Source organism: Vidua chalybeata, chromosome 5 (assembly GCF_026979565.1).
Source record: "Vidua chalybeata isolate OUT-0048 chromosome 5, bVidCha1 merged haplotype, whole genome shotgun sequence".
In the NCBI taxonomy this organism is placed as follows: domain Eukaryota; kingdom Metazoa; phylum Chordata; class Aves; order Passeriformes; family Viduidae; genus Vidua; species Vidua chalybeata.
Genome location: NC_071534.1, coordinates 12,150,283 through 12,222,371, shown reverse-complemented (window position 1 = coordinate 12,222,371; position 72,089 = coordinate 12,150,283). Strand labels below are relative to the sequence as shown.

The window sequence follows — 72,089 nt, the reverse complement described above, 5'->3', positions numbered from 1 at the left end:
TCAGGAGCATTTACTCTTGGGTTTGTACTCTGTTAAGTAACTGGTGACTTGACTAATTTGAATTATAAAACTAGAGGAAAGTGATTGCTGTTTAGTCTTAGTTGTGCTTTTGCACTACGTGAAAAAAAATAATTGCATGGATCTTTAAATTAGGAAAATTATATTTGACTGGAGACTGCATTGAAGTACTGATAGCCCATACTTGTTCTAAACAGGCTCAGCAATGTACCTGATGCAGGACACTTTCCCTCAGGCTAAATTATCCCTCTGATACTGAATATAAATAGGCTCCCCTGCTGGAGAAACACTGCTTCCAGCTTTCAGGCCTGCCACTGCAAAAATGGCTCAATTACTTATTAAAAAGAATGACATGTAGTAGATCCCCAAGGTTTGTGTGTTGAGAGAGAAGGTGGTGGCAGGAATACTTGTTGCTGGGAGACTGTCTCTGGAGAAACCCAACTTCAAATTCCTCAGGTGTCAAAGTGCTGTGCAGTAGCTCAGCAGCTCAATGCAACGTACTTCAGCAGACATTTCAACCTAAAAATGCTCTTCTAAATTGAAAGAAATGCTACCAATTGTTACTTCAGCATTCACTTTTTGCTGTTGATATATTTTTTTATAAATTTAGGGTTTTGGAAAATCAGTTCCTGGAGGTGAATGCATCTGAACAATTCCCTTGTCTTTCAGGGATTTTTGTTTCTTGCTTTTACACATATAAGGTAATAATTATTTTTTTCATTATCATCTTAATTGTGAGAAACCTAAATCTGTAGTTTTAAATTTTAATCCTTGATTTTCTAGCTGGAAAAATAGTGGTAGAATAGGTTCTCATTGCCATTTTAGGATGTCCTGAACAGATCCATATAGCATGAAGGATTTGAAAAATACAACTTACCATATTTATTTATATTTCTTTAAATAAATAAATATGCTGTACTATTTTTAGGGTAAACAACGTTCTTTTTTCTTCCTAGAAGTTTTTTTACAGTGTTGCTAAATTATTTTAATTGCCATATCACAGCACAAAGTCACTCTTGATTTTTCTACTGAGCGACAGTGACCAGGATGTGGTTTACGTAACCTGTTTCCCTTGTAAGACTTGTAAAAAGCAGAAAATCTGTACTCATTGCCCCAGACAATTAATGAATATGTATGTTCACATTGGATCCAGGAACAGTATGTTTTTGTCAGAATACCCCCTCAGGGACTTTTGCACGCTTCGGATGCATAATACAATTGAAGCTGTTTCTTTGTGAGAAAATAGGTTAATGACTTGCCAAAAGGCAGATGTTAATTGGAAAAAGTGCATACAAGTCCTTTTCTTTACAATATATATGGGTTGCATTTGTTAGGACTTGCATCCAAGAACAGGTGCAATTTCAATTGACGCCGCTAACAGGATGTGCTGAGTGCACTCCTCACCAATTTCACCAGAAATTTTAAATCCAGCAGAAAAAAAGAGGTTCTAAACTAGTCAGCAAGTGATAAGCTGCTTTTATTTTCTGTCATAGAGCATATTTATAACTTAATATTGTGCCTACAGTTAAACATCTTAATAATATGAAAATAAATTTTTGGTTGTTTATTGATATTGTAAAATGTTACTGGTGGGCACTGGTACCTTACATGAGACAAAATATATCATTCTTTCTAATTTTTTTTTTTTTTAAGACAGTCAGCAGTTCTAGACAAGGTACCACCAGTGTAATTATAAATAAAACTTAAAGCAAAAGATTGTCTTTTTTGCTAACACATTTCCTGCCATGAAGCTACACTATCAGGTCAAGGTCTTCATCTTGCCTTGCTTCATTTTCCCACAGTTTAGAAGCAAAAGTTAATGAAACAGTTAGAAAAAAACGATCTGGAAAAAAACCTGTGTCAGGGTCAAAAGAGCTGTTGTTGGATTGTTTAATAATTCTGTTCAGAGGTCTCTGGGAATTTCTAGGCTACTCATACAAGCCCACTGCAACAGGAACTTCAGTTTGGATCCACATGCCTGGACTAAACTCATCTTTCAAAAGTCTGAGGAGGGCTGGATGTGAAATTCCTCTGCCTGGGGTGTATCAGAAGTCTAAACCAGTGCAGGAAAATCTAGTTCAAGATGGCCTATTGGCATTAATGAGGGTACTGAGACTGCTGGTGACTGGGGTTATATGATTTTCCCATGCCTGTAGCAAGGACCTGCTCAGTGCACTTGCAGAAGCAGGAATGGACTGAGAAAAAATACTGAGAGTCTCAATGCCGTATAAATATAGAATTCTGCAGCTCTCAGTAGCAGTTAGGTTTGTAAGTCCATGGCCTGTGTCCTTACAGATCTGGTTAAAAAAGAGGGACCTTGTTTCTCTTCAGAGCCGCTAAAAAGGAATCAATTGCCAAAAGATAAAAAGGAAAGACAATCACTGACTGTCTTTTTCATCCATTTGTGCTTTGTAATGTAATGAAATAGTAGCTCTGTCTTGGCTTTTTATCTCCTCCTAATCCCCAGAGGAAATCCCTGTTCCTTTTAGAGAGATAAAACCTTAGGACACAGAAGGTAGCAAGAGCTGGGATTCTCTATGCTAAAGGGTGTCACTAAACCCTCTTCTGACCACCGCAGTGAAAACCAAAGAACTACAGTGCTTACTCCAACACCTGTATTGAATGTCAATTCTCCCTTAAGATTCAGGAAAATATTTATAACATTCATAAGCAAAGCATGTTTGTGTAAATCTGCTATTTACAGAGAATTCATGAACAAGTGTCAGAGACACACAAGTCTGCAAAGGTCAAAGCAGTAAAATTCTTTCTCTGATTTTTTTTCTAAGAAAGATACAGGTGAGACATATGCACAAAGTCCTGCTGCTTCATGCTACCTGCATCTTGCATATCTCAGAAACATTTAAGATGAAATGGGCTTGGGTGATAAAATGAACAGCAGCAATGCTTTCTCATGAGTGCATTGGTTGAACAGTTTTTAAGTAATATTTTCATTTCATGATACATGCTGGGACTGCAAGACGCAGGATGTTTGCTAAAGCCTAAAAGGAGTAATTTGAAAGAGAAAGATGAGATCGTTGGTGATGGTTTCTGACAATGTCCAATTTCTGCTCTGATTACTTGGGGGTATTCTGTTAAACTTCAGTGATGCCACACCTAAAATTTGATGTTGTGAGCAAGAGCAGGGTTTAGCCCTTAGTCTAAGACTAGAAGATTCTTGTACTTCACAAAAAGAGCTCTCACTTCTAAGAAAATGATATAAATGTGTTAAAATGCCATTACATTTTCAATTAAGCAGTGAGTCTAATCATGCAAAACACTGATTATATTTTATTGTATGTAACCATACTGAGTGATTTCAGTCTGCTCTGATGTTTCTCTGCAGCTTCGTTTCTGAAACACTGTGAGCTTTTGTGCAGCTTCTGCAATCTGTTCAGGATAGACCTAGCCTATAAATAGCTGCATTATTTAAAGACTGTGAGGGGTTCATTAGAGAAGTTGCGAAAATCTCCTTCAAGCCAGGGCTGATATGGTACCACTCCAAACTACCAGAGAGTTTCAGCATGTGGGTAAGACTAAGCATGAAGCTGGGCTTTTGGCCATGCAGCAGCAGCGATTCCCCCTCGAGCATCCCCTTGTCAGCCTGCCTGCAGAGTCTCACAAAGCACAGTGCACTTCTTGCTGGCTCTGGGCACAGGGACACAAGCACAGCGTGTGGCAACTCGTGGTCACACCGATCTTGTCCCAAACCAGAGGAGGGACATAGTCAGGGGGCCAGGGCTGCAGGACATCCTGCCGATGCACCTCCCCGCCACCGCGGGCGCAGCCAGGGAGATTAGTCATCTTAAAATCACACGCAGGCAGAAGTGCTTTGCTGACTCAATAGGAAGTCACTGCCTGAAATCAGTGGGACTTCTCACATGATTGAATTTACATGCTGGAAATGTCTTAATCTTATGCACTGTGTTCACATAACTGGGGGGGGGGAGGGGGGGCAAAGAAAGAAAGTTTGAATTGCAGCTGATGTCTGTTTCCTTTAAAGGTACACAAAAAACAAATACTGCTACTTAACTTGAGCTTCTGGTTAGTTTAAAAGGGTACTTTGCTATTTATTTCACAGCTATCTGAATTAGAGCCTCCCAGGTCTGGCTCTGGTTCTCAGGTAAATGAAGAGAATGTAGGATTACATCCCCAGTTTGTATGCAGGCCTTCTCCTACACCTTTTGGGTTCTAAGCCTTTGGAAGAGATGCTACACCAAGAGAGGCTTCCAGTATCATTCAAAACCATAAAAGAGGAAATCTCTCTCATCTGGTTTTTTTTTTTTGAAGAAGAAAAATGCTGTCAACCATCCAGGTAACCCAAGTTGTGCATATATTTTCTACATTTCTCTCTTTTCTCTAAATGCTCTAGTTAGTAATTTCAAAGTAAGAGACTTATGCCCTTGTTACAGAATCTGTGTTTAGGGGAGAAGTTATCAATATTTTCCTATCTAATGGACTTGGTAGGAACAAGGAGGGATTAATAACTAACAACCTGTAATATTTGGAAAATGCTATTCAGAAAGGAAGGATGATGGATACAATAAAATTGCTCCATCTTCACCCAAAATCTCACTGTTACTTCTATGTTTGTATACACTGTAGTGTAACAAAGCTGAGCCTTCAGCACTTGTGGAAGATCAGACTGAAATGCTCAAGAGTTCATTTTTAAGATTTGCTCCATATAAAGAGTCACTTACAAAACTATATATAACGTAGCCCGTTAACATTAGCTATGACACACCTAGTTTCTTTCCTCTTCCTTCTTTTTTTTTGTTTTTTTTTTCTTTTTTTTATTATGTAAGGAACGATTATGCCATCGGGAACAGGGCTGGGAGGTTTTTGTCAGCCCAGGTTTTTGTCAGAGAATGGCGATTTGTCGTAAGCAAAATGTTTTGCAGAAGCGTCTCTGTTTGAATGAACTTCCGATGAAACACAGGGCAGGTTTCCATCACAAGCCTGCCTGACTTCCTGCCAGCTTGCCTGGCAGCTCTCCAGGCTCCACGGCTCCAGGATGGCTCTGGACTGAACCTGTCATTCTTCCTGACTTCTTTTACTTATTTTTTGATTTCTTTTTTTATTATTATTTTTTAAATTAGAGGGAAAAGGTCTTGGCAGAAGTATGCATTGGCTCTGCTTGGCTTTTACTGATTGTCCTGAATTAGACATTTTGATAGTAAGGACCTTGCATAGCCCAGTCCCATGTTTTATGTGGGAGACCCAGGGCAGCGTTCCTCCCTTCCTGAAAAGCTGCTTGAATTAAACTGCCTTGGAAGTGGAATATTTTTCATATCACACTGAGCTTCATTTCTGAGCATTTTCAGGATACCTCCCAGTGCCAATATTGTCTCTTCTATTTTCTAAAATGCTCACTTGCCTTGTGGTTTCTTCATGCTAGCAGTGCCCTTCAGCACTATCTCCTTCATTCACTTCTTCCAGGCCATTTCTGGGAAGAAGCTGACTGTCTTCTGGTCACTCTGGCTGCTGGAATTGTGGATGTGAGGTGATTTCTTGGGACCTTAGACACCTTGGTGGCCAGCTGCTGATGGTTTGGCTGATGGTCCCTGGTTTATCTGCTCCATCTTCCCTTAGAGCCAGAAATATTTCTCTGCACTTCAGTCTGAATCACCTGGGGGTGTCAGATGTTTCATTCCTTCTCTTTAATGTGGGGTGATCTGAGGACAGGGCCTTGTACAGGCATGTATTGGGATCCTGGGGGCTCCTGGGTGAAACAAGCTGTGGAAGGCAGATAACTTCCCTTCCACCTCAGGGCTCATGTCATAGGCAGTCACCTTTATCTGCCTTTGTACTCCAAACTCTTAACCTCTAACAACATCCTATACTTGTTTTTTAACTTCAGTTCATAAGCATCAATATGTTAATTTTGTCTGTGTAACTGGGTTACCTGGGCTTTAAAAAGCATTTGACTGAGAAGCATTTGGCCAACATCAAGAAGATCTGGTGATTTAACCTCTGAAGTTGGCTTGGTCTTGGTGTTACCAAACAACAAAAGGCAGCTGCAGGCATCATTTTAATATTCTCTTTAAGCATTAGAGTATATAGTTTTTCCAGACTTCTTAATTTTAGTTTCTCAGTCAGTGACCCATTACATCCAAAAGCAGATCACTCAAGAGGCTGGCACAGCCAACAATTTCAGCCTAGTATTGCTGTCACAGCATGACCAGGAGCTATAGAAAGAATTGGGAAAGAAAGTTATGTGCTCCAGTGTCATTTTCTAGGCAATGTTTTAAGTCCTGCCAGACCCTGAAACTTCCAAGGAAAAGAGGTTTCAAGTTTTCAGGGTTTGAGAGGAAGAGACAATGCCAGCACAGGCTGAATGCAGGCAGAGAGAGAGATAGGGAGAGGAAAAATATGAACCCATTCTGCTTAAATGCAGCCTCTGATGATATAGTTGTACAGTCTTCTCAAATGGACCGAAAAGCTCTGCCTCCTTCTGCACTAACGTTTGTCATGCCTATATTGTCCCTCCTTCTGCAGCCCATCAGTTCTTTGCTTATCTCTTCTGCTCTGTGTTTTCACACTCTCTTTTCTCCTGTCCTTTTCCTCTGAAAAATTATTTTGCAACCTTTGATTACTGCACTTGGCTGAAGTTTGTTGGGCATATGAGGAAATTTTCTGGATCGCTCATGGGTGGAGTTTCCCAAAAGTATCAATTTGTATTAATGCTGTATAAACAATGGGCCTGTCAAACCCTGAATATCATGAGGCAACCTCAAAATGTTGTACCTTGCAGATTTCCCTCATGGTTACCTCACATGACAGAGCCAGCATGGTCTTCACAATAACACAGTAAAAAGTGACCAGAGGCATAACCTCAGCATATGCCAGGAGAAACCTACTTCATGTTCATGTGTTTCTTTCCTTTGGCCTGAAGCATCAGTACCAATCCTGTTTAGCAGAAGCCTGTCCAAGTAGCCATTAAGAAGTTCTGGTGGGTGACAGAAGTGTAGCCACATCTTCAAAGTTGCATGTGAATTACCAAGCTCACTTCTGCCAGTTGTCACGGTATAACAAGCTGTATAATAACAGCATTGTTTGCAACAGCTATGGAATCCAGTTTGAATCAGGGCATTGTCTATAAGAGGATTTTAAGTAAATATTACAGTTCATACAGTGCTAATATGGCTTGACATAGAGAATCACTTAACTCATTTGGGAGCTCTTACTCCTGGTTAGGAAAGGAGTGGACAAAAGCTCATATAATTACCTCAGTCACAGATGTGCTGTGCCACAAATAGCCATCCTTTCCTGAATTTTTGGTTTTTTTTTTTGTTTTTTTTATGAGGTTGTTTGCATACATTTCACAATATTTGAATGAAATTTTCCATGCTAGGCATCCTTTTCAGTATGAACTTTTCTAGCAATTCTCTGCCTTTTTAAAGAATAAGATAATACGTGACCTTCCCCTTTAGACCTTTGCTGGAGCCTTTCTGCATCAGAAAATGTAAAGACAGCTGATGGGAAATAACTGGTGCAGGAGACATTTCTTCTGAGGGCACAGGCAGACAGCTCACTGAAAGCTGTCACAGTGAATGAGCCAGGCAAGACCAAATGCGACTACAGTGGGACCAAGACTAGCTCAGCATGGAGATGAGACTGGGGTAAGGAGATGAAAGAGTAGATCTGAGAAACACAGAGTGGCTTGGGACTGGACAAGACACTGAGAAGTCTGGAGAAGGACTGAGGAGATCTTTGTGCTGGGAGAAGTCAGGCTTGGGGCAAAGGGAAGAAATGGTCTGGTCCATTAGATCCTGTTTCCTAGCACTTTGCAGAGCAGCCTCTTGCTCAGCTAAACAACTGTTGAGCCACTTGCTTGGTATTTTCCCCAACTGCTCACTTTCCCTGTGGTATGAGTGAGCATGGAGGTTAACACCCTGCTTGTGTTGTTGATTTCTTCACCTGTTCAAGAGGCAAAGATCAATGCCATGAATCTAAAAGCATAAAGAAAATATATACAGAGAAAACTATCTGGAGCTGTATGCTTAAATCGTTTTACTAAGCCAAGAATTGAATTTTATCTCTGCATCTGTATCATCAGCCTAGCAGCTGTACTCTGTGTAGGAAGCAGTGGGATGGAGATCTGAAAAGGCTGGCAAGGAGGGGGATGTAAAACCCAAAACCTGGAGACTGCAAAGTTATAAGGAAGTGTTTTAAATTCTCATTGATATCTGAGATACTCTCCAAGGAAGAAAGAAATCAAGAGACAATGAAAAGCAATGCTGTGCTTATAGGTCCAGTCAATAGCTTTTATGTCAATGGGAAGATGAAGAGGACAAGGAAAGACCTTGTGAAAAGTAGAAATGAGAAAAGCTGCAGATGAAGTTGCCTTTTCTCCTGCCTGAGAAAAGGATTCTGCTATCTAACAATGGTTTTATGAATCATAGACCATGTTTATTTGTTGCTCTTCCTATTTGATTTTATAATAGCAAGTGCATCCTTTTGCATTTTTCAGAATAATTTTGGTGCTTGCAGATTGATTTGCCACACTAATACTCTCTCCCTATCTCTATCCATTCAGCCTCTAATAAATAGCTGCCTTCCTCTCAAGTATTCACGTCCCCACTGACTCCAAGGTATTTTTCAGTCTTCTAAGCACCCTGCAGCATTTTCCCCCTGCCCCCTTCTTCAGCAGTGGCACTGAGAAGGTCTCGCCTTGGCTGCTGTGCCTGCTTCTCCATGCCTGCTGAAGGCAGAAAGTCCTGTTCACCTTCTCAATGCTTCTCCTGCCGTATTGCTCAAGCACAGGAAGCTCCATACCTGGGAAAAGTGCTGAGTTCAGCACAGCACCATCAGGGATCCTAAAAGATTTGATTTCCTATAAAGCCCAGCATGGCCACTGAGAATGCTTAACCTCAAGCTGTGCCTGTTGCTCCTTGATTTGCTCCCTTGGAGTCCCTGGCAATGTGTGCATGCCTGGCTGCGCAGTGAGGGGAGACAGGGTTTGCTTCGAAGCACATGGTGAGGGTTTGGAGCTGCAGCCTCAGGTAGATGCAGGAGCAAAGAGAAAGGAAACCTGCTCAGTGAACTGGAAATTCCCACACTCTGTTGTCAAACATGCTTGTTCACTGGTGTGGAAAAGGTAAGCTGAGGAGAAGAGAAATTAGTTTGAATGCATTTTAATTGGAATTACGGGCATATGGTGTGGTGTCATTTGTTTTCCTCTTCCTGCTCTGCAGTGGGGCTCTAATACCTTCACACATTTGCCTTGATTTGCCATGTCAAAAGAGAAGACAGCAACTGGCATTCTTCTCTCCTCTTTTGAGGCCATGCTAAAAGGAACTTTGCCAACTTTGCCAAAGGAACAATCATGATTTTCAGAAAAAGTGCAGCCAGATCACAAAAACAGATTAAGCAGCTCTGACTTATTTTTATTAAACTTTTCAGCTGCTCCTTGGAGGACCTTTGCTATTTTCCAGTAGCAGGAAGGGATGGATTAAAGGGGGGAGAGGAGACATGATGGACACAGTACCACATGTACATAATTCACCACCAGCTGGATAGTTAGGTTTTATTGTTATGATAGTATATTTAGTGTTTTGTAAAAAGCTACTTAGGGAGCTGTTTCCCTTGTTGTACAGCAGTTTGATAGATGTAAGATTCAGACATAAGCCTTTAATTGTGCCCAGCATCACCGCAAAAGCAATTTCAGCTCTTTCCCCTGTCTCATGAAGCATCTTGGGATGGATGCTCTGCATTTGAATGTGAACAAGCTATTGTTTAACATGGCTTTAAATCATTACAGAAATATTCTGTAGCATCCACTGGGGAAGGCTGCTACCATCTGTCCTGTTTGTTTCTCACAGTCGCTTTGGGAACCAGGGCAAACAACCACAGAAATTTTGTTTAAAGGTTAAGCACAGAGTAGCATGATCTTCATGCACTCTGAAAGCTAATAATGGGTGAAAGTGTTGCTCAGAAACATTAAAAGAGGAAGGCAAAGCTTAAGGCTAAGCATCTTTCTCAACCTTCACATAAATCTTTCCACTCATTTTCCAAAACGGTGTATGGCACAGTATAGGATTTGCAAGGGATTTAAAAGCCAATGCCCACTTCAAACAAAATGTCTCTAACAGTGTTGTAGGCAATCAGTCTCCTTCTGGCACCCCCAACACAAAGGCTCTGCAGTAGACTTTGGCCGCCTCAGAGCCATGGCATCACAGCCTGACTCAAACTCTAAGTCTGTAGTTCCTAGAAAAATGTCAAGCCTATTATTTTTCTTTTGAGAAATATGTATTTTTTATTATGGCTTAGACTTGCAGAAAAAGTATAACACACTGCCTAATGTTTTTCCATATATCCAATATTTGATGCTGTTATTGTCCTAGAGTTTCTGTTTCAAATAACGACGGGGAAAAAAAAGAAAAAAAAATTGTATTAAATTTACATCAATGGAAAGCTGGGGGAGCAGAAACATGAATAACAAACACATGCATAATATGATTCTGAACAAAGAAACCTGTGCTGCCAATGCAGGGATGGGCTGTGTGGAAACACATGTGTGTCATTGCAGTGTATTGCTAACACATGTGGGGTCATCCAGACGTGCTTGGGGGCAGCTGACATTACTGTTTGAAGGTAAATTTGATAGAATATAGTTTGTAGGTACTGTGGCAATGTCTTCAATTTACATCTTTTACCACAGTCCTTTATGTGTTATCCTGTACAAACTTTGCTATATAGGGTGTGCCAAGGGGAGAGTGTATAGAATATGAAAAGAATTAAAAACCAAATGATAATGACATTCTGAAGTAGTTCATACACATCTTTAAATTGAATGGAAAAAAAAATCATTAAATTGTAATGAATTTCACTCACTAAGAGCCCCAAAGTAGTTCTGCAGTTTTTCTTTTTCATCAACTTGCAAAATTCCCAGCAACGTTCTCGGTGAAATGCAGAGCATGGCCAAGGGAACACAGCTCCACATGGAAGCATTTGTCTACAGCAACTGGAAGGCTCTTGGTTCAAAGCTCTTCCACAGAAACTGAGGACATGCTAGTCTTAAAGGTACCTCAGATTATTGTGCAAATGATTTAGTACTTTATACTTGTTATACAAAAATAGGTATGCTTGACATTTTTCAGTAATAGTCCTGTTTTGGTTTGGTTTCACCAGATATTTGGAATCTTGAACAAAGACTGTCTTACTCTGAATACTTTTTTCTTTCCTTTACTAGCAGCTCTGGTTCCTGTTCTGCTGTCCTTCATGTCACCCTCAAACCAAGGCAGCACTGCACTGACTGACTTTATTCACTGGAATTGAATTATAATCAATCTTAAAATAGTAGTTTTCAAGATAGTAACCACTAAAGTCAGTTGCAGGTTGTAGGTTTCTTGAATTTCTGCCTCCCCAAAGGCAGACCCAAGGGTAAAATAAGCTAGATGAAATCAGTGAATCTAGTGTCAGGATTATCCAAAGCTTGTTGGCCTTTCTAATTGACCCTCAAAAACTATTCTACCTATTTTGGGAACAGACTAAATGAAGGCAGCTCACCAACTTTTCTATTATTCCAAATACATGTTAAATGACAGACTAAGAGGGGAAAAAAAAACCTCAAAGAAAAAGTCCCCAAGCCAAAACCAAGCAGGCAACCAAAGAGCCCCGCCAGTCCCTTGAGGTGGGCAGGGTCACTCCTGTGACTCGTGGGCAGGCAAAGCTGCCCCAGCCCAGATGTGAGGCAGGAAGCTGTGCCAGCAGGGCGAGGTAGAGTGTGCCTTGGCTTGAGGGCAGGCCCTCAGTGTATTTCAGTGCACTGCCAGTATGGCCCAGGTGCCATCCCCCAGTACTACAGGAGTTAGGTGCTCACAGTGTGCCTGCCTGAGCACTTGCACGAGGTCCCACCACATGCACAGAGAGCTGCTGAAGCTTTGCTCTGCCAAGGGCAGTGGGAATTTGTTCACTGAGTGGTGCAGGCAGGATTTCCCCCCACGGACACACACCTCCTCCCGGATGCATATGCATGTGAATACTTTTGTGTATACATACACTTCATAGTACAAAGTACTTACAGGAAGGCATCTTCTCTATTTAAATATTTTTCTTCAACTTCATATTGCATGAAGTCAGGTCCTCACTGTCACAGTTTCTCACAGCTTAATGGTGTTAAAGAGCCCTTGTTGCTCCCGACTGCTGCAATAACAATCAGGGTGGGAGGAAGGGGAAATGAGCATGCAGCACATGCTGTACCTTCCAGCCACCAGCTATTGTTAAGAGCACGTTGCTCCAGACAGAATGGCAGCAAGGCATGGGGTGGGAAGCAGGTGTAACCTGCCAGGAACACCAGTATAGCAAAAGCTGATTTTTAATTCAGATGAGTACTCCTACTTCTCTGATGCCTCTTGTCACCACACTGAAAGAGGTTTTGCATTCCTGTTGCTCAACACATGAAAGCTTAACAAATACCTCTATGGCAAACCAAGAGCTAATTTTCTCATGCTGGCACTTCAGTCCTTCACCTGCAAAGTCAATAATCATTGACTCCCTATCATAGCACAGCATTTCACGTGCAACAGTTTGCTCTCAGGAAGCCTGTTTCCAGGCACTTTGCCATAGTTGGGTTCTTTACAGAATAGTCTTCAATGTCTCCTCCTTGCTTGCCCTGCTTGTCCAGCTCAGTATTTTTCCACTCTCTTCAGAAAGTCCCACCAGCAAAGGCTGCCCAGGCTGTGGTAGCCCCAGTGCAGTACTTTGCTCAAGCTAAGTCATGCCAGGCTACACAGGTCCTTGCCACAGTGCATGAAGCCAGCAGCCCACATGTTCAAACCCCTGCTTTGCTTCAGTGTGGGAGTTACTGTCCTGCAGTGCAATACTAAAGCTTATTTGCGATCACATTTAGGTCATTCTGTTCCTGATCTCCATTAATACCTTGATTTCAGATACCTGTCTGTGTCCGCTAAGCACTCACACACTGTGCAGTGCAATACAAATGAATGTGCTCAGCCCAGGTGCCACATCATAAAAAAGTATGATGAAAGAACATCCCACCTATACCCGCTTCTACCCATCAGGACACTGTCTCTGCTTCTTTTCCTCTGCCAAGGCCTGGAGATGAAGTACGGGCATCATATACCCTGCTCTTAAAATGCCTTCCATGGCTGGCTGTTCTCTGTCCAGGATTATCCTTCTGCAGCAGGACACAGCTGTTTGGTAAGGGAGTCAGTGGACCATAAAAAGGCCTGGCATTTTCTGTCCCTTACTAAGAGTTTTCTTCACTTATCCTTATATTTCTTTTCTCTTCACAGTTATTGGTCCTCTTTTACCAATAGAGAAAGAGAATTCACCCCAGTTTCCTCAATGCTCTCAACTCCACTTGAACATTGCCTGGTTGTCTTCAGGAGCTAGCTCAATACCCTGCCAAAATGCCACAGCAACTAATCCTTGATTGTCTTCTTCTCCTGCTGCTTTTGCATCACTGACAGATGATATTGCCCTGTCCCTGGTAGCTTGGCTTTCTGGACTGAGTTGAAAAACAATGGAAAAAAACTCTCAGAAATGGTCTTTCCCCCAAGGAAAATTCTCCTCTGTAAATAGTCCACTTGCATTTGGGAAGAAAAATACAATTTTTATCTCATTGACATATGATTCCCCAGTTATCTGCACTTCTGAGCTCTGTACCTAATTTATGTTCATTCCTAACACATATGATTTAACCTGGAGCTAATGATGCACAGATTCAGACTATGAGAAAAGGACTAGACACTCAGCATCAGTTCAGCTTTATTTCACTCAGCAGTGACTTTGGATGACTTACCAGCAATTTTGGACTGAACAAAATACAACTGTCCTGTGCTGCAGTGGAGTGCCTCTGTCTGCACCCTGAGAACTGTCATTGCCTCCTCATCTGTTGCTTCCCACTTGTGGTGGCATCACTTCATCTAGTCCACAGTAACTTGCCATTTGCACTGCCAACAAACGTTGAAAATGTTCTGAATTTCATACCTGGAAAGGCCATAAGACTTACTATGTCAAATCCCTCAGAAACTGTTCCTGTGCTACCATAAAATCTTACCCAAAATACATGGGGAAAAAGTTCTATGCTATTTTGGTTTTGCTGCTTTGTTTTTAAGTGCTGGTATAACATACCCTCATAAATAATTTTATATTTTGCTTAACATTTTTGCTTCTGTTTGATTAAGAAATGAAGATGGGAAGGGTAAGAATCCATCCCCATGTGGGAGCTGGCTGCCACAGTCCAGGCCACAGCATGTCAATGCAGTGGTGCAAAGTCCAATCTCCCCTGTAGTCTAAGTGCCCCTGTAAGAGTAACAGATTTGTCTAATTCTTGCAGGGGTGAAATGATGACAGCTGGTCTCAAATCTCTTTCCATCCCAGTGTCCAGGCTGCTGAGCTGTCTGGAGGACAAACAGTGCCATCAGGATGATGGTGTAAAGCAGCCAGGATTCCTGGCTTGTAGGAAGCACAACACAGCCATGCCTGTACTGCTGCCAGAGATGAGGCAAGAAGTAGGATGGCTGTGTCCCCATGGGGCTAAGCCCAAACCCATTAGCTCACACAGAGCTGGCTGGGACATCAAAGTATCACCTCCCGAGACAGAAAAGAGAGACTCAGGCTGTGTCCAGTGGAGCTCCATTGGAGTATGAACCATACACCCAGGCCAGCTCTTCTTCAAGCCACTGAAGCTCACTAGGTTGTGCTACCGGTCCAGTTCCCAAAGGATTTATTACATGGAGCAGCAAAGGAAATCCACATGCCATTTTATAATGTTAGGCAAACAGACAGCATAGTAACCCTTGCACTGGCTCCTCCATCACCATGCCTTGCAGCTCAGGTGCAGCTGATCATAGAATCATTGAGGTAGGAAAAGACCTCTAAGATCATCGAGTCCAACCATTAAACCAAAACCACTGTTCACTGCTAAACCATAGCAAAAATGATACATGTCACTGGAGAGATGCTTACCCACAGCTCCCATCTGCACAGTATTTATTTTTTGATTCCTTGTGCTAAATAGCATCCTTCAGTGTTGGATTTGTTGAAAACACTCATATTCTTGTCATGTTCTGTTCCCAGAAGTCCAGGAGGACTTCAGAGAAAGCAGTAATGCTATCTCTGAGACTCTTTCCTCACTGAATATTTTCAGCATCTAGATGGCCAAAAATATCAAATTTGACTTTTGTAAATTGAAATATCTAAAATAATGAAAGGAAATTATCAGTTAACATCTTAATTTGAAGAGGTTTTTATAAAGACTAGTAAAACATATATAAATCCATTTCTGATGAGACTTCTAATTTTTAGACAAACCTTGACACTACTATATCTTGCTAGATTAAAAGGAAAATGAAATTCAACATGTGGAAAATTCCCTTAAAGTCAGAATTCCCAGTTTTAATCTACCATGAAGATCGCACATTTCATATTTTTATGAAGCATTTCATATTTTTATGGCAGCAGATCAGAAGAGCACCATTCCTTTTTTCCATATGGCAAGGATGATGCAAAACAATATCTGGAGCAAGAAGGAAAAAATAATGTGACTGATCGGAATACAAAGACAAAGAACTTCATTGAAATTATCTTTTTAGAGCATCATCCCACATAGCTCAGAACCTCTCAGCACGAGTCTGGCATAAACTGTGCTATGCCAAACTTCCCCTTCAAGGCTTCCAACTTCAGAATGAGAGCTAAAGGCGCAGAATCTGGCTCTGGGCATCCTGCTCTGGCTGACCCTGCTCTGAGCAGGGGACTTGGACTGGATGGTCTCCAGAGTTTCCTGCCAGCCTTGTCCAATAGGGACAATAGGCTCAAATGGTCCTGTCAGCCTTGTCCAATAGGCTCAAATAGCCCCTTTTCTCCACACCTTAATCACAGACTGCCTCCCCACTGCTCTCTTCCTCGCTGTCTTCTCCCCAGAATGTACCTTCCCACAGACATCTCAGGTCTGAGGGAGTCACCACTGTCCCCTGCCATGGAGCCTGTGCTGGGCTGCTTCTCTGACCTTCCTGCTGTCTGGCTGGTTCTTGCAATGGCTTTGTCCCCGTGGGGTGAGGGTGGTCCTGCAGCGAGGCTGTGTTTTCACTACCCAAACCAGTGAGCTTTCTTTACAGAAAAATGGCTGGCTTGAATGGCTTTTTTTTTTGACAGTGAAGAAAGTCTGTGCTTCCAAGCATTTGTGGGGCACAGGCATGGCAGCTACTGAGGGAGCAACACTGGGCCAAGCCAGAAACCCTGCTGGGCAACACCAAAATAGCCAATTACTTCATAGCCCATTAAAGAGTGAATAGCCTAAAAATTATCCTGCACTAATGGCATTAGTCTTCTAGGACTCCCTTCCAAGAGGCTGAGATGAACCACTCATTTGCAAGAGTCCTCAGATGCAAACACCAGGGAAAAAAAGCTCATAACATCCACTTTTCAAATAAAAAGTGACAAACAGAAGTCAGTAGATCTTACTTAGGACAGAGCTATGAGAAAAAAAATGCAGAAAGCTAAGTAGCTGCCCTGAACTCACCATTTTTTAACATAAATGAGAGATTTTTTTCTATGTTAGATCTTCAGTGATGCTGCTTCTGCTGTGCTGTTTTGGCAATTTGTGAGTTGAATTTGGAACCTGGGACATCATATTAAGTTTGGATTCATTTTAGGGCAGAGTTTAAGTTCTCTTGCTTGTGGAGAAGGAATTTTTTTCCCCTCTAATGATGTAGTTCAGTATCTTGAACACTAATTTTACAGACATTTGTGAATCAAGCTGTCACTACATTGGCATGTCTACTTAGAATTATTTTTTCTTGGGACAATACAAATGATATCATGTCTTTGCTTGTCTGAGGAGGACAAGAATATCTTGTAAAAATAAAATTCTCAAAATCCTTACACAAACATGCTTATCTACACCCTGCAAGTAGGTTTTTGTACTCTGTATTCATTGTGAATTTGGAAGTTAGAGAGGCAAACTGAAGCATGCTGCTGTAGCTGTGCTCCTGTGAGCATGCATATGAATATCAAATAATGAGGTAATCAGTGGACTAAGCAGCTGGTATTTCTATTCATTTTGAGGAGATAAAAATTTGTTTGGTTTTAATTTCATTTCTTGGAAATTTCTCTGATCATAGTTTCTACTATGTAACTCAGTCTCAAGCAGTGCAGTGCTGGAGGGTGCAGGTTACAGAGAAGTGTTTGATCTATGGGCAGCTACATGCATTAAGAGTAGCAAACCACCTTTCATTTCTACTAAAGCAAAGAAAAAAAAAAAAAAAAAACAAGTCCATTATATAATAAAAAAGTGAGTGGATAAAAACCCCTGCCCAAGGTACTGGGCTGCCTGAGAAAGCTGGTGCAAAACCAAATGCTGCCAGTGAACCAAGTGCAAATTGAAACCAAACAACTCCAGAGCAGGAGGTGTTTGGCATCAGCCACAGGCATGAGGAACTGTGCAGGGATAGCTGTCACCCCTGTGACCGGCTGCAGAGTGGCCCCCAGTCCGAGATGCCCAGCCTCAGGGCAGCCCCTGTGCTGAGCATTTCCAGCACCTGTTCTCCTCCAGGGCAAGAAGAAGCCGTTCTTTTTCTGCCTTCAAGCAATACCCAGAAAAGGGTGGAGACTAATGTATTTTCCATTATCAGAAAAGCTCACAAACAAGTGTTGCTTCCCTGCTCCCTGCCACTCTCTGGAAAACAGCCTTGTACAGAGGAACACGGAGGCACTCCCAGGCCAGGGCTGGTAAACACCCACAGGGAGACTAAGGAGCGCCAGAGGACCCGATGTTCATCACCGGGGATCTAGGGCTGCATCCATGGGAGGTGATCCAAAAGCCTCTCTGTGGTTCCCATCAGTGCCTGTAAGGTCACAGGCATTTGTCTGAACTGCTGTATTTTCCACAGGACCCAATGAAAGAGAAAAGCTGTGCTCTTTCAGCGATGCTAGGAGCACAGCTGCTGTGGCAGAGCTGACCGTATCAACTCTCTGGTGCTCAGAGAGGAGTGACTTCCATCCCAATAGCCCCAGTGTAAAGCCAAAACATGGGCATCAAGCCAAACCACTCACTTGCATTTTGGTAGGTACTGGGGCCTACATTTGAGAGGACGAATCCTTTATTCTCAGTGCATTTTATGTTCCCCTGAATCCCCCTTTGGCCACTAAGGTGTTATTTCAGTTCTGCGGAAGTGTTTGACTTTGGAGCAGCAGAAATTTTTGCAAAGAATTTTGGCATTCATTGTGGCCATCCAGTACTTACAGAGGCTTATAAAAAAGAGGGAGAGTGAATATATGGACAGATAGTAAGAGGACCAGGGGAAACAGCTTTAAACTAAAAAAGGAGAGATTTAAATGAGATATGAGGAAGAAATTCTTTACTCAGTGGGTGGTGATGCACTGGAACAGGTTACCTAGAGGAATTGTGCATGTCCCATCCCTGCAAGTTGGCCAAGCTGGATGGTGCCCTGGGCAACCTAATCTAGGGGTTGGCATCTGTGCCCACGACAGGGATATTGGAACTAGATTATATTTAAGGTCAATTCCAACTCAACCCATCCTATGATTCTGGTATACCTGGGCCTATACTTACTGCTGCATACCTATCCCGTCCCCTTTATTGCTATAGGTGTCCCTCTAACAGTATGCTGTGGAAAACCTGCTGAGTACTTGAGTCTGAAAATTCTGCCAAAAAGCAGAAGAGGTAATGTGACCAAGCCCAAATATCAATATACTAATTTCTCAGTGTAGTACTTGATTTTAAAAATCACCATCCAAAACATAGCAATAATAGGGGTTTTGTTTTATGCCTTATGCTACGCTGCCTTTGAATTCAAGATTTTTTTTTTCCTTAGGCATGAAGGCTAGAAAGACTGGATTCAGATTCATGAAAAGTGAGACTGTCACGAAACTGCAAAACGTGAGAAGCTAGGGCTTAGCAGAAAACAAAATATGTCATGAGATTCACACTAAAATTAGAAAAGTGAGTTGTACTGCAGTATAGCTGCACAGGTGTGCAGAACTGCAGTCACTTCATTCTCAGGAAATAGTTATTCAGTAGAACTGTCTCTTAAGCCTGTGTTTCAAGCAAGTCATAACTGACACTTCACAGTCGTGAAATTCAGCCAACAAAACCTGTGGAGCAGGTGCTACCCTACCTCTGTAGTACCAGAACAAAGGCACACAGGAACTAGTGGGCAGCTGCCACTCAAAGCTGCATCAAGGCTTTTACAGGGAATTTCTCCTGAGGAATAGTAAGAAATCTTTCCCTTTAGTTTCCATATCAGGTTTTCAGATCAGTGCTCTTCCCAGCCTCTCCTCCTCTGGGCTGCTCGCAGTGTGGAGTGCTCTTTTCCTGTTTACCCTCACATCCCTTTTTATTACTAGGCAGGACTTTTTTTTTTTTTAAAGCACACTCAGGCGCCTGCTTGTTTTTTCTAAAGCTCTACAGGGATTTGTCGGCGTCTTTTGCAGCAGGTCATCCTGTTTTCAGACAAAGTTCCTGTCTTGTTAAAAACAATAATTTCTGGATGTCTCTGTAGGTCTCCTGCTTTTAATCATCCTGAGTCCTTGAGCCATCCACACTCAAAATATTTAGTGTTTGTTTGTAGCTAAAAACAAAAAGGAAAATAAAGGAAAAGCCCAGAGAACATTTCCTTCTACAAGACAGGAGACCCCCGAGCACTGCAGTGGCACAGGTCAGCTGAGCATAGGCTGTGGCATGCTCAGGACAAAGGCTTTGACTATCAGACAAAACAGTGGCAGCAGCAGCTTTACCATCACTCAAAATGCCTGGCTGCTCAGGAGCAAGTTGCCTGCAGGTGCCTGAATCACGGGTAAGTGCCAGCCAGGAGGGCTCTGACAGCCCTGGAACAGACCTGCAGGGCACAGCAGAGGATGTACTGGGCCATAGTAGGGCTGGCCTATCTTTTGGGCACAGTCTGCAGTCTGAGCACCTAGGGAAAAAAAGGGGTAATACTGTCTTGTGCAACAGTAATAATTTTCAGACTGGTCAAAGCTCTGCATGGCTTTGAAACCCACTGATAGACAGCAATAGGGCCAGTGTAATGCTACATTATTTATTGGGTTTTAATTTTACATTGAGAGAAAAACTCAAGCAACCATCTGTCATATTTCATCTATTTTAATTCTGTATATGCCCCCTAGTATTGTATTAAGGACAACTATTCAAACAGTACATCCATACTGGCAACACCTCTTGTGGTGAGGGGACCACTGTTGTTTCATGTACATTTAGGCTGGGACAGATATTTTGCATGGCTTCATGTGAAACAGAAGTGGGAGATTACTGCTTATGCTTCCCTTTACAGCCAGCAGCAGAAGGTATTCTCTGTTAGGGGGCAGCTAGCACGCCTAAGTTAAAATCCCCTGCTGAGCTCCTCTCTGCAGTTTCTCCTCATTACCCTAGTGAAGGGGGACAGTGTCCTGCCTTTAAAGGTTAGAGTATGTGAACAAACCCTCAGTAATTGGTGATATAAGACGTCAAAGTGTTTAACAAGTATATTTAGTACCACTCAGATAGAAATAGTTGGGGGAAGTTGGTCACAGAAGGTGATAAGTGTCACCTTGAGCTGGGACAAGAAGTCAAGTCTCTTTCATGTAGCCTCAAAGAGGGGCTGGATCTATCTGCCAGTGCTGCAAGGAGGACTCATGGGAGCACAGGACTGAAACCTCTGAGCTCCTGAGGGAGCACTTTCCAACCTCTTACCTATTGAAAAATGCTGTTATTACAATGGCAAAGGCAAGAAAATAAAGAAAAAATGCCAAGACAAATAACTTACTCTCCTCACTGGCTCCAGGTTTGCACTATACAAAGCTGCACCTTAAAGGATCTTGGGTCACCTCCTTGGAGCTGAGGGACAGCTCACCTTCAAGTGCACCTCCAGGGTTTTGTGTACTGTTATGTTCAAGGAGGTGATGAAATGTGTTTCAAAATATGTATGTTTAAAGAGGCCATAGCCTGTACTTCCATTAAGAGAAAGGGTTTATTGTGTGCTTCCTGACGCTGAACACTCATGCAAAACGATCATCAATCAAAGTTTCAGGCTGTGGTAAATTTACCCCTGACAGTTCTTATAGGAAGATGTTACACAATCCCTAACCAAAATGCTTTGATCTCCTAAGTCAAAGTCAATATGTCCAGCTGGATAAATAGCATTAAGCCCAGCACTGCTTCCTGTGTAAGTGATAAAAAATTGATAAAATCCTGACTTTCAGAATCACAGGTGCTTTAAATCAATGGAACACAGTTCACCAAAGCTATTAATACTACCCCTGGAAGTCTCCACTGGAAGCAAAAAGCTTTGAAACTTTCAGGCTCTTTAGTTCAGAAATGGAGTTCAAATTAGGTGGTTTTTAGGCCGCCACAATCACTGAGCCACAACCAGAGGCTGTCGTACTCTGTGCCAGTATCAGTCAGAACCGTGTCATTTGCTTAACTGGACCAGAGTCCCTGAGCTGAGATTCAGCCTCTGGCACTGCCAGCTTCCCTGCAGGGCAGCTGGATTAGCTTTCAAGGATGTGCTTACAGAAACAGTTTTACAGACTCATCCCTATTCCCTGTCTTAACCAGTCCTCTCTTCAGACACACTAAATGTGTTACCCCTCCCTTTCAGGATCCTACCATTTTTTAGACCCCACTTAGTCTCCTTGAACTCTTAACTGACCACTGTGGGAAAACTTCTTCCTTCTCCTTCCCCTTGTATTATCATGGAATGACAGCCCCTCTTTCTGGGCAAAAGCAGGGCTGGTGAATGATGGGGTTCAGGCAGGTTTTCTTCCCTCCAACTGATTCACTTCCCAACATTGATAATCTATTACAGAGTCTGTCTTACTGCCCATTCCCCTCCTTCCCCAATAATAATGACATTCTTGAATGCTTGAGATAAATATCCTGTTACAAACCAGATGATCGGGCTGAATATTACTTTCATCCTCTATGTGACTACTTGTGGGGGAGTGCAGATAGTCTGTTTAGCCATATGGATGGTTTTCCATCATTCACAAATGTCACAGACAGCGGGGCAAAATTTCTTTTTTTTACATGGTCTTTGAGTTGCTTCAGCTGAAATTGATTTTTGGAAGGTAAAATTCACCCTGGTCCAAGGGCCACTTCATGGCAAATATAGCCCACATGTTCTTATAAAACTGAAAACATATGCGAAATTTCAGAAAAACATGCACCTTGTGCTAAGGAAATCCTTGGAGGAAATCTTTGACGTACCAATCTTAGAAATTAATTTTAAATAAATGAAATGGTATATCCATCTTCTGAAACACCTATCTGACACACCCATCTTCTCTCTTCCAAATATACAGTGACTGTAAGCTCCTAGAAGTGCTGTGTCTTCTAAAAAGCCCAAAACCAACAACAGTAAATTGCTTCCCAGAAAATCTTATTTTGACCTAAGGGGAGGAAAGGAATCAGAAAAAAAGTCCCCTCTTCCACTTCTCAAGAAGCACTTCTTACTTCCTCCAAATGATCATGTCCGTGAAGAAGTGAGGGGTGCCCTCTCACCCAGCAGCAGAAACAAAAACAGACACCTTGAGTTTCAACAAATGGCCTGGCTGGGCAAATTACAGAGCTAAAGAAAACAGTCTCTATCTAAGAATATGTCAGCTAAGGCACTTTCTCCCCAAGCTGATAAGAAGAGCTCAGACCTGATGAGCAACCTGTTCTCAGAGAGAGCAGAGCCAGCACTTTTCACAGAGAGCTGCTCTCCCAGGTTCGGCAGCCACATGTTGTCTAGACCTTGCTCCTTCCTTCTTGTCCTCAGCCACAATTCATAACACAAGTGAGCAGAAAGTCTCCTGACTGCTCCCAAACATATTCCTGCTCTAAGGGGTGGCCTTAGGCAAGAGCAGTCTCAGCAAATGCCGCTCCCTGCTCTTGTAGCCCTCCCATCGCCGTGCCTCACAACAGGCCACGTAGGACACACAGCAGATGCCTGGGAATTGTCACAGGCAAACTTTTCAATCCATAGTGAATGGCAGCAGTCTCATGTTTTTGGAGACCTGAGTATGAAGGTCAGGTGGGAATTTGGGAGGCAGGGGGACAAGGGACATGAGGCTGAACCTGTACAAGTCCACAGGGCAGCTGTTGGCATAGAGGTGGTTTTGAGATCATCTTTGCCTTACTTGCAATGCCTGGTTGGACCTCAACCTGCCAATCAGCTGGACCTGATCCTTCTGGCTTGTTTTTCCTGTCTCATCTGTACTGTGTCTGTGGTCAGAAGTTCATCTTCCCCTTCTTTCCAAAGGCAATGTGCTGAACCCAGCTTAATGGATGATCAGAACAACTGATCAATTCCAAACCCTGAGAATAAAAAGTCCTTGGTTAATTTCTCTGCCATTTTGGCCTCATTTACCTTCTAAAGTAATAGGCAATCTATTTTTTTCAGGGACTCAGTTGCAAAATCAATATAGGCTTTGCTTTTAAGAGCAAAAAGACAATCAACACACACCATAGGTCCTATTCCAGGCACTGCTTTTGCCTTGCTATGTCAGCTAAACCTAGCTTGAAAAACTGCAGTAACACCACTGATGGTCTTACTCAGATGAGATAAATAGCTTCAATGTGATTGAATCAAGTGGTATGTCCTCAATAGAGAGGGATGATTAACAGGTAGTAATCAGTATTTTCCCATAACAATGTACCTCATAGCTTTACCAACTAATAACGCAGTCAGTATCTGTACATTTACCTCTGAAGGTTTTCAGTAATTAAAAAAGGCCAGCTAACAAAATGGCTCAAAGAAAATCCCTGTGGTACATTTTTGAGTTGCTCTGAAGCTGAGTGATGTGGTAGGTGACCTCTCCCTACCTCATTCTAACAGTTCTTGTCCACATGTAATAGCAGAAGCATCACAAGTTGTTGATGTATTTAAAGGAGTGGGAGCAATTGTTTTTAAATAATTAGTCTTTTTCTGAATCTAAAAGAGATTCATTTTATCACTGAGTGTAGAGAGCTCTTTGAATGCAAGAACTCATGCTTATTTGCCTCCAGTTTTCTCTGAGTAACTACATGAATCAACAGGGGTGGCACTTGAAGGCACTAAGCTAAAGTGAAGAGCACTCTCATCTCGAAATCTCAATGCAGAAGACTTGGTTCCTCTTTGCATAAATCCTGGGGAAGAAATATGAGGCACTGAGAGTTCCTTTGTTTTTGCTCACTGGATTTAAACAATTCCTCCTGCACACATCAGAACAATGAATCCCTTCAGTCTACCAGACTACAAGCAATATAAGGCAATCAGTTCATGCTGCAGACCTCTAGAATTTTCTAAGTTTTGGGGAAGCAAATGGGATTGAAGCAACTTCAGATTCAAACTTTGCAGCAACTTCAGATTCAGAATCAACTTTGATTCTGTTATTTTAAAGAGAAGTAATAAGCAACACACCCTCTGAACACACATGCTCCCCTGTATCCAATTATTACCCTCACATAATGCATCCATCATTAAAACAGAATGTCTAGGCTGAAGTTGTCCTCACTAATTAGAAAAATTCCTGGCCAAAACGGTATTGATTTGAGCCCAAAGAACCCAGGTTCTTTGGTGATTCCTCACCACATTCTGTCATTGGTGGACTCCTCACCTTACATACTTCTAGCCTCAGTAAGGACTTGCTAACACAGCCAATACACTGAGTGTGGACAAGCACCAACACGGCTGGTAGGCTGTTCTCACTCTGAATCATGCTGTACACAGCATGTAACAGAGTCCCTCTCTCTGACTTACTTCAGGAAACACACTTTTTTAGATTAAAAACATCCTGCAGCCATTAGTTGGCTCTCCAAAATCCACTGACAAATGCTGTTTTGCTAGATGTTCAGGCATGTCAGCAGGATGCTCAGCACCATTCAGAGCTATTAACTCATTAACTGTTCCATGTAGAAGAAGAGACAGTATATTAAGGTTACGATAATTTGAAATATTTCATATTTATCCAGATTAAAAAAAAATAAAATTCCACTGACAAGTTGGACTACAGGTTTTGGTACCAAAGGCACAGTTTGGATTAAATGAGAAAGAAAAAAGTTACCAGTTTTTGTTTATTTCATATTTAATCTCCAGAGAGAAATCTTTTCTGAAAGTGTCGTTTGGACACTGACCTGGTCTGACTAACTTTGGTATATTGATCTTGGCAGACAAACCAGTTCTTCTTTCCCTCTGCAACACAAGTAGAAAAGCAGTTGCCTTTGCAGTGCAATACACCATTCTTCAGTGGGGTACTGAACCTACTCACCTTGAATATAGGACATAACTTATTTCAAGGGTTTGTTTGTGGCTGCATTATCATTCGCCATTGGAAAAATCATATAGGCAAAAAACCCTGGCAAAATAAAACTCAAACATTAAAAAAAAAAAAAAAAAGACAAGGTGTTGAGGGTGGATGTAATGAGAATGCTGATGGGTCCTTGCATTCAGTGGCAGTAATTAGCTTTACCATAGTAAATTCTAGGCATATGGCATATCGACTTTCGCACCCTCTTACATGATTTAAATTGTTCTCATAAATGTCTGTCTCACTGTAACAGTGAAAAATCTCCTCTTTCCTCAAGAATAAAACTGCCCTGACAACTGATGCTTAAAAAAAAGCCTCCCAAATCCAGTTAAGGCAATGATGTGTGTTTAATGCAAGAGAACAACAATTAGTGTATTTTTGACTGAAAAGAACTCAGTTAAGCTGCCAGAAATGTCAAAAGTTCCTCGTTGCCCTGACACTTACGTAATTGTTCTGCAAACACCCACACACCGGAATAGACCTACTCCACCAAAAATTGCAGGGCTGACTCACTGAGTGTTCATCTACGTATTGAAGACCTAACCATCTAGGATATATCATCCATAGCATAATTCTAATGTGATTTCCCTGATTAAATAAAATTACACTTCACACAGGAAAAAAAACCCAAAACCCTCCATATCTTCAGGATCCTGTCCACCAATCACAGAGGAAGCAGCCAAAAATGGCAGCACTGCAGGCAGTGTCTACTCTCCAAAGTCTTGCCTGAGCCCCATACAAGGGCAAGGCTGGGATTAGATGCATCTGGCCACGGTGTGCAGGATTCTCCTTGTTGAAACACAACACAGAAACAATTGTACCTACAACCCACTTAGTTTTAACTTCCTTGCTGTGTAACATTCACCTTTCTGAATCCAGTTGTCACAGCTAGCCATAAACCTTCTTATCTGAAGGAAAGTGCTCCCCTCCATGAAGGTCATCATAACCCTGTGCTAAGGCACTAATCTGGTGCAGACTGGAAAGGGAGCAATAACCACTGAATGCTGCTTCCTGCACTTTTCTTATAGCCATTCAAATTCTGTTGTGATCCAGAAATGCTTAACTTCTCTGATCTGATGGGACTGACACATGAAATGAAGCAGATTGCTGCAAACTGGGACTAGAAGAAAAAGAAAATAGCCAACCAATATTTATAATGATTACCAGGAAAAAAAAAAACAAACCTGTAAGAAAGAGCAGGGAGGCTCCAGTGTACCACTGGAAAGCATAGGGCTGTAGGTGTCTCTACAACAGTGTCTCGCAAACCCTTGAACAGAGATTATGCATACAGTTTAGCCAGAATAGGAAACTTTGTGAAAATGGTTTGTACTTTACAGTTCTACTACAAAACTACTCAGAGACAGCAGTATTTTAATATAATTTACCTTTGTGGTATGTTGGTGACACCAAGGTACCAAATAAGTGACCAAAAACTGTGACCATGATCAGTGATCATCATGTCGTGCTCTGACATACCCAGTGATGACCTGGTGTTTGGATGTGACAGTTCTGCTATTAAGTCCTCATAAATACCCAAGCATACTAAAGCCAGAATAAACTTGACAACAGTAACTGTCTTGCCAGTATTTGCAGAGATTACACTTGTACACACCCAGCCTTCAAGGTATATTTTATACTGCAAAGCTCTTAAATACCGAATCAAAGAATTACCACACCCATTTATGGCTTACCTTGAGATGTATACCTTTCAAAAGGACTCTGTTCCCTCAATATATACTTTGCTAGTAATGTAAACAACCCAATATTGCCCCAAACATTTGTAATACTGCTCCACATTTAGGGCATTACCCTTTCCCCACTTGTTCTATTTACATAAAAAGTTCTTTCTACTGTTTTCCCTCTCCTACCAACTAAAGTCTCTCAAGCTTCCAAATGAAATAACCTATCTGATCTGTGAAACTTAGGAGTTGTAGTGACTGACCCCTTAAGAACACTGTAGTTTGGCAACTTTATATTTATATTCTGGTTTGTTTGATTGTTTGTTTGTTTTGGGGAAATGGAAGTGCAAATTGTAGCAAACTAAATCAGAAAGGTTTGTGTGACTTATATCACATTCCACCTCCTGGAAGACAGCATCACGTGTGCTTCAAATTCAGCCTGTGACTTGAGCCCTTTGTTTTTTTCGAACAGAGTAGGACATTTTAGTGCCTGGGTCTAGCCATCAGTTTGGTACTTCCCCCTCAACAAGCTTTTACCAACCTTTTTTGACAACAGCAGGTCACAAGGGAAAGCTCCAGGCTTAGTAATAAGGAAACTCTTACCTCTGTCAACGTATGTATCCAGTTTGATGCAGGTCCTGCCTGGTCCAGGAGAAGTCCCTGTAAGGGACTTTTCATCTATGAAGAGTAAAGCAGAAGTGCTAAATGGAAGTTTGCAGGTGTCAGGATGCATAATTGTCTGTGTCTCCCCCTGTGACATCCTGGAGCCAAACTGTGTGCTCAGCTCCATGGGGTCCCCAGGACACATTTCAGTGGCTGTATAGAAAACAGACAGCGGAAATGGAATTGTTCATGCCTTGGTTGAACTACTAATTGCCTCTCCTTGGAAACAAAATATAAGATAGCTGCATAGCATTTCTTTTCCTGAATATGCCTGTCCCAGGATGAAAATCTTTTTCTTACATAATTTGCTGTCCCTGCCCTGCTCTCTGCACAGCTGATTTACCCTGCACTTTGCAAATGCAGCCCTTGTTTACTCTTTTCATGGTCTAGAACAAGCCTTCAGTCATCCCAGGGGCAGGGTTTATTCCCATGGTCAGAACAGAGAGATTTGGTAGCAGGGGATTTCGTAAACACAGAGGAAAAGAAATCTTTAGCATTGGGAAGAGAGAGCTGCTTTCCACACTTCCTAGATGCTGTCAGGTTTGCTTCCTTGTAGGATGAGTGAACAGGACAAAAATGAGACAGTGCTATTGAAGGAACATACTTTGGTGACAGCACTAATGCCTCCCCAGGTAAGCCCACATGCTATAGTCCCTAGTTAGCTCTTCAATCAAAATGGACAGCATTGGAAAGAGATCATAGCATTTTCTCAGCAGCCTCATCTGGTGTGATGTATGTGCCCAGTATAGTGTGATACAGGCTGCCACTGAACAGCAGACAACAGCAGAGAGAAACACCAGCCTGCACAACATGAAAACACTCTCTGGACACTACTGAACTCTTAGGTATTGGCAAAGAAATAATATAAGCACAGTGTTGTCTGTATACAAATAGCATGATATTTCTGCACCCCACATAAGGAGTTTTAGATAGGAATTGCTCTATTCCTTAGCTAAGGTAACAGAACCATATAAATCTACATTCCAACCAGTAAGCAAATTTATTAATTTAATCACTGCCACCAAATATAATGGTGTATCTGTATTTTCATGCAATCACACACACAGTACAACTTTTCTAATTTAGTTTGCTTTTCTAATTTCGTCTTCTGCCTTTTGCTGCTATTATACAGTCCATTTTTAATCTGAAAGCTATCAAATTAACATGTAATTATAAAAAAGCGTGCAGACACCTAGCCTTCTGTTCTCTTCATGTTTATTATTTTTAACAGACAGCTGCCCACCTGTGCTATGTTTCTGTTGCCAGAAGATTGTAAATCACTGTGAAGTGATACACAGGTCAGTGCCACCAAAAGTGTCACTAGCAATGGCAACATGTGGTGGGAAGGGAAAAAAGAAGAAAAAAACTATTACAGCACTTGCCTCGGTGCTTGGCCAATACACTGTGAATCTTGCTAAATGTGTGCCTTGCACTGCCCTCCCACAAGCTTGGTTTTATCCTTTAAGAAGGGAATCCAACAGCCAGTAGTGATCTGCTGTCAAACAAAACTGCTCACCTTTGCACACCCTGAGGAACAATTTGGAGAACTCATGAGCTGCATTCAGAAGGGAACCTTGTTTATACCACAAGGAGTCCTCCTAAAAAATGCATGTCTGTGGTAGCTGTTAAGTATTTTAAAGCATCATTCCTAAGTAATTGCTAATTACATTACTTTATTACAAGGCACAATTAAATATGTGCTTGAAGTCATCCAGCTATTTGCTGTTTCAAGGAAAGCACTTGAGTCAAAAGGATTTCCTAAATGGAGTCATTCAAGTGTTTTATTTCTCCAACTTCAGGAATTATTTTAGATGTGAATAATTGGACATTGAATAACCAGTTAAATGTCATTTCCATAAATTGTTTGTACTTTACATAAATAAAATGTTTTATAGGACACTTTTGTTCTCCCTTTGAGACACCTTGCACTAACCACTCTTACACCAAATGGTACTCTACTTTATGGACAGTTTGGACTAGGATGATTTGTGTATTTCTATATATTGAAATAGATCATTCATAGGAACCAATACAGACACACATTGATTTTTCACTTTTACTGAAACTAACAGGAACTGTATAAAGGACTTAGAGATAAACCTGAAGGTGAGAATCACAGACTGCATGTAAAAGTACAGGCTTTTAGGTTCCACTTAAAACAATTACAGGTTCTACCAGGCACAATTTAGAGACAGTAAAGGGAACTGAGTTGTTCCAGAGTGCTGTTTGTCCTCTCTGAAGACCTTCTGAAAGTGATAAATGAGAGGAAATAAATAGGTTAAAATGTGAACCTCTAACTTCCAGCATCTAAAGTTGAATGACTTTTTAGCTGAATTACAGTAATTTGCTGGTTCAGTCAAAGCTGATCGTTATGATCCTCAAAATTTTTGCCTAAGTATGACCTGCCAGTGGAGAAACCTGTCTTCACTACATTTTCCAAGCTCTTGCATTTCCAGAGTTGAATTGGCATCTCACCCAAAATCCTGATGCCAGCACGTGTTATGCTCCTTGGCCTTCTCCAACAGGCAGCCCCAGAGTTTGCCTGAAGTTAAACACTGCAGATACAGAAGGCGTCTCTGCCATTTTGATTATCATCAGTGGGACATGGAAAATGAAGGCTGGAGTCCCTGCTCTCGTAAATATTGATTGATGCAACATGGGAAAGGAGTGAACAAAGAAGCAGAAAACCCTTTCCTATATATTTTGTGCCCTGACTTCTCATAGAAAGACAGACTCCCATCAAATTCTGCTTCAGTTAAGTAAAAGAGAAGCATGAAACCAAATCTTTAGAGGAAGAAAGCACTTGTATAAAAAAATTCTCATCCCTGATGCCTAATGCGAGAAGAAACTTCATCAGTACTTAGCCTTCTGAGGATGCCTCTACATCACTGCCTGAGTATTCCAGACTGTGAAGTGTCTCAGAGTGACCCAGTTGGCCTGGTTTCAAAATGTTATAGATACCTGCCTTTTTGGTACTTCTCTCTCCCACTACACAATGTAGATAGCCTGTCTGTCTAATTCAGGCCCAGGGCTTCTATTGCAGGGAGAGATATGAAGGAATTGGGCAAAACAAAACTAAATTTTAATAGCTGTCATCCATGCAATGCTCTTGTCCTACATGTCTGGCCAAGACAAGCTCAGGTCATAAGCACTCATGGAGCTCTATTGAGCCCTCTACCCATGCTACAAATGAGCAAAATGGTCCAAAAGCCAGCAAAATAGGCTATTTGTTACTAATAAGCTTTGAGCTGGACTGAAGAAGTCTTACTGGCAGACAAGAAAGTGAAAAAAACAAAAACACAAATAAAAAATAAAAAAATAAATGAGCACATGTCCCTCCTCATCCAAAAATAAACATTTCAGAGTTGAAAACGTAGAGGCCGGGTGAATGAAGGCATCATGGCTGACAGGAATAGGCTCTTCTCACTGCTCAGGTACTGCAAAAACTTCTGGAAGTTGAAGGATAAATGGTCTCCTGGTGAAGCTTGGGTTGTACATCTGGTCTCTGACAAAGCATCAGATGGTAGCATAACTGAATCTGCTCCAGCATCCCTCAGTGACTGACAGGACAGAGTGGTTCAGACAGAGAGAGGAAAAGGGAGTGCATACATGCATGCAAACAGAAAGACAACAAGGTGGCACATAGGCTCTCATTCTCCTTTAGAGTTCTTCAGCTGGTGCGTGCTGAGGGAAGTACTACTACAAATTCAAAAGGTGCTATTTGTATTTGACTGGTTTAACTCTGTTGCAGTGCAAAATCTCCTGCCTGGGTCCCAGATCACCAAATGCCACACTGCTGCCATGCAATCAGCAGGCTATAGCTACCACCATTACAAGTCTGTCTCCAGCTCTACTTCAGAAATACAACTCTCTGGAGTATGCTTCATCTAACATATTAATGCCTTCATACACTTACCCTTGAACATTCATAGTATTTCCATCAAAACTGAGAGTACTAAGAGTAAAAAATATCTTTAAATGCTATCATTACTTATTGTAATAGTATTTTTATACTACTAGGCAGGTATCTCACCCAAAAAAATGCTTAAATAAATAAAACCAAAGGCTTCTGCTTGCTAGTTTGATCTGCCGCTGCTCTGGACACTTAAACAGTATACTCTGAACATATCAGAACAGCAAATGAAGCACCTGGTAAGAACAGGCTGGAAAGCCTTTAATGAGAGAGGACAGGTCCATAGTGGGCAATGTGAGCTGGACAAGTTGCCCGTGCTGAGCCATGGGACAGGGTGTGTGGTGTGCCCAGTGGGTGGAACATCAGTTCAAGGAAATCTCATGACTAAGGGGCGAGGCAAGGTTTGTGTAACACTCCAGTCCCACTTTCAAGCCTCTGAAAAAGGTAGCAAGAAGGGATCCTCTAAAAATCCCTGCTGGGGAGGATGTCATTAATGCCATCTGGGTGTCAGCCTTGCTTGAAACTGCAGCGACTGATGTGCCAACTTTAATTAACGTCACGGGTATTTTCTTCGTGGAACACACAGGACTGCCCATGCAACTATCTGTTCCCAGGGTCACACTCTCCAGCCACTCACCACCTAAACAACCTCCTTCAGCTGGGGTTAAAAACAGTGAGCCCCGGAGGGCAGTAGCAGTGGAAGAGAGATTAGCCTCTCCTGAACAATTTTACTTCAAAGCAGATGTTGGTGGCAGGATTAGCATTTAGGCCAGGCTTCTCCTGATTTATTGTCGCTCCTCACTTTCCTCTTACCCATTTGCTAACCCGCACCTTGGAACCACTGCTCCCGGCTCAGCCTCCGGCCCCGCGGCGCCCCCAGCCCACCGGCCCCAGGTTGCCCCCGGCCCCTACTATCCCGGCGCCGCTCCGACGGGCACCGCAGCCCAGCCGTCCCCTCCGCCTCCCGGTGCGGCGGGGACTGCAGCGCCCTTCCGCCCGGCCGGACCGGGGGAAAGCGCAGGACGGCGGCGGCGGCGGTGCCCCACCCGCAGGAGGAGCCGGTGCGGCGGCCGGGGCCGCCAACGCGGGCGCTGCCAGGTGCGAGGGGCCGCACCGGACCCCGCCGTGCCGGCGGCGGCCCAGGCGCTCCCCGAGCCCCGGGAGTGGCTGCGGGTTCGTTGCTGGCGGTGGACTCACGCTGCGGCCCGGCGAGCGCGGTTCAATCACAGGCTACCTGGAGGGGCCGGCCGGGCCACTTTCCCTGCTCACGTTTGTGGGGTGGCCCGCCCGGGCTGCAGCAGGAGCGCCTGCGGGCTGCTCCTGCGGCGGGGCCGGCTCCCCGCCTGCGCTGCGTGCAGCGAATAAAGCCGGGTCGCGTAGGAAGAGATTAGCTCGGGGTTTACTCTTCACCCCCGTAGAGATCAGCCGAGGACAGAGCCTACCCGCCTCCCTAAAAATGGGATTCCCGGAACACCCTAATGAAAAGCCGGGCCACGATCAGCTCGGGAGAACTGGGGGTAACACGGCCGGCCCCCGCGGGGTATGACTTAGGGAGCGAAAATATGGAGGGAGGGAGGGAGAGAAAAGAAAAAGTGCCATTAGTTCCGCCGGCTGCGACGGCCGCCCCGCGGCTGGTGCTTGCGGAGGGAAGGGGGGAGCGCCGGGCCGCGCCCCCTCACCTGCCCCCGCCCGCCGCGCCGCGGCTGCCGCTTGTTTGCACTCGGCTTATCCGGAGCGGAAATTCCTTTCCGTTTTTGTGAATGACAAACTCATTAACGATTCATCAACACAACCTGTTCCAGCCGGCCCGTCGCCGCGGCAACAGCCCCTTCCGCGCGCCCCCATTGGCTGCGCCGGAGAATGTATCCATTGAGCGGAGCCGCGGTTGTACCCATTGAGGAGCCGCCGGGCGCCGAGCTGCGTGGGGCCGCGGCCGAGGGGCGCTGCGGGCGGCGGCGGGGCAGCGCAGCAAAGGAGGGGAACGCAAGGCAAGGGGCGCCGCCACCGCCGCAGCGCTTCCATGCTGAGCCGGGGAGCCCCGCTCGGCGGCACGTTAATTGGATTTCATTCACTCGTGGCGGAGGAAAAGCCCAAGGGCTCGGGCTGCAGCGGCGATTAGGCAGGTTCATTGACAGAAAAAAAGAGGAGACAGGGCAGGCTGGCTGCGCGCACGCAGGCACACACACACACGCGCTCACACTCACACACACGCCGGGGCCGGGGCTGCTTCTCCCTCCCCGTGACTCCACAGCCGCCCGGCGCGGGGGAAGCGGCGCGGGGGGGGCTGCGTGATTCATTTTCCTGGGGCGGAGGGAGATAAGTTGTGCGGAGTTAGAGGGGTGCAGCCCGCCCGCCGAGCCAGCCGCATGCCTCTGTGAGAGAGAGGGGCGCTTCCAGAGCACGCTCCGCTCCCCCCGTCCTTCCTCATGCTAGATACGTTCAGACCCGTCCCTTTCGCGTTGGAAATGGCGATTAGTAAATCCGTGGCGTGGCTGAACGAGCAGCTGGAGATGGGCAACGACCGGCTACTGCTGATGGACTGTCGACCGCAGGAGTTGTACGAGTCGTCCCACATCGAGTCGGCCATCAATGTGGCCATCCCCGGCATCATGCTGCGGCGGCTGCAGAAGGGCAACCTGCCCCTGCGGTCCCTCGTCGCCAGCAGCGAGGAGGACCGGGAGCGCTTCGCCCGCCGGTGCGGCACCGACACGGTAGTGCTGTACGACGAGCACAGCCGCGACTGGAACGAGAATACTGGCGGCGAGTCCGTGCTGGGGCTGCTCCTGAAGCGCCTCAAAGATGAAGGCTGCAAGGCATTTTATCTGGAAGGTGAGAAGGGCCGTCCAGGGTTGGGGGAGAGATCTCTGCCAGGGTAAGAGGGAGGGGGGGGGATGCGGTCTGCAGCGTTCCCCGGGCAGTGGATTGATGCGCCAGGAGAGCACTGACTTGGGTAGGGGGCTTTTCCCCCTACTCCACACTTCTCTCCCCCTCTCGCCCTCCCTCCCCCCATCTTCGCATTGTTTAAAGAAACCTTGATGTCTGAAATCACTATGGCAGCGTGGGGAGGACAGGACTAACGGGGATTCCGGCATGAGCCTGGTAGAAGGAATTGCCGCCGAGACACCTCTCCAGCGGTCCCCGCAGGGCAAAGCGGTACAGAGCTTTAATCTTGAATGTGCTGAGCCCTCCACCGCAGCGGACGATTTTCTTAACCCTTCCTTTAAGTTAGTCTGTCTGCGTTGTGAGTGTGACATTTTTTTTCTTCTTTATCCCGGAGCTCGAGAGGGTGCAAAACAGACGCTCCTTTGCAGACAGGGCTGTACTAGGGAAGTAAGTCGACATGCCATCTTATATCAGGTTGCATTTTCTCCTCTTTGCTTTTCTCTCCAGGTGGTTTTAGCAAGTTCCAGGCCGAGTTCGCCTTGCACTGTGAAACTAACCTAGACAGTTCGTGTAGTAGCAGCTCTCCTCCTTTGCCGGTCCTGGGCTTGGGAGGCCTCCGAATCAGCTCCGATTCATCATCCGACATTGAATCTGACATTGACAGAGACCCCAATAGTGCCACCGACTCCGATGGCAGCCCTCTTTCCAACAACCAGCCTTCCTTTCCGGTGGAGATTTTACCCTACCTCTACTTAGGCTGTGCCAAGGACTCTACTAATTTGGATGTTTTAGAAGAGTTCGGCATTAAATACATCTTGAATGTTACTCCTAACCTGCCTAATCTCTTTGAAAACGCCGGTGAATTCAAGTACAAACAGATCCCGATCTCTGACCACTGGAGCCAAAATCTCTCTCAGTTCTTTCCTGAGGCCATCTCCTTCATAGGTAAGACCCGATTACTTGCTAACATTTACATGTCAAGCGGCAGAATTCGTTATATTTTGCAGAATTCGTGAATTTCGGGCGAGAAGCGGTAGCAGCATTTATGGTCGTCTCTGGGGCATGCCCCGTTCTCTGATTTTAAAGCCGGCTTAAGTTGAGGGCTGTTGGGGACTGTTTGGGGGGGGTTATTGAGAAGTCCTGGTGAATTGTAAGCGACCTTTGCAGGGTTGCACAGGCATACCTGAATTGTCTGGCTGTGGAATTCCTCCTTGAGTCATTTGTGTTGGCGCTGGGGACTGAGCCCTGCGCATGTTGGGGGATCTTCTTAAAGGTCCTGGCGGCTGTGGGGGGGGCAAATGAGCCTGGGACTGATGGTTTATTTGACTGTTTTCTTTGTTAATGTTGGGTTTTGGGGTTGTTTGTTTTTGTTTTTGGTTTTTTTTATTTTTCCTTGAAGTTACTGAAGAGTAGTATAATAAAAAGAGTAGTATAATCTAACTTTAGCTTTAAAATTATGAATAGCTTTTAAGTTATGAATAAGCGGTGTCCCTGGCAAATATATAGCCAGAGTTTAAATTAAATCTTGTGGTAATAATGATATTCATCTCGGGCTCGGTGCCTCGGTCAGCCGGCCCTCAGACGGGAATCTGTACCCTCGGGCCCAAGGAGTTCTGGTTAAAATCTTAACTCTCCTCCTTCGTTTTGGGGAGGACTCAAATGGTTCCATCGGGGTGCGGTGGGGTGGACACTGCAATATCTGTTGGGAAGCTGTGCTGTAATCCGGTTGAATGATACCGGTAATAGTGGAGAATGTAGGTAATCTGAGCCTAGCAGGAAGAAATGTGGCTAGAAGCCACAAAGAAACTAATCTCCAGGCATTGTAATGCATTTCCTATTACAAAGGAACCCATTTTCAACCAATGTTGACATCCTGTTCCTCCTAATGGGCTGTCCCCTGTGACTTCCCTCATTCTTTTAAAATGCCTGAATACCTCCATTGTTAGCTGCACAACAGTTGGAGAATAATTTAATAGACCTTTGCAGTCTGCTAGTCTGTATAAAGCCTTTCAGTGACATATTGCAGGATTTCCATGCTGGGGCAAGGGGACTGTAAGAATTTAAAGGCAAATCTCCAGGCAAAAGCTTGTCTTTTAAAACTGACTTTTAAAACAGTGTCATGCAGCGTGTCCTGCTCCCTTTGTCTCATTCTTAGTTTTCTCAGCTCTTGGACTTGGGTAGTAGGGGGAGTGGATTCTTCTCTTGTCCTGGTTTTAAGCCGCTAAAGTTAACTCTTGAGTTGCACTGCTGGCCACTGGGATCAGAATTGTACTTTCTTCCTCCTTGATACTAATCTCATTTGTGTTAAGAGATCAGTTACCAACCCTCTGTCTTACGTGTCCTTCTCTGCCTCTTTGTACAGATGAAGCACGGGGGAAGAACTGCGGCGTCCTGGTGCATTGCTTAGCAGGGATCAGCCGCTCGGTCACAGTGACGGTGGCCTACCTCATGCAGAAGCTGAACTTGTCCATGAATGATGCCTATGATATTGTCAAGATGAAGAAGTCCAACATTTCACCCAACTTCAACTTCATGGGTCAGCTGCTGGACTTTGAGCGGACTCTGGGACTGAGCAGCCCCTGTGACAATCGAGTGCCGAACCAGCAGCTGTACTTCACCACCCCTTCCAACCAGAACGTCTTCCAGGTGGATTCCTTGCAGTCCACGTGAGCTCCCACCACCTCCCTTCTCCTGTCCATTTCATGGGATCACTCCTCAATGGTTTCTCTTTGGCAGTGATAAAGAAATGCAGCTTTCTCTTTTTCTGGCCTCTGCTGTTAAAAAGCAGCTGCCAGTGCAGTCAACGGAAGGTTAAACAGTATGGAATCGGCTATTGCAAAGGGAGGGGACATGGCAAGCTCTCTGGGCAGGACCGTGGTGACCAGGCAGCAGGTGGGCAGTGTGTTCATCCCTGCTTGGGCAGTAGCTGGGGTCTTGTGGTAGGGTGAGGCTGGACAGGCTGGGCACATGTTCTCTAGAGGCTGGAACCATCCTGCCCTCTGCTCTCAGATCTGTGACACGCATCTTTGTCTTCAGTGAAGACTGGTTATTTTTGTTTGTTTGTTTTAATTTAGAGGAGCCAAAGAAAGAGATTTCAGCTTAGTGTATTTGGAGTACTTGTTTGCTACGAGCTTGGTAGTATTCTACTTGATCAATGTAAATATTTAACCTTAAATTTATTTGCTTTTTTTTTCCTTAATTCACATGTACTCAAGAAATCAATCCAAGGGACACCTGTGTTTTTGTTCTTTTCATAAATTTTGCTTTGTTTGTTTGTTTGTTTGAATTGCAAAGAGTATATTTGCAGCATGCTGAATTTTATTGAAGCAAGCTTTCCATGAGGGAGAAATGGCAATGGTGAGAAGTTTGCAGATCAGGTTTTGTGAGCAAGTAGAGTCTCTTCTTTCATATATCTTTCTTTTCCTTGTGATTTTTTTTCCACATGCTTTTGATGTAGGTTCCATATGATATATATATATATACATATATATATATATTTAAATTAAATTAATTTTTTTGCCTTACCTTTTGTAAATAGATCATCTGGGAGGAGGTTTGTCTTTGAATGCGAAAGATTTTTGATCACTTTTTAAAACTTTCAGATGTGCTAAACAGTGCATTACCTCTGTACAAATTCTTCAGGGAGCTTCACCTCAAATGCAATATTTTGCGTCTTTTTATTTGTATAAAACTGGAAGTATGTGCAAGCATTTGTACCTGTGTGTACGCACAGTGAACCTGCACATGGTTGCCAATAAGGGAGAGTCTAATCCACAGTGTAAAAGTTTTAAGATGGAATTTATTATAAGAATGTAAAACCTTAAATTATTAATAAATAAATAACTATTTTTGGCTATGGAGAAGCTGACTGGTTTATTCCTCCTTTCCCCTCTGTGTAATTGTGGTTAATTGCACATACCCATATGGTTATGTTTAAAGGCAATAATTGCTCTCAATAGCTTTTGTACATCCCCCTAAGACAATAAAACCTTGATTTCCCCTTTGGTCCACTGGCGCCTAAATGAATAAACAGTGAATGTGCTAGATTCTCATCTTGCTTTGGTGAAGGGAATGCTTTTGAAGGCCTTTAGGTTAATTACAAAATATTCCAGCATCTCTTTGCTGTACTAGGGATGCACCTGACTCTGGGCCATATTTTTTTGTTTTTCTTTTCTCATTATTATTTTTTCTTTTATTATTAAGAGTAAGGAGCTGCTGTTTTCTGGCTTTATGAATTTTGGTCACTCTATTACAGATGCCAGGAGATGGGTTCATGCTCTGCTTAGCTGTCTAGCAGGATCTCATTTCACAGAGATTCATCAATAGTCTGCCTTTAAATGATTTTTCTGCTGCCATTCAGCCACTTTGCAACTTAATGAAGGCATGGAGGAAAAGTCTATATATACCCTTAGTCACCTCATTTCCTCTTTGTACCCTTCAAGCAGTTCTGTCTCTGCAGAAGGAAAAAGGGGGATTATAGCAATTGCAAAACTTCCTGCTGCAACTTATATTCATTAACATCCTTCTTGATGATAACTGGCCCAAGGCAGGGTGGTGCCAAAATCTGTGTGCAGTACCACAGTGAGGGGCTGGGGCTGTCGGCTGAGATACTGCAGAACTCCTGGCAGCCAAAGCACATTTGAAGTAATTTTAGAAACTGCAAGTGTGTGAAATGAAATGCAAACAAAACATGGGAAAAAAGTGAGTCAGTGTCTCATGCAGTGGCCTAGATTGAGTGCATAAACTGTGAAAGTAGAAGTGGGTTGCAGTTAAACTTGGCTTGTGCTAATCCAGTTTTGAACGGTTTCCGCTCTTGGCATTCCCTATGCTGTTCTGTTCAAAGTGGAGATTTGCAAGCAGCTCTAGCAATTTCCTGTCCAGCTGCAGCTCAAGTGACTCCCTTGTTTGGTTTTTTTAGTTTTCTTTTTTTTTTTTTTTTTAATATGGTCTGTGGATAATTTTAGCCAGTTTCCTCTTTGTGGATTATTAATCTGCTTTCCTTGTAGAACCTACATAGCTGTGTCCCTACTGTTCTGCTGAAGTTAACAGATGGCCTCCCTGCCACTTCCTCTCGTTTTGCTATGGGTTTGTTGTCAGGCCACTTCTGAAATTAATAGTGTTTTCTGGCCGGCTGCCACAGGCCATTACCACAAAGGGGAAGTAACACATCTGAATAGCAGGAAGCCGGGCAGGGTCACAGCGTGAACTGAACCTGTTGAGTGCAATCAGACCTCTCCCGTTTGGCAAGTGTAAGGCTGCTCTTCCCTCCCCCCTTTTAATACGCCTTGCACAGGGAAAGGGCTGACGCCAGATGCCTCAGCTGTTTGCACCGGGCAAATACTTCCGGCTGAAGGATCTGTGAATGTTAGTTGTGACTAGGTGCCCCTTAAGGTGAGGAGGTAAAGATCAGTATGTGGCCGTGTAGCCCAGGGGAGGAGAGCTTTGGCTTTTTCTGCAAACTGCTTTGAAAAGTTAATGCTCACAAGGGCTTCCTGCTTCCTTCCTGCTGCACCGAATGACTAACACCAAATGGATACTTCTGCAATTCATCATTTTTTGTGACAAGCAAGCACAGAAGAGCTTTGCTCACAGACAGACAAACACACAGCAGAGTCAGGCTGAAAACTTGTTCCAGATTTTTCCTTGAGCAAGGCCCGAAGCAGGGCTGTTTCAGACCCTTGGCTGAACTTGAACCAGACTGCGTGAAGCAACTTTGGTCACAGACAACCCCAAATTACAAGTGGAGCCAACCCAAAACCTGGTTCAATGTCTGATTTTGCTGGGAGTGTTCACAGTCATAGGCTGGCTCCGAACTACAAGGGGTTTGGAGGGAAAGCGATGAGAGCTCTAACCCGCAATGTTCACCCTCCCCACAGAGGTTCCCAAATAACTGTCCGAGCATGATGCATCCTACATCAGCACTCAGCCTGGGTTCTGCTTGCTTCTGAAGTGTGTGTCCTGGTTACTTCATCTATCCCCTCCCCAGCACTTGTTTCAAAATAATTCACTTCCTCTGTCCCCTGCTTCATTTCAGTCCTTGCTGGGATGGGGCAGAGGTCTCAGACTTCTGAGGGATTTGGCAGCTATTACAGTTCCTCAGCTGGTAAAGTAATTTGTGAAGGGGAGAATAAATCCTTTGTGCCTGCAGGGACAGGCCTGGTGTGTATAGGAGGAAAGAGGAGAAATGTCTGCCCTTTGCAGCTAACAAAATCACAACCTGCTTCTTCAAATTATAATGTAGTAATGTGAGGTAAGGAAATGCTTCAGAAGCTGTGGAGATTCTAGGAAGGAAAACTGTACTCTTAGGAGTGATCAGAGCTTTCTCACATGACCCACCTACCTTTAATACAAAGGATGAAATTGTGTCCTGTGGCATCCTCTCTTCCATTTGCTCTGGTAAGGTCAAGGTTTCCATTTGTGTTTGTGTGCACATTTTACTTTTCATTTTCTGTGCAATAGCAACATGTAACTCATTGTGTTGGTTCCTTTTCTTGCATTTCCTCTTTTCCATTCATACCCTTTCAAACTGCTCTATGCCTCCTTTCAAAATGTCTTAACTCTCTCTGGTTTTTGCTGTAGTAGCCATAATTTTCCCCATAATCTTTCTTGTGTTTTTTTAAATGCTGTTCTTCTTCCCATGCCTTCTAATTTTCCACAGGTCCAACTTTTCCTTTGTATTCTTACCCTCTCTCTTTTCTCTGTTATTCTCTTGCTGTTTTCCTCATATTTCCTAAATCAACTCATCTTTCTGCCAGCTTTAAACCTGCCTGCTCCTCTTTGTTTTCACCGTGAAAAAAAGAATGAGTCTTATGGACTCAGTCAGTTATAGTGAGCTACAGGAAAGGTATATTTTAGAGGAAAAAGTAAGAAAACACTATTGCTGTCCTCTTGGCACTTCCTAGCAGATGACATGACTCTGCCCCATCTCTGTGTAGATTTGGCCCCACATGGCTTCCCTGGGCTCTCTCTGTAGCTGCTGCTAACAGAGAAGGCAGGCATGAGGAAGCAGCATTTCCTTTGGGCCTATCCAAGGCCTGTCAAAGGGCACTGATTCCCCATTTGAAGAGAGGGGAGTGGTGAGGAAAATGTGTCCAACAAAGGCAGCTCTGCTATCAAAACTGAAGCCAGGTTTAACAATCGTGTCTGGATAACATTTCTTCAGCTTCTCTCAAAAGCTTATCCAAAAATTTTCCCTGTTGAGAAGCGTGATGACACTTTATTCAGAGCTCCAGGAAAAACAAATGTATGTGAATGTTTAAACAAAGCTACAGCTTAAGCCACACTGCTATAAATCACTGAAAGCTTTGCCTGAGTGAAGATGGTGGAACAAATTGCTAAGCTCAGTTCCGTGCCCCCCTCGACCTGGGTGTGCGTGCTCAGCATTGCTCAGTTACCCCAAGAACACAAGTATGGGGCAGCCCCCTCCATTGTGTAGCAGCACATATGGGACACTCTGGGACTTCAGTGAGATGCTGCATTCAAGAAAGGTCTCTGAGTTTGCTCCAAACACCCCGTAGCCAAAAGGAAATAAGGGCTACCCATTGGTGTTTTCTCATGCTGTGTGATGACTTAGGTTTTACAAATTCTGCCCATTCCTGTCCCTGCAACAGCCAGAAATGGAGAGTGCAGTATCATACATCTCCTTTCTCCATTGCCAAATTTGAGAGATAAGCATGTGCTGTAACTTAGCAGATAGTACAGACAGAAGACTGGTATGGGAGCTGCTGTCTTTTGAGTGAAGTGCTTGTCTCTGTAAGGAAAGGAAAAAAACATGTTAGATGCTTTCTGTTGTTTGTTATCATAGGGATCTGCAAGCGCAGAGAGAATTTTGAAGTGCTCACAGCCATAGCTTTTCCTCATAAGGCAAAGATGAAGGATGTTGACTTACCACAAACACAAGGAGATGATTATCAGATGGAAAAGGGGGGTATGGAGTCTGCTTAAGAAATATTTCTTAATGACAGATGTTGCATTCAGGACTATATTTGAGAGATACAACAGAAAGTGCTCTCCTTCATAGCTGTGATCCCCAGGATGCAGGAAGTGCATGAAAATGCTGGCGCTCTCCCATCCCTAAGCTGTTCTAGCACTGTAGATACCAGCACACAAAATGATGCTACATGGGAGGTCTATTTACCATAATGTAGAGACCATTGTGAAGCCTTTGCTCATTTTGCCAGAGATACAAATGTTTTGCAAAGTTCTCCCAAGATCTTCCATCTTCCCAAAAGGGCAATGTCCTTGCTTAACTTCCAGACTTTTATTTTAATGAAATTTTCTGGTTTTCTGTTAAACCATGTTTTGGGGTATTATAGAAGTCTGTTTTCTCATCTTTTTTTTCTTGCTGCCCTCAACTCTATAGGAAATGTATTCTCATCTGCAAGTGAAGCCATCTGAAAAACTGTTGCTGGCTGACAGTTTAAGCAAGGCGAAAGTTCTTTATAGTTTGAAGGTGGCAGTTTTTGCCTTTGCTGGGAAATGACACCTTACCAAAACCAGACTGGAAGCACTAGTATTCAGCATTTGTGAAAACATGTTAGTTGTTCAGTAGGTACACTGGACACCCAAATGATAGGAGTCAGTGTAACAGTAGAGACTACCAGTTAGGCTTTCCCACAGACTGGTGTTTGTAACACTCTGGAACCCCTTGAAGACATTATCTGTCTGTTTGGAGACCATTAAGGTTGTAAGTGGGGTTTTTAGTTCCTTTTTTCCCTGCATACAGTAATGTTATAGTATTCTGAGCTAGATATAGAGCTAGAAAGTCAGGATGTCTCAATGTGGTGAGAGAGAACGTTTTTCCTTATTTATAAAAGAAGAGAATTTTAGAGTCCTGGGGACCTACTCACATTAAAAAAAATCTTGACCACTGAGACTTCAACTATTGCTTGATTGATTAGGATTTCCTGTGTTATCAATGGCCTAAATTGCATTTGCTGTGTCAGTATTTCTATGAAATTAATTTGTTTGCAAGGTTTCTAGGCCAGCTTGGTTCTTTGTGAAGAAACATAGCACAGCACCTCTCATCTAGTCTGAAATTCAGCCCAGCACTGAGCTGATATTCTATTTAAGCATTAGGAATTGAGTAACACTTGGATTCTGTACAGGATGTTTTTGTTATAAATAAAGACTAAATGTGTCTGATTTCTTGAATACAAATCAGGAACAACAAATTAGGCTTTCACATACCTTTACAATCCTTCACTTAAGTATTTTTGATTCAGTGAAATTTTGCAGGCTACTGTATGTGAAGAAAATAGGTTTTATATTTGCAAATTACTCTCAGAGCAGAGAGTAGAAAATACCCATTATTAATGTGGACCAATTCTTCTTGAAAGAAACTTCTCAGAGGTTTACAGCTTTGCTAGACTTTGTTTGGACTTGAATATAAATGCCTCAGGCTAGTCTAAAAAGATGAAAAGAAATTAATATCCCTCTGAATATGTCATCCTAAAAGACTTGGCCCTTTTTTCTGAAGAAAATCCCTTGTTTTTTGTCTATGTAACAAAATCTGTTACTGTTTCCTTGAACATCCTCAGCTTTCTATGCCTGAAGGAAGGAACTTGAAATCTGGCAGGGTGTGTTGAGCTGTGCCTGGTGCTGCTCTCCTGAATAGCTCCTCTTGCCCAAGATTTGAGCTGTTGGAAGATGGTGGTTTGAACATGCCAAGAAACTGAATCTTCATGAGCAATTTTCTTTATAAGTTAGAGGTGATAAAATTTAGCTGAGCCTGCCCTGGGTGTTGAGTTGCCAGGCCTATTAAGCCGGGACAGTATAGCACACTCTGAGGAGGGACAGGATTTGTGATGCTGTGTCTGTGAGGTGGAGGATTGTGCAGTAAGTCTGCCCCAAAACTGGTAGGTTTGATTGGAGACCTATACTGTACTTCTGTACCTGATGACCGTACTGCAGTACCAATGACATTGCCTCAAGCATCCCTATACTTTGCAGTATAAATACTCTTTACATCCCATTTTCCCTGAACAAAATATTAATGGGGCCAGTCAACTAAGAACAATTTTGGTGTTAGGCAGAGAAGAAAACACACGTCAACCGACAGAAAGCAGAGCACCTTGGTAATGTTGCTGGAAAGGAAAGAGATGAGAAAAAGTAGCTGTTTTTGGGGTTCATTGTCAGTTAAATTTTGTATGTGTTGAGGTGTCTCAAGTGGCAGCTAGGTCTATAAATTCTTCTCTAAGATTCAAAGTGTTTGACATTGTGACCTTAATAATATTCTTTTAATAGTATTTTTGTTTTATGCCAGCAATAATATTCCAGCTTCTCTGTTGAGGTTTATATGAATGACATTCTTATGGCTTTACACAAGAGTAGCAGAGATCACACTCAAGCAAGTGTTTATTATTACAGTATTAAAGTTTTAAAAGACTCTGCCAATTATGTTGAAATAAGATTAACAGATTTTCTTTTTGTGTGTGTGTGTGTGTGTGTGTGTGTGTTTGTGTGTGTTTTTCAAAGTGCATGTTAGCTTTCTTTGACAGGGATTTAATCAATCTGGTATCTTTATACAGTGCCCTGGCTAATGTGAGCTGGTTACAGCTATGGGATGTTATTGTGATGTTAATAATAAACATAATAATTATCTGAGGTCAAAAGAAAATTTCCTTTTCCCCTGAGTCCTTCACAGCCAGGTACAGTGTGCAAGTTGCTATAAACAAAATGCATGTTGCTATATTCCATAATTACTGGTCTACATCCTTGGATTGCTGAGTCTTACAGCAGAGTTCAGTGAGCTAATCCTGGTTAACGAAGTTACTCAAATGTTTAACCATTGGCAAGATCAGATGCTGGGGCATTCTTTTAGATGTGTTAACACACCACACACCATTGGCTGCATAATAATTGATAATATCCACTAATGATTGAAGAAACTAGGGATTCTTGGGCAGGGCAATTTCTCACATTACTAGAGATTTCTGAATTAACTTGAGGAGCTAAATGCTCTTTTGTTCTGGCTGCTCAGTATAAGGGAAGAAGGAGCAGGTTTTTTGGGAGGTCAGAGCCCTCACACCCTAGTGAGTTGGTTCCACAGAGGAGAATCAAATAGGGAGCTGGGGCAATTGAGTCCTATATCATGAGCCACTTAAAAGACCATCCTACAGTTTTGCTTTGGAGAGCGTCACAGACAGGACTCATGATTCAGGTAGTTGCTGCACTATAAATGGAGTTCCTGAAATAAAGCTGAAGTAATGCAGCGATGAATCAGGCCCAGGACCTGTGCATGTGAGTGCCCTTACTTTAGGGAAAAAAAGAAAAATAGACTTTCTAATGTATTTCTGTAAATGTGAGTTACTGTTAGTCAAGAAACATAGAAATGAACCTGTATTATTCCAAAGTGAATGTCAGATGATTCTGTTCCTTGCACCTTCTACCTACAGTGAGGATGAAGATTGATTCATTCTCTGAAGAAGCTTCTAGTTGGTTTGGTGTCTTGTGTGTCTACCTAGAAGTCTCAGTTTTTGTCAGGCAAATCTTTAAACCGTTGATAATCACAGACCTGGATAAAGACAATGGTTTTTTTTTATTTCAGGCTCAGTACCAGAGAATTTAATAAATGCACTTTCATACAGCAATGGTAGGAAGCAGATGTGGGTTATGGCCCAAGGCAAGGAGTGCATGACAAAGCTTGAGCAGTACTAAAATACTTGGTCTATACATGCAAAAACAAGAGTATGATGGGCAAGCTGTTGTTTGTACAGAAAGGAAAAAAGCTCATCAGCCTAGAAGGGAAAGAGTCATGGTCATCACACTAAGATGGAGCAGACAGTCAGGGTGGAGTGCGCAGTCTGAGGCTAGGCCGTGCAATCAGATGACCAGCTGCCTCTGAAAAGACAGTCTATTCCCTTTCTCCTTCTTTGTTTTCACTTATATACTCTTGTTTCTTCCTTTGCTATAAGCACTTCTTTGCTATAAGCACTTGCTTGTCTGCAAAGCTCTGTGAAATGCATCAATATTTCTTCTGGTGATCTAGCCCTGACGCAACAAACCATGAGGACAGGAAAGCATCAGACACAGTGCAATGTCGGGAAGAGGAGAATGCAATTAATGGCAATAATGGACAGAACTGAATCTTTTGGCATTAGCTTGAGCTGTGATTGGCTTAGCTATAAAATCCAACTATGGCCCCAGTGCCTGAGCATAGAATTGGAAAGACAGACTGGGGGGTATCTGGGGAGTGTCTGGGCAAGGAAAGGGCTTCCTGATTCCTGCTTCTGCTGGGTTCATGGAAAAAAACTTTTAGAATTAAAAAGGAATGGTACCAGAGTGCACACCTGACTCACACACTTGATTTCTTTCCTAAAGGAAACAAGCCGGCAAAATCCCCAAACCAGCTTGCCAGCCGTCCAACAGGGTAACATCCATGTGCAAATCTACAAGTTCCTCACCGAAGATGGCCAGGTTTTTTATTCTGCAGCATAATTTTCTGTCTAGTTTTTCTTCCCATTTTGAACAGAATTTTGTGAAAGAGTCACGATGTTCTTATATATCTTATCCTAAAACCAAAAGCTGTTCTAATTGAAGCACTATTATGTGGTACTTTGATGGGCAGCTTTCAATAGTGGCCACAAAATTTCATTTTGCAGAGTTGAAACAGAAAAGAGTGTGGATGGAGGTATGTGAATTAGGAGACAGGCTTGCATTTTAGTCTGAGAAATTCTGACTAAAGACCAATTTTTTATATTTGCACAAATACAGGTACAGCTACAGGTACAGGGACAGCTTCATGGTACAGCTATACTGGTTAGTTTAATCTGTGAAGCATTTAAACATTTATCTAGTTTTGGTGCTGTTGCTAGTGCAGCAGAGAATAGTTATTTCTAATCTGAAACTTGAGGAAATATATTCCAATGCCTCCTGTACCAAGGACACTGTTCCTGTGTTAAATTTTAGAAAAAAAGTCAGGCTTCACTTTGGTGCATTTTAGCATTGATGTTGTGCCATCTATCTGGGTAATTCACATGGCCATAATTAACATAAAAATGCACTTGTCATTTTCTCTCCTCAGAAAGTAGAAGAATGCTTCAAAGAAAAAAAAAACTTTGTGCCATGATTAGTCAGTACCACAAATTTATTTTGTTCTGATATAATTAAAGGAGAATACATGCAAAACCTACACGTCATGAAAGAAAGCTAATATTGATGAGCCTGTGTCTTACAGCTCATGTATAGAGAAAATTTATATTTTCATGAAGGCAATGGCAACCTGGTGTTTCTAGAACCCCTGAGAAATGCCAATAAAATGGGTACTAAACAACACTGGCTATTTCCTTTTTCCTGGAGAGGCTGGAAACTCTCCTTCTGCCCACAGCTCAGGGGAGAGTTCTAGGATGCTACCTCCTTGGGAGGAAAATGTGGGGCTGGAGCTGTCTTTCCCCATGCAATGAAGTGTCCCACCTCAGAGCTGAGGATTATTTTTGCTACCACTGGTCTTCTGCAGAACACTTTTTCTTCCCATGATGGTAGCTGTACCAGCTACTCTGGGAGCCTTCAGGTTTGAAGTAGTCCCACAAGAGAATTTTTCTGATAGCTCTGCTTAGAAGCAAAAAGCCCTGTCCACTTTACTATGCCTGGCTTAATCCAGCTGGCAATTGCAACACCATTAAATACATCTTGCCCTGAGAATTGACCTGTGAGGTAATTCCACTGCTGTGGTAATTGCCATCACATTTTCAAAGATGCCCCTTGCCTGTGTCAGCTGAAGTATTTCCATCCATTTCTCAAAAGTTAAGGAGATAGCAGTGGTGCTGTGACAGAGCCCAGTAGAACCTGGCATGGGAAATAGCTGGCTTCAACATTTCTGCTCTTCTGCTCCCATATACGGACTTAAAATCCACTGGCAGCAGCAGGGAAAAGCCTCCTCACAGCCCCGGGGGAGAACAAAGTGCTGCCGGTCCTACTGGAGCTATCAGCTTTGACGCTGGTGAGGGGACAGCAGGGACAGTTACCCTTGACAGCAGGGAGTGGATTTAATTTTGGAATGACTCCATGTGGTGGAATGAGGACTGTCCTGCTCTGTGATGAATTTCCAGAAAAAATCTGTGATTTTATTTTTGAACGTTTGAAGAGTTAAAGTGGTTGGGCTCTAATCCCTTGAAAAACTGGAGTCTCTCCCTGACCTGTGTTATATGCAATTACAAGAGACACAAAATCCACCTTTGTGCCATATCCAGGGCACTTCATGGACACCACTCTCTTCTGGAGCATGTGTCCTCCTCATATTTGTGAGTCTGTGCTTGTTTATCTGTCCTATCGCCCAGCAAGTTCCATTTGTCCCCAGGGCTCTTAAATCAAGAGCAGAAACCTTCCAATTTCTAATGAATTTTTGCATGGGGGCTTTTAGAGGAGAAAGAGAAGATATATAAGAAATATTCAATTTAATAATAAGAAACTTTTTCAATTTAGTAAATCAAACAGATTCAGGAAACAGGGTGGGCCAAACACAATGTGACATAAAATAAAATGATATTTTACTTTGTCTTACTGAATAAAGAGGCTTAGAAATAAATTCCAAATGCAAGTCAATAAATCCATTATTTGCTATGTTTTCACCTTTTGAAAGAGCTGCTTTAGCCTTCCCTTCATGTTGTTCATTCAGCTAGTTTTCAGAGCAAAAGCAGTCAATTCTGCATTATCTCAGTAGGACAGTTTTAATTTTAACACTATCTGCCTGATCTCTCTTTGTCCAGTTAACATTTCCTTGACCTAGAGTTCAACCCCTTTCACAAAGTAACCTCAGGCTTTGATGGCAGTAATTCTACCTTCAACGGGTTTTGAATACACAACCTCCAGGCCCAAAGAAGAAGATTAGCAGACTTTACCCTAATTACTTGTTATTGTGTAGTCGTTAAAAAAGATTTTGGCTCCAGAAAATGGGGCTGTAGCCAGACAGAAGTTAGCCTGGAGTTCAAAAGTCTAGCAATCTTTGGCTCCACAGGCCTATAAAAGCGAAGTGTTGACTGAATGCAAACAGCCCGCACGGCGAGAGGCCCCTGGAGCGGGCGACAGCAGGCCATTCCTCACGGGAGGCCGTGGGCGTCCGAGGAGCCTCTCTCAGGCTTCCTCGCCCAGCCTGCTATGGATAGCTCCGTTTGATCCTCCTGCCGCTGGGAATGCCAGGCTGTGCGATGGCTGCAGTGAGCAGACCTTCCAGTGTACACTCTATTCTTGGGTCTTTTTGAAAGGATGAGCTGTGTTTGACGCATAGCCAGAAGAAAGTACCCCCGGTGCTGCAGTTGGGTGCCTGCCACTGCCTGATCTGCTGCTCCTCTGGGTACTGGCTTTAGGTCAATGTAATGAGCACCTATCAACAATTAATGATGGTTGTGGCACGGCAGGGGGGAAGGATCCTGAGTGCCTTTAGTGAAGTGAGCAGCAGTCAGTCAACTCCTCACATTCGAGCATTAAATATCGTGAGAGGTCAAAAGGTTTTGCCAGGAATGCAAAGTTTGGAATATTTTTAATTAAACTACATCCTTTGAAATTCTTTCAAGTAAATCTTCAAACAATTCAGGTCTTAAATTAACACCCTTTAAAAGCACATTCACCTCTGGTAAGTGCCTTCATGCAAGCTCTACTGGGTATCACAAAAAACAGTTAACTTAATTTTGAGTCATTAAAATCCTCAATTTATTATTGTGTTTATTCACTGTAGAATATATTAATATTCCTTTTCCCTGAATAGCCAAATTCCTTATCCTATGTAAAGTTGGTGTGTCTGTGTCTGAACGGGTTTACTATCTGAATTTACCAATGTCTTAAATATATGGGTTATGAGGAAAGTTTGGAATATGAGTGTTTTGATTAACCTAAAATGTGCCTTCATCTTTGTTTGTATTCTATAATCTATTTTTATGAAATGCCTGTCTCTTAGAGAGTTACTGATTGGGGGATATTTTCATCATCCTATAAATAGAAGCTGCAGTTGACATACAAATAACTGTATTCCGTCACTAGAGTTTAAGGCCCTTTTGGAAAGTTTTACTTGCCTGAAAAGATACAACAGCTGGCTAAATCTCACAACAGACTACATAAACCAACAAAATCATACTTGACCCAAACATTTAAAAGACACTAAATGCCATTAGAAGGTTGTGGCAGATTTGGTTTTCATCCTGGCTGTCATTTCCAGGTCTGCACACTTTCACTGTTGTTTCTGTGACCGGCACACATGGGATTCAAAAGACTCTCTGCTAACAAAGATCTTTGATCCCTGGATTAACTCTTCTAACACTCTCCTTAAGCAACTAGGAAAATAAAATTATTACCTCATTATCTATTTTGAGAGAATATTTTAACTGGCCTCTGAGGAAAAAGGCTGGAGGGGCCACACTAGTGTCCCGAGTGAGAGCTGATGGTGAGGGGTGGCACCTATCAGTGTGAATAGTTCAAATTCCAGCTGTAAGCCTGGAAGCAAAGTCCTTCTGTTGGGAGCTCTGGCCTCTGCCCTGGCTTTCTCAAGGGCGGTGACTGTGCTACCAGAGCAGCTGCCCCAAGGCTAATCTCTGACCCAGACCAGGCAGTGCAAGACAGCTCCTGTCCACATGGCTCAGAAGAAACTGCTCTCTTTAGGGTCAGCATGGCCAGATTTAGGGTAGTATTTGGCCCAGGTCTCTGCTGGCCCCATATTACTATGCAAGCTAATTATTAAGAAGTCGTGATTTATTAATTCAAAGCATGTATTGACTGCCTGTGCTATCCCAGGACAGTGTGTAGGGAATTTGAGGACACAAGGCCTATTGGAGTAAGATCAGACAACTGTCATGGAGTGAAGGAGTTAAACTTGCTGCAGTTCAAGTCCATTTTGTCTGTCTGGACTGGAGCCTGGAGCAAGCTATTCTGTTAACTCTGTCCAGAGTTCCTCTCCAAGAAACTAGTCATTTTGCTTCAGAAGGGAACCCGGGAGTAGGCATATATGCAGCATGAATGATTAGTGGATTAGATGCTGGCAGCAAACAGGGAGCTGAAGTATGTGACTCTTGAGACATCTGTTGATCTTTGACAGGAGTCTGTTTCAACTATGGCAAAGGTATAATTTATGCTTGAAAGTAACCCACATTCAGTACTTGATGCAGCCAACATTTCCTTATCTGAACTCAGATACTCAGTTTTCAGCAGTGGAGCTACTCAGCAAGGGCCTTTATTGGAAGCTTAGCTGCATGTCCCTTTCATTTCGAGTATGGTTGCTCCACAGGCACAGCTACATCTGTTGTCAAATTTGGCCTACTCTGGAATGAAGATAGTAATGAAAGTATAGCTTGGCCATACTTTGAAAGTCTGCATTTTTGCCACTGTACTATGAGCTGGTTCAGTTCTAAATATGTCCCATATCCTGTTTCATGAAAAGGAGAACAAGGAAGCCCAACTTCCTATGGAGTTTCATCTGACCTTCTCATGATAATCACAGTTTCTGTCAAAAGTCTGTAAGACTTCCCCAGTTCCCTCATGTCTGCTACACATCCTCACATTAATCCATTTCCTCCATCTCCCTATTTTTTCTTCACCTCATTTCAGGCCCCTGTCCTTAACTATGGGCTGAGGTAGCACTGGGTTGCAGGGGCTGTGACCCATCTGCACGCTGATCAGAAAGCAGACACATGCAAGGTGATTGTCCAGCCAGAAGCTCTTGGGGCTCTCATATTGAAACTTTTCTCTGGATCTCCTTTGTCCAATTTGTATTAGTTGCTTTCCTCTACCCACCTGTTGGCTTTCACGAGACTTGTAGGAACTCGTATTTCATTGGAAATTCTCCCTTTTTGCCCAATGTGATTGTGAGCAGTTGTTGGATTTAAAAGCTACTAGGGTAGGAGGCAAAAACGAGCAAACAAATATAGATGGAAAGACAGGATGATAGACAAGCTCAGGTTCATCAGGAAATGAGGCTATAAAGAAGATGATGGTGAAATCACCTTGGATCTCTACTGGCAGCTGGCAGATAACACAGGTGCCAAGAACGGCAAAGATGTTTCTCAAAGCTGGTTTCTGCCAGTTTTTCTCAAAAGTGTAGCGTGACCAGGGTGAAATGGAAATTCCTATAAGTGTGATTTCTTTATGCCTTCTTATCAGGTTTGTGTATTCACAATGAATGTCACCACAGTGTCCAGGAGAAACTGATACTGTGACATCCCCAGTACTGACGGGCCCAGTTCAAACAGTTAAGCCAAGAGGCTTTTTGTGTAACCAAAAGTTATTTACTACTTTAGCTATACTTATACCTTCAATGCTTAGGTCAGCTGAGGTGAGTTAACTGATGATAATGCATATAAAGCAAAGCTATTTAGATGCATGTGGTGAAGATTTGGTATCAGTTACATGAGTCTGAAGTCAGCAGGGTCCAAAATCTGACACAGTGCTTATCCAGAGGAGCACCCTCCAGAGACCTTTAGTGTTTGCACTTTTTCTGTGGACAAAGCTGACAATTTATCCTTATTTTTTGATATTTGACATTACAGCTAATGCAATGCATGGACCAAAATCTTTGTGCCAGAGAGGATTTTAATCCTAAAGAAGGAACAAAGTTCCTCTGAGGAGGTTAACTTAAAATCATGATAGAAAGTCCTGTTGGTAGAAAAAATGCTGTTGGTATGTCCTTATCTCTTTAATCTGAAATTTTCCTGGTGGTTAGAGTTATATGCTTGTGCTTTTTCACAGATATCCCATTTGAGAAAATGGCCTCAGAAGTCTCATCTGAGACCAGCAGTAGCTGTTCTACAATCTAAGTTGGCCCAGGTGAGACTCTCATGCTCATAAAAATATTCTGGTAGCATAAAGGCTCTCAGAAAACAGTGTTGGCCCCTTTCTTCTAAAAATCTAGAGATATAGGAGTCCAGCTTTTCTGTAATGGCTTACATTTCCTCTCTAGAAGATCTGGAGCCTGTCTCAGCATTAGAGATTTTAAATCCCGCTCACTGAAGATCCTTCAGTGATCCTTGAAGAAGATCCTTCAGTTCTGTCAATGATGCCACTTTGGCGAGGGACCAGGACTGCAATGACTTCATGATGGTCACTTTGCAAAGCTTTGACTACAGACAGGCTGACTACTAGGGCCATGGAGCCATTCCTTCCCTTTCTCACCAGTCTTTACTTCTTGCTTCATAGTTAGTAGAGGTGGAGAAGAGTCTTCTCAGGTCTAGCTTAATAGGTAACATGCTTACCCATGTAATACCACTTTGCAGGGGAGATATGGCTCTACTCCTCTGCAGGTAAAGAAAAAAAATACAAAAGGCACTAGAACCACTAGACAGTAATAAAAAAAAAGATAATTTCCTTCTTCATGTAAGGAAAAAGTACATATTCACCCTGTTCACAGATGAGAATCTGGATCTCAAGGATATTGCAAGAATTTTCCCTGCAGATGTTTCACAGTCACAGCTCAATGAAAAAGTGATTACAAACACAGCAATAATTTCATTGTTTCTTAATAATTAACTTTTAATGGCTAGCTCAGTAAGTGGGCTGTTTAGATTCCCTGTCAGAGGTGTGTAACTCTAGCAGCTGGTCCTGGACATTCAGACATCTTACAGACTCCTGTCCCTAAAAAGAGCTTGAGTGTAACTTTATCCCATATTTGTAATAGGTGCTTAAGCCCGAACAGAGGACTTAAGCCAAAGCTTGAGAGGTGACAGAGAGTACCTCAGTGGAAATACTTATTGGTGATTTCTACAGGGCAAGTGGGCAATGCAGATACTCAAAAATATAGTCAGACCATTCACTCTATGAATCAATGCAGCCCAAATCACTCATCAGAGAGGAACATGAAGTCTGTAAACAGCAGCTCCTTGCCACAGACAAGTTAAATAGTTGATAAAGATCTGAAACACATAGTGCCTCAGAGGTTTCCTTCTTTAAGCTCTCCTGTGTATTTGCCTGGGTCCTTTGTTATATGGTCCCTTTTACAACCGAAACAGAATACCTTATTTTGTACAACAGCACAAGCCTTTATTCAGAAAGCCAAAATTAACAGGCTTCAGTGCCAAGAGTCCTTCTCTACATCTTTTCTATGTTGTAGGAAGTATTGATGGCTTTTTGTTTGTCATTTCAGCTGCACAGGCGAGAAATGTATGTGGCTTCACTGTGTACTTTCTATTCCAGGCATGAATCTCATTGGCATTTACATGCAGGAACCCCTGGTAGCCTCAGCTGAAGTTTTCTAGGATGAAAGTGAAGGTTTATTCAATGGCTGAAATGCTATTCCAGGACTTGGGAGATCTTGCTTGTGATCTCTTCACAATATTTCTGTACTTTTTTTTAAAGTAATTCATATAGTCTTTGGGTAAAACAAAGGTAACAGTACTTCACACAACACTATAAATGGCACATGACATAAAGGTCAGCGTAAGAGAAGACTGCTAATGAATGTAAGCTGTACAAAAATCACTGCTGGTATCTGAATCCTTCCAACAGCCTGTGAGATTTTTTGCTTTTACAGGTAAACCACACAGAACACCAGCAAAACTATAGATCTGAAGTATTGGTGATACTAAGAAGAGTTTATTGAAAAAACACCATTATCACTACAGTTTCTACCTTTGTAAAGATTTTTTAATATTCACAGAAAATAATTGTAGGTTTATCTGTTAGCAGGAATAAGTTGAGAGTATGAATTACCCAGTTTATCTCCTTTGAAAATACTTGTGCATCAGTCCATGTAATTCACTATGTTTATGAAGGTAAATATGAAAAAATAATTTGTTCCATCTATTCAACACAGTTCATTCTGTATGGTGCTGCAGCAAATGAAAATATTACGGCAAACATTACATCCCATCCCACCTCTGGCTCACAGTCTGATTGCTAATCTGTTCTTTAACTTGCTACAACCAGTCATCAGCCTCAAGGGCTGGTGGTAAAACTACAGCTGGGGCCATGAATGACCCAGATTCACCTAACTACTCATCAAAATGACTCCAGGACATTTTAAGTGAAGGGAGGAGCGAAATCAGTGTATATGAAACTTTAGCAAGGAAGTGCAAACTCTGCTGCCTCAGGTGGCCACATTATATTATCTTCTTTACAGACTCTTGAAGATCCACTGCAAAAGCATGGCTCCACACTTATAGGAAGGAAGCTGTTCCAGGTCCTAACATTCTCATGGTTACAAAATTTTTCCTAATTTCTAGGCTATGTTCACCCATGGCTGGTTTGTACTTGATCTTAATTATCCCAACGCTGTCTATCTCTAAGACCTTTCTCTCTTTCCTCTGTTTAACCCCTGAGGTCCAGCAAACACGTCACAGTTCTTGTTTTGTTAGAAAAGTTAAGTGCTTTCAGTTGCTTGTCATTACTTTGTTCATTATTTCTTTTAGTTTGCACAAGCAGTCAGAACTATATACAGAGGAAGTTTCACAAGTACAAAGACATCAATGGTTTCTTATCTCTCTTGGAAGAAAAGATGTATGGGGATTGCCTTCTTCATAGTCCAATCACATTGATGAGTCATAATCAGCCTGTGAGCAACTGATGCTCTCAGTTATTTCTCTATCTCATTTATTTTCAAGAAGTTTGTTTAAGGAAAAAAATCTCATTAGTAATTGAAATGATTTGCAATAATAATATTGCATTTTATGCCATTTCTAATACTCTTGCCCTCAAAGTTGTCCAGTTCATCCTTTAAAATAGCCTGTTCCCTCACTGTAATGACAAATACATTCAAATAAGTATTGTCACTAGCTTTCAATAGTTCATTTCTATTTCTGTGCCAAATTCTCTGATGACAGTATTGAAGAAGATAGGCCCTTTTAGAAGGTCCTGAGTGATCTTTTAGAAACTCCTTTGTTAGTCGTCTTCTAGCCAGAAGTTCCCCTTTTAACACTGCCCATTATCTCCTTGTTGAATTAATAGTTTCCCAGTGACATTTCTCAAATAATTTACTCACCTTTCATTCATCCTGAAAGACAGTTACCAAGTAAAGATATCTAAGTAGACTGGCATGGTAAACATATGCTGTGTCTTACTTGATTTCTTCATTTTTTCCCCACGTATGTAACAATATTTCTTCAAAGTACTTTTTAGATACTATTGCTGATTCAATGAATAACAGGAGAAGTGTTGGTATTTGGTTCTAGACAAAGGTGGATTATCCAGATGTTAGAATCTGTTTAACTCCCTATGCTGGGCAGCAGTACAAAAATATGAGACAATCTTTTCCCTGCACCGGCTTCCCCACATCTACTCTATTTGGGTGACTTTATTTTATGATCTATGTAAATGTCACCTTTGAAACAGAGTACTCTCTTCAGGTATAATAATTAAACACTGCTCTAAGGATCTCAGAATACAATACTGTGTTTGCTTTCTGCTCTGATCCAGTGTGTCTCAGTGACACTTATTTTAGGTACTTATCATTAAGAATTTATGGGGTGTTATTTTCATGAGCCTTGATGGCATTGAATAAACAAGATATTTGTCTAGATATTGGTGCTCACTTTAGCACTCATAATGCATTCTATTGCATTGCCCAATGGGGCTATGAATTACAGGAAACAAATCTCCACTTTCTGGATCACTTCAACAAAATAGTTGTAAAATCCATCCCAGAAGATCTTCACACATAACTAAACAATGATCTTCTAATTGATCTTTAGGGATCACTTCAGTTCCCACTGACATTAATGTAAAGGTCCCCTCTATTTTGGTGAGTGTTGGATCATGCCCCAAATGAGAAAGGAGATTAGATCAGAAATATTCATAGAATTGAATAACAACTAAAACTAATTAAAAAATACTATTAGAAAGGCTCATGCTAAAAACCACCGTGTATCCCACCTCACTTTAGCGGTACTGTGTTTTGTCAAAATGATCTCATCATCTGGAGAGAAATTGGTTTAACTAAAGAAAAGTCTATGAAACTTCTAGTTTCCTTGTTAGCAATTGCAAAGTGGATGTTTTGAGAATCAAATGAGCAAAAATTCAACATAGCAGATATTATCCATTGGCTGAATGTTGTGTCTAAGTAAGGATGATGATTCTTTCTTCACCATCACACTAGGACCTTGGGCCACTACAGTACAAATTAAGGTGCCAAATTTCTACGGCAGGAGTCTGCAATATGTTTAATTTCTGGGTTTTGTCACAAAGAGAGATTTGTACTACTCACTCACCAGAAAGTTAAACAATCTAATCAGAAGTTTGTAGAGCTGTCCAGTTTGCATAAGCCCACAGAAATTTAAAATAAACATTACTTATGTGGAAAGGAGCAGGAAGTAGAATATCCTGTAAAACCCAGCTGTCTGTTCACTGCCCAACTTGTAATGAAGCTGTTTGTTTTTAACTTGGATGTTACTTCTGTTCTCAGCTACTCAGTCAGTATTGTAGATATGTGAAATAGTTATTAACATAAAGGTGATGCTTTATGTCTTCAGTGTTTCTCTTTAGACACATTTCTATTTGTGGCCATTCTCTCCATGAAATAATTGAGATAGAATACCATAATGGGTCAGCTACTATAAAGTTTGGAAAGGCATGAAGATCAATAATCAGTTGTTCTGGATAGGTGAACTGGCAAAGGCAAGTGTGTGATAATCAACAGAAAGTGCAAATATTTGATTTCAGAAGAATCAAATTATGAAGACAAAAATAAAGTTTGCTTTACCTTGTTTATACTCCTTATAAATTATAAAAGTTATTTATTCCACATTGGAGATCTCACCTAGATTTGGCACTTACACAAGAGCATGCATGCCAATGAAGTCCCACACCAGATATCCTTGTAGGACGTATCGCTTTGGGTGTATTTACCCTCAGTGTGTAACTCGTGACTCAGAGAGCTTGTTTTACAACTTTGCTGAGAACACATTGGGAGTGCCTGGGTGTGGGATTAACCTTCTGTCAAGAAAACAACCAAACCAAAACTTATAGCAAGGAGTGTTCAATACAGGTATCCTGTGTGAATGAATACCCTGTGTGGGCTGGAGGCTAGTTACGTCCTTGGCTTGTAATTTCCTAAGGTGATAAGGTTCAGTGTGTACATTTGTTTATTTTGCATTTCTACAAACAGAAAGTGGAAGTCCAACCTAGTTGACCTAGTTTTATAGGTAGCTTGCTAGTTCAATATCTCTGGCCAATTAAGTTTTTCCACAGAAGTATGGATATCTCTCTGGCCAAATTCCACCTGCTGCTGGTTTCGGCTGGCAGGCTTTGAAGCAATGCTGCTGTTTCTGAGACTATGTGGAGCTTTGATGGACCAAACAAAAAGAAATGGCATAAAGGTCTGTAATGGCCTCAATGGCATGTGCCACAAGCTTTCTGTGCATCCTAGCAATACTGATGAAGCCTGTGGCATTAACATCCACATACTGCAAGATGTGGATGGGTTAATCAGGATTCAGTGAACACTTGCTCATTTAGCTTACCACAAAGCTATATCCAGTTTCTTGGGTCAGAATGTATGCTACAGTGGCTATCCATAGGGAGACGCATACTGTGTGGTCACACAGTTTCCTGGGGAAATGCTTGATGACCAAATGGTTGTCAGGCTTTCCAGGTTAGGCTCTGCCAGGGGAGACACTTGGCCTTTCCAGCAGGTCAGCATGTCCATGGGCCAATGGTGTTTGAACAGGAGTGAAGCGGCACAGTGGCACAAAAGAAAAAGCAGAGCCGCAGGGCTCAGGGTGTTTCTTTCTACCATGTTAAGAAGGAAGAATTGAAGATGTGAGAACAAGAGAGATGTGAGAGTTAGGCTGCAGCCACTACTTTTCTATTTTGCTTCAGAACGAGGACAGTGCAGCACATACCAAGTATCCCCACCATTTGATACTTGGACACAGCAGGGACACAACTTCAGCCCATGATATCCCTGATGTTGCAGGGACTCATGCAGAATGTTCCCCTTAAAGTAAGACAGAATTTTGCAGGCGGACATTTTGCATAAACCATTCTCAATATTGGATGGAAACCCAGGCTGAAATCTGTGGCAGTTAAGCTGTGTGAGGCTCAGGGCCATGGTGTCCATTGAGAGGGTGGTACATGTACACAGCAGGGGAGTAGCCATGTCAGCCACCTGTGTTTTATATCTCGGAAGAAATGTGTCATGGCCCTAATTTTCACCTTTTAATTAAAAGCCTTTTAAGGTTTCAGATTTTTGACTAGTATTTTAATGGGTTTTAAAACTTGTAATAAACTCTTGGCATTATTGTGTCAATTGTATCATTTGGGTAAGAAGCTTAACCCAGTGTCAACCGAATACATTTGTTGAGTCTATTTTTAATCTTTAAACATGAAATCTAAATATGTTTCTAGACAGTCAGAAAGGTGATTATCTCTGTTCTCTCCTTCTAAGGCAATGTGCTTTCCTAATAATGTTATTTATAGCTAGAGGCTGTTAAAGCATAGCACAGACAGTCTGCCTACATATCATGTAAAACTGCTTGCTGGAGTAATTGCACGTTTTTCTTTAGCAATGTGGCAGTAGAGAGATGGCTGAGTACTATGTAAGTGCTTGCTTGGCTGCTTACTCGTGTGTCCCAAAAGCTCAGTTATGCTCCAGTGTCCCGTATCTGAAGGACCTTGCCTTGTTATGCTGTGTTAAATTTTTGCTAAAGGTTCTGATTCACAGCTTAAAGCTGCAAGTCTCCTTTGACAGGGTAAGCTGAAAAGTAACCCCACTCTTCTGAGCTTTTTAGAAGAGTAAAAGTGAGCCACACAGGTGGCTGGAGAGTGATGCAGGGCATCACTACATGTCTTACAGTTGAGAGGTAGTGTTTGGAACCTGAGCATTGGTTCCCAAATCAAATACTCTGCAGGTTCACTTGAAGTGTTCCTGGATGCTTTTTGGAAATGATTTTTCACCTCCTCCCAGGTAAAGGAAGATGGATGAGGATGTGAGTTTAAAAAGGAGCTGGGGCTTATGGACGAAGTTCAAATATCATATATGGAAAAGGAAGAAAAACTTGAAACTATAATTTAATATACGTAGCAATTTGGAAATGAGAGCATACCCAGTTAAGTGACTGGGTTTAAAACACAAACAAAAAGGAATATTTCCCACAACATGTTGTTTCTAGACAACACATGCATGCGTAGTGGAACTCATTGCCACAGGATACTCTGAAAGCCAAACGCTTGCAAGCATTCTAAAAAGAATCAGACAAATCCTTGCAGGAAGACACTTGTCTACTAGATGGAACCTCTGGCTCAGGAAATCCATAAGCTGACTGTCAGAAGCAGCCTGGATACCTTGGGAAAGATCACTGAATTAATTGAATATGCTTCGGCTATTCTTAAACAACTTTTGCTACGCATTATGATGATTGGTAAATTAGACTTGGTTGACATTTGAACAACCAAAGCACATCACTTCGTATACTGTAATGTTCTGTTCTTTGTCTGCCAAGGAAACAGCTTAATCCAGACAATGTTTTTATAAGTGGCAAAGAAAATGTGGAAAAAACAGCTGACTGAAAACTGAAAGACAGAGAGTCCCACCATAAAAAAAACTTATGAAACTAGGAAATAACTGTCATTCAAGCTGATAACATGATGACTTGTTGCTAAACAGTTAGATAGATAATGGGATATTAGTGAAGTCATCCGGAAGGCTAAAATATGGACTTTGATCAGGAGTATCCCAGTAAACCAAGACTATAGCAGATAATCATGGCTAAGCAAATCTCTAACTTAATACTGTTAACCATTTTGTTGAAGAGTGGGGAAATATAGATGAAAGAGAATTCTAAAAGCAGCAAAATTGGCCAGGACAAGAAAAGAAGTTAGAGAAGACCCATTTCAAGCAACTGGGGGAGAAAAGTATTAATAATCTGCAATGAATTTTAAAAAGCTAACAAGATTTTTAAAAAGAAAGAAGGCAAAAAAGCGAAAGAAGACTTGTCTTCCTTGTTTTTACTCCACATTCTATGTTCTTGGTACCTTTGCTGAAAATTATGAACAATGCTTAATTTGAAAGTTGATTTTCAGATTGTTGTAATCACAACTCAGGAATCAAGTGTTAAAGGATAAAGGAAGGCACTGAAACTTTTCTGGAATGACCTTAAAGATAGAAAAATGAAAAAGAGCAATAGTACAATGAAAGCATGATCTATGGATTAAGGTAGTGGGTGTCCTGTGAGTGGACTTTCCTGAGTAGACGCAGTTAAGTTTGTAGTGTATTTAGCCTTTGGTACTCTGTGTGTGTGGTCTGTTTGTACTTCAGGACCACCAGTCAGCCCAAGCAGACTGTCACTTCAGGAGCGACATGGTGCTGTAAACCAGGTGGTGCTAACAGAAAACAAGAGTGCACAGGAATCAAAAACACATCAAGTCATTTTTATTATAGGAAAACAGGAAACATCTGAAAGAGACTATCAAGGTTCCAAAAGGTGGCAATGTCTTTGTTTGTAAAGACATTGCTAAAACATTACCGCGATTTTCACCATATAAGGGAAAATAAAGGGGTAGATATAGGATTTTTTTCCTCCATAGGAAGAAGAAAAGAAAAGAAAACAATTGTGATGTTACCAGAAGCAAGCTGAAAAAAAAAAAAAACAAAACAACAAACTAGGAGAGCTAAACCTCTTGTACCAGAATGACTTCTTCTTGTCCCCAGGCAAAGAAACAAGTTTAAATACTTTAACCACTCTTTAAAAAGAGGGATTTTTCAACATTTTCCAGAAGTTAATCTTTCTTTTACCATGTGAGTTGCTTTTATGGAATAATGAGGAAAGTATTGACTGGAGTAACCATACTATCCAGGAAAAGCTAAACTGGTCCTATAGATCACAGTTAAAGCACAGGATAAATTATGAATAAATTGTAGCTATTAAATATGAAGACACATGACTAATTGGAGGAAATGTCAGAAAGAATTTTAAAGGAAAGCCGAGGACTTCATAATCCTAGACTTCTAAAAAGTTTTATTTGGAGTGTGAGTGAAAAATTATGCTACAGATTTGTCTAGAGAGCACAGGTACATAACCTAATTCTGTATGACTTACCTGGGGACCCCACCAGCAGCACAGCTATTAGCACACTGTTGTGCTCCTGAATCAGGGTTAATTAGGCCAAGGGGAGCCTTGCAGTACCCTAACATACAGTGCTTCTTCCAGTTGGGGAGGTGTGCTGTTAGCCCACTCCAAACATCTCTGACACTGCAATTAAGGTAATGACCCTCTAAGGATAGAAATGAAATATGTTCAAATAGTGTGAAGAAGTGTTTGGGTAATTTCTATTAAAGGACTTAATGAAAAAGATATCCCAAAGATATCTAAAAGGTGAACTCTTTAAGAGTGGAAAAGGGATGATTATGGGCCATTTTTAGCAGAATATGTTCTTGCTGCAAGACAAGCATTTGTCTTTTTTTGGTTGGGGAAGACATATGTTGAAATCTATGCAAAGGAAATTAATCACTGACGTGGTATGGACAGACATTTTCTTTGTGTTTTTAGAAGACATTTCTGTTGTCTTGCCAGGTCTAGATTCATCTTTAGGGACTTTTTCAGACTAGGATGAAGTATAGGCATTTTTCCAACTAAGTTAGCTCAAGTTAAAAAATTGATTTTTAAACCAGAGAAGACCTTATTGTTGTTCTTGTGCTGACCATTTGCTGGACTTCTTCATTATCAAGTTGTTCAGGTTATTTATTGTGAGGTAGAGTCAGTCAGGATTCAGAAAATTGCTGGAGTGGCATTCATAGAGTAGAGCCGGATAAATGGGCTCTGTATTTGAAACAGGCAGAGTTGCTTTTATAGGAGGTACCAAGACATTTGATAGAAGGAAGGAGGGAAGGAATGGTGGGACTAGGTGGACTAGCTGAAAAAATAGAGAGAAAACCAGCAGCTGTGTAGTTGTCTTGTGGCATCTGAGTTACTGATGAAAATCATGTTTGGGCTGTTTGTTTCTGCCATCCCATCTCAGAAGAATTGAAAGTTTGGAGAGCAAAGCTGTACCTGGAGTAGGTGATGAGGCTTAATTTTTAGTAACTGCTCAGTTCATGACCAGTATGCATGGGTATATGTGGGGGAGGTGGGGGCTCTGTGTGACTCATCTTTTATAGCTGTGACTTCATCTGTTAAATCATTCCTCCAACTTTACCAAATAGATATAAACTTTCATGGCTTTAAAGATGAAGAGGCTGACTTCTCTCTGTGGCAACAGAGAAGATTCGGTAAATTGCTCCAAGAGCAATACAGAAAAACCAGCCTATTAAAAAAGTGTAGGGAAAGAAGGTCTGTGCTCTCTAGAGAAAAGTAAAAGGATGGGAGGTTGATGTTTCCAAATCAAGAGTAAGAAAGACATTACAAGGCTTTTGAGAATCATGTTGGAGGGAAGTGAGCAAGAGGAGTTATCTTGTTAATTAAACAAATTTTTTTAAATATGTGCTATAAATATAATGTTCTCTGGAGAGAGGAAACTAGTATGTGCCCATAGTTCTCAATACAAAATGAAAGAATCTGTGAACATAAAAACAGAGTTGGTGAAAAAAGCCACCCCAGGTCAGGTTTACTGACATATCATCACAAAATGTGCTGGCACCTTCTAGATCTCAGTAATAAATAACATGTAAGTAGCTGTGTGAGGGAGATAAAGTCCCAAACCAAGCTTGGGACAACAGCAACGTTAGAAAGTTGTGGTAATGCATTAACTTGCGGCATAAAGAGCTATCATGACATATTTTCATGAGGCAGTACTGAAACCAATTTTGGGTTTTGTGCTGAAGCAATAGCTACAAACCTACAGAGAGATGGCTTAGGGTTATTTGCTGGAAGGCTGCACTCCAAGACGCATAAGTTGGGGAAATGGCAGGTGTTACTTTTCAGTGTGTATCATCATTTAGAACTTGTCTGATGCTTGTTTCCTGGCACCTCATGTCTTGGAATTGCTACAACAAATATTTGTCCTCAGATATCACTAAACTTATTATTTCTCATAATATCATACAGCAAAGAAGAAAAACAGAATCTCAGATTTTACTTCTCTTTTTGTTTCCATGGACACAGCTTTCTAATTTTGTAAGGAATCAAGATCTGCTGCTTTCATTAACTTCAGTCTTGGAATGAACTTCTCTATCAGCTTTTACAAGTTATTGAAATAATTTGGAAAAAAAGAAATAGAAAAGAAAACAAACCCAAGACTGGAAATAAATCACAAACAACAATTCCAAGTAAACAGGAAGTTCTAGGCTGAGACTGGATAGAAAATATAATTTAATAAATTGTCCTAGAGGGAATTTTATGAAGACGCAACATGTTTTTTAAAGATAGGTTTTGGATGGTTTTTTGCTTGCTAGCACAGTTTGTTGCATATACTCTTGTGTGCCTTGCTTGTCAGCATCTGTGGCAATAAGCTTAATTAAAAAATTAGTGCTAATTAAAAAATTAACAATTAGTGTTAATTAAAAAACAAACAAACAAAAAAAGAGATGTTCAGGCATTTTCATCTGAAATGCTTTCTTACCTAACTTGTTAAAGTAAATCTTAGCAATTTCACATTATTTTACTGTTTCTAAGGGTGACTTCTTCACACATGCAGAAGTTATTTTTTCTCATGACAGACTAAACCTGTGGCAAGCCTTACAGTTAAGAAAGCAAATTTTAGTGTTCAGTTGTGCAATGAGAGGTTGACTAGCCTTGGGTCTGTCTGCAGCAGCCACAGAAAGGGCTGCTTATGACTGAGGAAAGCATTTCTTCTTTGAATGGCAGGGCCATGTGAACACAATAAGGTCAGGCTCCATCTGCACCATTTGCTACAGAATTTCCTTCCTTCCCTGCACCGTGCATCTGCTGGGAGCTGCTATTTGCCAGCTGTCTGTTCCCACTGTCCCCCTTCTGCCAAAAACCAGCTGAGGTAGGTGAGATGTATTGGAAAACCGAGCTCTGGGAAAGAGCAGGCTCTGGGCAGTGAGCCAGACATAACAGGGATCAGGGAGAGGTGAATGAAAAGGTGTGTGGTTTGGTGTGCACCAGAGAGGCCAAGCTTCACTTTTGCAAGGGGTGTCTTGGCTGAGACTAGAGCACAGGAAACAGAAGGATTTGTGAGGAAGGAATTGGAGATGGGAACAAATAGTATTTAGAACAATGACTTGAAGTAAAATTTGAATTTTACAAATATATTTACAATATATTTATGTCCAGTGCTACGGTTCAGATACAAGAATAAATGCTAGACATTGTTTGAAAAAGTTTTATGCTGAATTGCCATTTTTACGCGGAATTCCCTTATGCAGAAGAGTTCTGCATAAGGGAATTCCAAAGCTTATCCTTAAACAGACACAGTGGCCACAAATATGGTGGCTAGGGAGTGTGCTAAATGTTATTGTTTCTGTTACTGTAAATTTTATAAAAGGTATCTTTTGAGACTAGTAAATATTTCTGAAAGTAGAAATTCTGAAAGTAGAACACTGCCTGTTCTTTGTGCTTCCTAAAGTAGACTTTATCAAACTTTCAGAAGTATTTGGTTTTGACTAAAGAACAAGAAGTAGTGGCCCAAAGGTTAATTTATCTGCAAGTGGCATTGCAGTACCTGAAAACTTAGAGCAAAATGTGCTCATTTAAAATGTTGATTTCTTCCTATCAAAATGTGCACTACAAATTGGCATCAACCCAGCTCAGCAAAATTCACTTAATGGAAGATTTGTCTTGTTCTACAGGGGTTTACTCCCCTTCTCATGGCATTCCAGATACCCAAAGATTTATTGGTGTTGCTCAAACGAGCTGCTCCTTTTTGGTCATTCCTTATGTGCAATCTAGTCTTGTTGTCAAAAACCATCCCACCCTCGTGGAGGGAAGCTTGGAATCCAGTGCTAAAAAATATATCCAATGCATCTAACATTAAAACTTAAAGGTCTTGCATTTCAAGAGACAGATAGCATCAGTACCTCTCAAAACCCTAGAAAATGTGACACACTTTTATCTTATCTTAATTTTGTGCCATCGCCTGAGCTAGCAGATGTTTAGTTCCTTCTGGGCAGGAGAGGAAGACCCAGCTAAAATGTGTGCAGCAGCTGGTTATGCTCATGCCTCCACCCTGTAGGACCTGAGCTGCTGCTGACAGCTGCACTCTATGTTTTGCAATCCTCCCTTCCCTGAGTCATCTTGCAAACCCCAGAGGAGGCCACAACCACAATTTGAGCAAAATGAATACACACACATATGTCAGGCGGATATTTAGAAGTCCTGTTTTGGGACCTACTTGTCTGCAGAGGTTTGAATGAAAATGCCTGCATTGCTAGGGTTCTTAAAAGTACAGGTTGCATTTCTACAGGCAATTTTAATATGTATTCACAGACAAATGTGCATGGATACAGGCATATGTGAATCTACTGGAATATTAAACTTGCAGCATCTAATGCATACAATAGAGTGTCTTAAGTTTAAAAACCAAAAAGAAGTTATTCAAATGTTGCTTAGAAGAGGATTTGGTGGTCCATGTGTATTCCTTCCCATTGTGGTTGTTTGTTGCCACCATCAGATCAGGTAAGCCATGACTATTTAGCTAACTCATGAAAACCACCAGGGATGAAGAGCCCGCATTCCTGTGGGCAGCCTTTCTCTAGTACTTCACTGCCCTTCTTGCAAAGATTTTCCTTAGAGTCAGTCTCAATTTGTATCCATTACCTGTGATATTTCCAGAAAAAATAATTAGATGTGAAGTAGAATTTATAAAACCTTTTGTGCTCCAGGTTGATAGGAATCTGTACTTTAACACAATTAACACTACCAAGCCAGATACTGAATATTGCCTGAGCATGCATTTGTGGGCACAGATCAGGCATCAGCCCTCCTACCAGCTGCTCCATAAATGACTGAAATAATTGTGGATGCTCTAACTGTGTATGTGCTACTCTAACCACCTGGGATTTTGAAAAAACAGGTTGAAAAGTGTGAACATGGAATATCTGTTTCCTTTAAAATCATAATTGTTCCTGACTTCAGTTTATTGTGCCAAATGCAGCAGGAAGCAAATGTCAGCAAAGGGGTTTTAACTGGATGTAGACACTGCTGAGGTATACAAACATTTATTAGATGTAGTCATGGTAACTAGAACAATGTATTAAACAGACTTAATATGCAAGTTTTATAAATTGAGCAAGTCAAACTCCAAAAGCCACCACTCCAAAAGCATAAACTTTTGACTATTCCAGGTTCTGAACTGGCTGGTTAAAACTGATACATTAGTGTAAAAAACCTTCACCTACTCCATACTTAATAAAACACCCAGACCTTTAAATGTGAACTTTCTTGCAGATCTAGATAATGCAAAATGACATTCTTATTGTTTCAGCTCTTGTTGAATCACCAGATGCAGTCGTGGAGATAGTGCCCATTTCCCAATATCATAATGGGCATAACAAACAAAATCCTTTTCCATGTTCTTGATTCTGCCAAAAGCCAAATGCCTTTGGCTTTCCACTTAGAGCAATCATTCTCCACAAGCCAAGCATAATGAACTCAAGTTATGATTTCAGTCACCTTCATTTGATAACATTTGTGGTGTACACTGGAGAATAAGATTGAATGGCTCTATGCAGTTTGTTAAATCATTCAGGATTTCACTCCTTGCCATTCTGATTACGTATAGAAAATTTGCATTTTCAAACGCAAACCAAAATTTTGTTTGGGGACAGTAAATAGTAGTCCCAAAGTGAATATATATTTATGACTGGAAAAAAGTAGTGGCTTGTGCACATGTGATTCATTCTGTATGTTTATTAATCTATCTGTTTGGGCCATACATGCATAAAAATATACTATAAATCACATAAACTATAAATCTGCTCCATCTTTTCTAAAGGGAAAATATGATGCACATATGAGTCTCCTTTTAAGTTAATCTAGGAAGAAATGAAAACCCTGCAATAATATTTTATAAACTGGAACAATTTGGTGTATTTTTAGCCTTATTTGGAAACAATAAAGATATATTCCTAGTTTTTTGGCTTCATTTTTTTGGAGAACCTATTTAAATTTATTCAAATCCTCCCAAGACCCCAGTAGTACTTATTAGATGCAAAGCAAAGATCCAGATTCAGTGGTTACCCTGTGACTGGTTAGAATGTAGACAAAAGTTTATTAAATACCAAATTGCCATCCTGCTGTCAGGAGGTCAAGTGACTTGGATTAGCATTTAAAATTACAAGGCGAAGCTCATGGATTTTGAACTCTGAAGGTATTTTGGAACCCACAGGTCTGCTTCCAGCAACCTTGGCAGAGACAGCCCTACATCCACCTAATTTCCTAGGCACCTGGACCATCCAGCCTTGGAGATAGCTCCCCAGCAGTGCCTTGACTGGACTTCCTGTAAACCACATGTGCACAGCTTTTTTTTGTGTTTTCAACAAAACTTTTGGGGGTGTAGAGGAGAAGAAGGAGGTGAGAAGAGTAGTGAGGTTTCAGCTGTGGCAGAGTAGAAGAGACTGGTATCCCAACTCCCTGCTTCCTAGGTTAGAGCCTGCAGCATGATTGATCTGCAGTGCACATTCCTGCAGAGAGATACAAAAAAGAGTAATTTTTTCCCCCAAATCTTGGTTTGGTTTAGGAATGGTATTCCCCAATTTGGTGCTCCCACTGAGACTCTTCAAACCACTCTCTCCTGCCCCTGCCCTGGATGGAGAGGAGAATTGGAGGCAGAAAAGGTAAAGATCATGGGTTGAGATACGACCAACTTCTTGGAAACAGCAATGAGATAAGAAAATGAACAGTAAGAGCTACACTACTAATGACAGAGGGTTTGACAAAGAGGTGATCACGTGGAACCTCCCTAATGGTAGACAATACCAGACCTGGAAAAGAGCCCTTTCCCCATTCCCAGAAAAGATGTGAGGAGGTATTGAATAACAACCAGGTCCTCTCCATTCCCTCTCCTGGCTACTGCAAAAATTAACTCTGTCCTGGCTAGAACCAGGACAGTTTTTGAAAACAGATCTGTAGGAGAAAAAATGGGGGCTCCAGATTCTGTTTGCTGTTAGCTCTGAAGTAGTATCTCAGCTTCTGAAAACAGAAGGAGTTGAGATAGTTTTCTGTGCAGTTTCTAATTGGTTGGATTTATGTCACTGCCGAATCAGAGCTTAATGAATGTCAATTGCTTAGGAGAGGTAAATAACTAATCCTGGGTTTGGGATTTCCCTCTGGGAACCAGGTATGTAAAACCTAGCACAGGCAGTGCAATAGCTGACTTAATGTGCCTTGGCACTTTATGAATTGGACCCTCTATATATTTAGCCAATTTCTTTGCAAAATTTGTATAAATACAAAAAGATTTTTCTTCAGTCCCCACTGCCCCATTTCTTTTGTTTCTCTTGTAAATGGGCATGAATCCTCACATACAGGATGTCATAAAATAATAATGATACCATTCTTTTTACCTGAATTAGAATAATCTTTGTTACTATAGTGTGATTCTTGGAGTTGCACTCCTATTTCTGTGGAACAAAAGTGATACACATGACTTTTGTAACCTGTTACAAGGACACGATGGAATCCACATTTCAGTATTTTCAAGAAACTGTCCAGAGATGGCCTTAGTCTGATCATTTTGCTGATGTCTCTTTGCAAATTAAGTGGTGCAATGTCTGCTGAAATCAGTTTGCCTTACTTTGTGAAAACCTTTGAAAACCATGTGAACAAGAGACAGAAACAACATAATTCAAAATCAACACAAGTAGAGATAGCCCTCCAAATGCTGTGTTTACCCCTTTATCTGAGAAAGGCATTTGCTCTTCGAAGCAAATGAAATTTGCTGAAATTTGAAATTTGTCAAGCAAACCATACATTATCCTTGTTCTAATCAAGCATGTGACAGATACACCAGAGCTTCAAGCATAAGGGAAGAACAATGCAAAAACTATTAGATAATAATTCTTATTGTTACAAGAATAATATAGTTGTTATGAGCACTAGAAGCCATTAGTCTTAGTAGCAAAGCACTAAAAGCTGAAATCCATCTTTGTTTTCCTTTCCTAAGGCACTAAAAGAAATGAACTCAGATCTCTACAGGCCCTACAGAGACATGTTACATTTTAATTTCCTCTGTCTCCTTTAGAGATAACAATGGGTCCCTGAAGGCTGTTCCTCTTGTCTAGTTAAGGCTAATGGCTTGTGCTTGATGATATTAGAACCTGCTTCTAGCACTGTTTCATCAGCTTAGATGGGTGACTGACAGGTCACCAGAGCGCAGTGGAAAAAGAACACCCCCCGCTGCCTGCCTCACCTGTAAATCTGAAAGCTAAACTGTCAGCTGAATACCAGGGAGAAAAAATGCAGCCATGCCACCTGACCTCTGACCTTGGTGCTCTCTTCTTCTCCAAGGTCAAAGGAGAGGAGGAACTTCAGAAACTGCTGCAGGCAAGTGGGACAAGGCCCTTGAGATTGGAAAGACAGCTGAAAGAACAACAGGGGACCGTGAGCTCAGTGCTTACTACAGATAGACAAATGGGGTGGTTATTTGCCTTTGTGCTGCTTTCAGTCACTCTCAAGGAATATGAGAAAAGAATTTGATTCTTCCAGTGACTTCCATTGATGTTAAAACTTTAGTAGAGGGGACCAGGAAGAATTCTTCATAACCTTGACAGCATTCTTCCAAGAACTGTTAAAAGGGTGTTCTTCCAATTCCTCTTTTTCCTAGAGTGGGGCTGAGAAAAAGGAAATCATTCACACATACTTTGTTGGATAAAATTTTCTTCCATCTTCATCCCTAAAGATTATCATGTCACAGGCATCTCTGTTACCTAGCAACTATGATAAAGCCAAGAAAAAGACCTAAATATCAATTCCTTAAGAGTAATATAAACACTAATACATTAAGCTTTAAATTCCAAGGGAGTCTTGCTTTTATTACTAATGAAACTGCCATGCTTTTAGTAACATAATAAAGAAATTGTCTTCTTAATGAAATCTGGTGCTATTGATCCATGTCTATTTTTGAAGCAGACTGTGTTCCCTTCAAATGTTTTGTTGGCACACTGTACATCTTTCAAGTTAGCCACCAAACATCAAAATTACTTTGGTGACATCTGGAGTGTTGAAAGCAAACAAGAGAATTCCTTAGCTAAAAGGTGCCTGAAAGAAAACCTTGTCTTTGAACAATCCCAGATATTGTGGCAACTTGCAAACCTGATCTGTAACTTGCATTTTGCCTCTGACCTTCCTCCTTTGTAAAGGAAAATGCTGTTCTGAGAAACTGTGGAACAGAAGTGGTATCACAGATCCTTTTCACTGTCTTCATTCAAAAGCCCATCCAATGCAGTTAACATAGTTTCTGTTCTAGCTGCTCCAAAAGTAACCACCTATGGGAAAAGATTACTCATTAAAATGGTGATAGGAGCCAAGTCTCTATCAAACTCCATGAAAAAAAAATGCAGTCCCCTGGGGACTTCAAAGGCACCAGCAGAACTTGTAGCAGGCTTCACAGCAATAAATAATAAATTCCCACAGGCCAATCATGACCTGATTCAGTTAGCTTGCAGGCAGAGATTGTGAATAATAGATTTACACAGATGCAATTAAAACCAGAATTTGACAAAAAACTCTTCTGTACATGTATTCATAGAACCATATAGGCTGGAAAATCATGAAGTCCAACCATTTAGGTCATGAGGTCCAACCATTAACCTAACACTGAGAAGTTGACATGTCCACCACAAAACCATATCCATAAGCACCATTTTTTAGAGACCTCCAGAGATACTTACTTCTTTAAGCAGCCTGTTCCAGTGCTTAACAATGCTTTCAGTGAAGAATTTT

The 72,089-nt window shown here is 41.9% G+C and overlaps 1 protein-coding gene and 1 long non-coding RNA gene across 2 annotated transcripts; one reads left to right on the top strand and one right to left on the bottom strand.

Moving 5' to 3' along the window:
• Window positions 1-14,958: 14,958 nt before the first annotated feature.
• On the bottom strand, window positions 14,959-27,639 carry LOC128787691 (uncharacterized). Its single transcript, XR_008430797.1, has 3 exons — window positions 27,552-27,639; window positions 23,122-23,299; window positions 14,959-15,136 (listed from the first exon to the last, which is right to left on the bottom strand). It is a non-coding gene; the product is annotated as an uncharacterized LOC128787691 (long non-coding RNA).
• Window positions 27,640-33,425: 5,786 nt separating this feature from the next.
• Window positions 33,426-38,379, top strand: DUSP6 (dual specificity phosphatase 6). The gene is made up of 3 exons (XM_053942894.1): window positions 33,426-34,353; window positions 34,915-35,352; window positions 36,770-38,379. Exons 1-3 carry the CDS (start codon window positions 33,951-33,953, stop codon window positions 37,075-37,077), a joined length of 1,149 nt encoding a protein of 382 aa, XP_053798869.1. The 5' UTR covers window positions 33,426-33,950; the 3' UTR covers window positions 37,078-38,379.
• Window positions 38,380-72,089: the final 33,710 nt, after the last annotated feature.

Excerpts from the sequence above, each read along its gene's own strand:
- DUSP6 (XM_053942894.1), top strand. The coding sequence starts at position 33,951 with ATGCTAGATACGTTCAGACCCGTCCCTTTCGCGTTGGAAATGGCGATT. Across the intron at positions 34,354-34,914 it reads CAAGGCATTTTATCTGGAAG|GTGGTTTTAGCAAGTTCCAG; the intron begins GTGAGAAGGGCC and ends TTTTCTCTCCAG. Across the intron at positions 35,353-36,769 it reads TGAGGCCATCTCCTTCATAG|ATGAAGCACGGGGGAAGAAC; the intron begins GTAAGACCCGAT and ends CTCTTTGTACAG.